Raw genomic sequence first — 72089 nt, forward strand, 5'->3', positions numbered from 1 at the left:
CTCAGTCAACTTTGTAATTGTTTGGCTTTATAAATATTTTGATATGAAAGTCACTGATGAGTCTTATGTAGACGAAACGCGCGTCTGGCGTACTAAATTATAATCCTGGTACCTTTGATAACTATTTAAAGATGTCAGAGGTCATAGCAGATGAATTTGATGAAAATATTCAAATGAAAAATCTGTGAAGGAGAGATTCCGCACTAGAATACCAATATGCTTCAAGAAGCACACCACTTTGATTTCAAGGCTGTGTCATTTGGTCTCTTTTAAAGAGTTGTCCCATTGGCAATTACACCACATCTTCTTTTTTGTATGTAGTCAAAATCACTGGAAAGAACTGATGAGAACTTGGACTTGTTACTTCAAGGAACTAGTACTTAAATCATGCAGATCAATACACATCAACACGTCATTATTGAGAAACAAATGAAAACCTTGCTGTTGTTTGGAAATCACCGTTCTCATTCATTTAAAAGAATGTTTTTTACTTTTTTTTTTTTTAAAGATTAAAGAAAACTGGGGAAAAAAATAGAGAATAATGCGTAAAAAATCACTTTTAAAGAATAGACTTATTTTTTGAAGATTAGAGAAAAAAGGGGTGAAAATTAAATGCTTACAGAATAACAGACCCCCCCCCATTCAGACCCTCATATAACAAATACTATGAGAAAAATATAAATATATTCATAACTGTCATACAAGCGCGGAATATAGTTTCAATTGGGAGATATATTCTCCGTAACACATGCGAATATCAACCAGAATACAGGTGCGCCTATACATGCGATTTCTTTATAATAAATAACTAGAGGCTCTAAAGTACGAAGCCCTGTTGGTCTCACACAGATTATAAAGTGTCTTTTAAAGTCCTGCGCTGATGATGTGTAAAGTCTAGCGCTGGAGATATAGAGTCTAGCGCTAGAGATGTAAAGTCTAGCGCTGGATATGTAAAGTTCAGCGCTGAAGATGTAATGTCTAGCGCTGGAGATGTAAAGTCCAGCGCTGGAGATCTAAAGTCTAGCGCTGAATATGTAAAGTCAAATGCTGAAGATGTAAAGTCTAGCGCTGGGGATGTAAAGTCTAGCACTGGAGATGTGTAAAATCTAGCGCTGGAGATATGCAAAGTCTAGCGCTGGAGATGTAAAGTCAAGCGCTGCAGATGTAAAACCAAGCGCTGGAGATGTAAAGTCTAGCGTTTAAGATGTACTATCAAGCGCTTGAGATGTAAAGTTAAGCGCTGGAGATCTTGATGTAAAGTCAAGCGCTGGAGATATAAAGTATAGCGCTGGAGATATAAAGTATAGCGCTGGAGATGTAAAGTCAAGCTCTGGAAATGTAGACTCCAGCGCTGGAGATGTAAAGTCCAGCGCTGGAGATCTAAAGTCTAGAGCTGGATATGTAAAGTCAAGCGCTGTAGATGTAAAGTCTAGCGTTGGGGATGTAAAGTCTAGCGCTGGAGATGTGTAATATCTAGCGCTAGAGATATGCAAAGTCTAGCGCTCAAGATGTAAAGTTAAGCGCTGGAGATGTAAAATCAAGCGCTGGAGATGTAAAGTCTGGCGCTGAAGATGTAAAATCAAGCGCTGGAGATGTAAAGTTAAGCGGTGGAGATCTAGATGTAAAGTCAAGCGCTGGAGATATAAAGTCTAGCGCTTGAGATGTAAAGTCAAGCGCTGGAAATGTAAAGTCCAGCGCTGAAAATGTAAAGTCTAGCGCTGAAGATATAATAAAATTAACGGTATCAATTTTCTTGCACCAGATGCGCATTTCGACAAGACATGTCTCTTCAGTGATGCTCGTGGCCAAAATATTTGAAATCCAAAGCTTATAAAAAAAAGATGAAGAGCTATAATACAAAAGGTCCAAAAAGTATAGCCAAATCCGTATAAAGTGTAGCACTGAAGATGTAAATTCAAGCGCTGTAGATGTAAAGTCTATCGCTAGAAATGTAAAATCGTGTTTTATAGTGTGTTGCAAATAAGGATGCACACAAGCCTCGGTCACATCTTACTGGATATCTCGAACGCACGCCTAACGGAAAACCTTTTTTCCATCCGTTCATGTCCGTTAGACGTCCGTTCTTATTCGTAAGACGTCCGTCCATATCCGTTGCATGTCCGTTAAGCGTACGTTTTATCCGTCGACGTCCGTTCTGTCCGGTCGAAAATTTTGAACATATTCAAAACGTTGAACGGACGTCCAACGGATAAAATGTCCGTTGAACGTCCGTTAGGCGTCCATTTTGTACGGTACTCGTCCGTTTCGTTTCCATTTTGTATACGTTACGTGTCCGTTATACATCTGTTGGTGGTCTGGATGATAAACTCACCAACGGACTTCTACCGGACGTATAACGGATAAAACGGACGTTGAACGAATGAGATCGGACTTCTACCGGACGTATAACGGATAAAACGGATGATCAACGGATCTGAAACGGATATATGCCAATTGAAATTTTCGTCAGAAATGCCAATTATTGGTATGTCAGATTTCTTAAGGTTCATGAATTCTTATTATTCATAATCAACCTTAAAGTAAGGGCGATTCTTCACAATCAAGCAGCTCTTATTTCAGACGCTGACCTTATGCGGTATTTTGAAGAATAAACCAAAAACAGTTACACCTAAACATTTTGAATATTTATGCGATGTACATGTATTATTATTGTTGCCTTTTATTTTTCCGTATATATTGTTCATCCGTTTTATCCGGTACGCTTCCGTTAGGTGTGCGTTTTATGCGGTACTCTTCCGTTGGATGTACGTTCGACATCCGTTCTGTCCGGTACGTTTCCGTTTCTCGTACTTTGCATATCCGGTATGTGTCCGTAAGGCATCTGTTACACGTCCGCTGTATTCGGTCAGTACATCAACGGACTCCCAACGGATAACAATTCTGTCAACGGACAACTTTTATTTTCATTCGTTAGACGTCCGTTCGTGCTTCGGTCACACCTTACCGGATAGCACGAACGGACGCCTAACGGATGAAAAAAAAGATGTCCGGACAGAACGGATGTCCAATGTATATACGGATGGTATGCTGCTTTCACGAAAAAATACTTTGGGTAGCACTTTACCAAAGAAAATAAGCCTTCTGCAAATCTCTTCGATCATAAGCTTAAGTTTTATAAAAATGTCCATGAACCAGAGTTTGAATGGTGTCGAAACTTTTATATTGACTGCTTTATTTGAATGAACGAATCAGTACATTGCTTTAAAATTAATGCACTTATATAATAGAATCGAAGAGTACATCGATAGAGTATGGTTATTAAATTGGGTATGTTGTAAAGGTTAGATGAAATTGTTTACGTTTTTTTATTCTTCTGTAATGTTTACTGTTTTCAGAGTGTTTTTTTGTTTTCTTTTTTAGCCATGGCTTAGTCAGTTTATTTTCGACTTGTGGGTTTTTATGTCCTCTGGGTATCCTTTCCCTGTTTTTTAGTTATGATTTTTTTAAAGTAAATGAAATAGCGGATAAATGGTTTATTTTTAAATAAATTGTTACCTATGTCAAATTCAAAACATTGCCAGTGTTTATCTTATGAAAGCTCCAAATGTTAGACATGTCTACCGAAACAAAAACATATTCCAATAAAATCGTTATCACGATATGATCGATTTTTTAATATCTTGATGCATTATAAGCATTTCCAAAATTATTTGATTTCATAATATTAATCCACACATTATGCTATCTTATAATATTATTGATTTTTATAATATATCTTAAATTATGGTGTACCATAATATTCGTTATGGTGTAATGTAACTAGCACTTTACCAAAGAAAATAAGCCTTCTTCAAAACTCTTCAATCATTAGCTTTAGTTTTTCAAAGATGACGAGAGTTTGAATGGTGTCGATAGAGTATGTTTATTAAATGTGGTATTTTGTAGATGATAAATGATAGTTATGGATTAACCGTTTTAAAGATGATATCGGATATGTTCCTTATTTCATAACTAAAATCCCCTTTCCTTTTCACGTATATGACATACCGAATTAAAGTATTTACCGGGTTTGTAATAACATGAGCAACACGACGGGTGCCACATGTGGATCAGGATCAGCATACCCTTCCGGAGCACCTGATATCATCCACAGTTTTCGTTGGGGTTCGTGTTGCTCAGTTTTTACCTTTCTGTGTTGTGTATTGGGTTCTATTATTTGAATGTTTGTCTTTTCTTTTTTAGCCATAGCCTTGTCAGTTTATTTTCGATCTATAAGTTTGACTGTCCCTCTGGAATCTGTCGCCCATCTTTCACAGCGAGTGGTTATATTGTTTTAGTATTTTGTAAGCGCGACATTTTTGTAAACTTAATAGGAAGTAACATTCATATATGTAATATATTATTGTATTAGTTTAAAGCAATTCAATGGGACGTCATCTATCTTATATGAATTTACTCGTCTAAACTTAAATTGGAGAAAAACAGCTTCCTTACGACAAATCACGATAATACCATATCAACCCGGCTTTTTACTAGTCTTAAATGTTGACCAGGATTCAAGTCTTGCTAGTTCACAAAGTGTCAGTCTGTTGTCTACTCTCTGGCTGGAGTGTTGTCTCTTTTACATATATTCCCTATTTCGATCTCAATTTTATGTAATTAGACATGACGTCCTACTCGGACATATTATTGTGAATCCGGAGCAATAAGTCATTACTCTCAATAAAAAAATACTACTTAATTCGGAAATTAAGGAATACAGGTGTTATAGTTTTAGAATATTAGCCGAGATAATAGAACAATTTTTAAACCTTTATACAACATTTCTCGTAGCTTTTATATTATATTTTATTGTTTGAATCAACTGATTTACCATTCAATGAATTGCGATTAACACGTAGTGATTGATATTTGTTTGGAGTGTTCAAATCTCTATATTATAGATATTTAATATATTTATTTATATTATTCTATATTATATTTTGACTAACAAACTTCGTGTTTTGACTAGTATGATGTGTAAAGAAGTCAACGAATAAATTTGGATAAATAGAAATAGAATTTTTTTTTTCGATTTTAATATTATATATTAACAAACAAAAATAAAAGTCTATTATAAATGTCGTCATGCATAAGTCATCATCCACATTTCATACAGTACTTATATATGTATTTCCAAAAGATTATTTTGACAGGTTGCACTCCCATTAGTATGTTGTGATATAATTTCAACTAGGCATTAATATTATGAGTTCATTCTGCAATGTGTATAAATTTTCATATCAAACGTAAATTATGTCATATGTTTCTTACCAATTAATCATACTGCTGAACTAAATAATATTGCATTACATGACCTTGCTTCGCTTTGAAATAGTTTAATATTTACAATTTATTTCTTCTGCTGTTTTTATACTTGTATATAGATTAATTTTGTGGTTCTCAAGAACCAATATGTTATCTTAATTTTTTAAGAATTTTTTTCTGCAGATATATAGAAGTCAAATGGACAATAACTGAATTTTGATATGCAACGTGTTATGTAGGAAAATAACAATCATACATGTCATAGTGCTGTTTTAAATACTCAGCTGTATCTATCATCAAATATTGACCGACGTCGAAATAAATATGTATTGGTAATACATCAAAATGAATATCTAATTTCTACCTTCCTATGTTTATAGATTATGATTTTTTTTTAAATTCTGTCTTGATGTCTCGATTTTTATTCTAAGATGTAATTTTTATTTACATGTAAGACAACACAAGAGGCTTTTCTTTTACAGACACAATTTAAATTTTAAAGGATTTGAAAAGAAACATTTCAAATTTGATGGTGACAGAAAAAATACGTTGTATGCATGTGTATTCGAATTAATGTACCCACCTTACCCAATATACACAAATACACATAAGCAACATTAAAACGGTCTGCAACATAAACTGAATTTGAAACAATAACAATTGCATGTAATGAGTTTTTGTGGATCTGACCATTAATTAAATTTCGTCAAATCAAGACATATAAACACGTGAAAGTAATGTGTTTCTATACCTATTGTGTACATAGTCATTTATAATTTATAAAGACGTCTGAAGGATGTGTACTATTTTTTTGTAACATTTCCCCTTGATAAAACTAATGTATTGAAAACGAGGTCAACTGACACACTTATTTTCTACATTTATTTTCTAAAACACGATTTATTCATTGTTTAAGGAACGATAATACATTTAAGAAAAATATGGCTTATAAGACGACACGATTTGTCTCCCTTGTACAAAATACTGTCCTAGATAAAAGACATTGAAGACGAAAGCATTTTAAATATGACGCGAGAAAGGCGACTATGGGCGGATGAATATAATCAATAGATGATCATAAAAATAGCATTTTAGGATTAATAAATGACGGAACTTGTTAGCAGTACACAAAACATTGTTTTTCGGACATATCAAATTTATTTTTTTCATGCATAATTATGAAATTCAATAATATTCAAAATTATGGATACGCATAATATAACTGGAAATATTATTTAATCTCATAATATTATGGATTTTCATAAAGCAGTCAAATTTAGCCAATTCCATAATATTATGGAGTTCGCTAAGTGCCCCGACTGATATTTTAATATGCCGCAACACCGAAGTGCCTAGTGTTGGGCGAAACAGGTTTATATAGTACTTTCGTTAGCAATAAACTGAGGCCCATTTAAGTTATTTGTTTAATACTTTTGCTAAAAGCTTATAATAATTTCTTAATAAATTTCCTTCTTTTCTCCTCACATTTTTGTTGTTGGAAACACCCAACTGACCGCTATTTAATATACATGGACATCACATATTTTGTATTATTTAATAATTCGTAACTGGATAAGGTTCAATCCATATATCAATTGATTTATCTGTGTATTCGATTTGACCGAAGAAAAGTTGCATAACAAACTTGTAAAGTGTTTGACTCAGCTTGAGGCTTCACATGTAATATTGACCTTTAACAACATTTATCTATAGTGACCGTTATAACGTAACCAACTTTATTAAGTATATTTGCCAAATGAATTTAATCAATTCTTTACAACTTTAATTTAAAGTCGCTTTAATGTAAAATATTCTCAAATTATGGATTGTCCATTTTACCAAAATTACAGTAAAATTTATTTCCTCACAAATACCCTCTTCTTAAAAATTTTCTTTGTCCTCAAAGCTCACAACAACACTTCTGTAATAAAATGCATGATATAAAAGAAGTATATATACATGAGATATTGTTCACTTTCGGTAAAATTATTGTCCAAGTTTCACTATATTTATTGTTCACATATTTAAATGTCCACACTGGTTCGAAGTCACGGCTGAAATGAATATTAAATGTCCGCACATAGGATTATCTGGAATCCGATAATGAAATATCGTAAAATTTTATGTAACATCCTTTTGGCAACGATAACGGTATTTAAACACAAGCTATCAAAATAAAACTAGTAGATATTAGACATATATAAACAAATTAATTAAACCGTTATAACGTAACAAACTTTATTAAGTATATTTGCCAAATGAATTTAATCAATTCTTTACAACTTTAATTTAAAGTCGCTTTAATGTAAAATATTCTCAAATTATGGATTGTCCGTTTTACCAAAATTACAGTAAAATTTATTTCCTCACAGTATACTAGGCCAAAAATAAAAGAAACGTTATATGTTTGTAAGATCATTTATATTTTTTAAAACGAAAATTGATAACAATACATTAATTGAATAGATAGCTAACATCATTTTGAAGAGAACAATAACAAGTTTTCTCTACTTGAAACACTGTTGCACATTTTTGGACAATTTTAACAGGACGAGTACAAAATTCAACTTAACAAGTCAGTACCGTGTAGGACCACCTCTTGCATTTATAACCGCATGATAATCAATTAGATGTCGAATAAAGCCTTGATGGATGTTGTTGCATTCCCTGAAAATACTGTTTGGAGCTGGGCGAGCGTTTCCGGTGGATTTTGGTTATTTCTTATAAGTCGTCCTAGTTGCTACCAAAGACGTTTGATTGGTGATAAATCTGGAGACATTGTTGGCCATGGCAACACGCAAGTAGGATTATTATCCGTATCCGAGTCAATTGAAGTCGCGTCATCTTATGACACTGCGTAAGGATATGTACCTTAAACAGACAACGATCTCGTCTAAGACCAACTTGACGCAATCGGTTACAAACTGTTGCACTAATTTGTAAACCTGTAGTTGAGGCATTTTTCCTGCCAACATCCCAATAGCTCGTTCTCTCTCATGTTGGGGTAGACGAGGCATTGACTTACGTGTAACATTTCCATTTTTTTAATGCGACCTTTTGTTATTAATAAGGTTCGACACAATTAATGACCAAAATGACAACTCGATTCCATCTCTATACAATTAAATTTGTGAAAAAGTGGTTTTTTGTTTGGAGTCAGAAAATGTTATTTCCGATTTATTTACAAATGAGTAAATTTGATAGATAAATCAATCAGGTCACTAGTTTTAATCTTGAAAATATTTGAAATTAATATATGTGAATTTTTTTTAAATTAAAATCAATATAACGTTTCTTTTTTTTTACCTAGTATATATTCGATGCATTCTTTAAGGACCTGACAGTTATACTGTGCGATCGTTTATCGCATCTGTCAGACGATAACTTCTTGTTAGCAAAACATTGTACTTTTCAATACGTTACGTTATTTCAGTTAATGAGTTAGCGCTTGTATGACTGTTGTACCTTTTTTGGTAAAATTTGTCTATTTAGTAACGCCTCATTTATTCACAGTATGTATACTGAATACCAATATTTTGTTTGCAGTATAATAATCACATGGAATTATATTTTCTTTAAAGTCATTATTCTTACTCATACAATAAAAGTCTTCTTCAAAATAATATGTCCTTGTTTTTTTAGTTTGAAGAGATTTAAGTCAGGAATATGACAGTTGTTGTCCATTCGTTTGATGTGTTTTGTCATTTGATTTTGCCATTTGATTAGGGACTTTCCGATTGAATTTTCCTCGGAGTTCAGCATTTTTGTGATTTTACTTTTTACCAATGAACAGGTATTGATCAAACAATTATACAATGTACTATCAAGTAATTGCACATTAAGCTAGACATGTTAAATGTGATATATTTCTTTCTATTATCTCTTGCTACAACAATCAAACAATAGTCAAGCTGTAGGTTCTTTTTGTCATGCTGTGACCTGTTATAGCTAATGTACTATATGATGTTGGTTTTTTCATTTTTGACGGACCGTGCATGACCTATATTTTGTCTGCATTCTCTTCGCCATGTCTCTGATAAAAGTATGTCACGTGAACAACCATAAAACATCTCTTTACTTATGTATTTAAATTTAGTTGTCGCCTTTTAAGATTTTTTTTTCAATGAACAAATCGAAAAGATTTGTAATGAAAAGACATATGTCATTGTTTTGTTTTAGATCCATAATTACGCCGTCATCATATACGTTTTATGACACAGGATGCTAGTCAATATAACGCATTTGTTGGGCAAAATCGCACTTTTAATTAATTTTACCTACCTTTTGAAGGCTTCATAATACATGGCTCGAAACACAAAAATGCGATGGTCGATTTGATTGCATAGATCTAAATTTTTATTCCTTAAATTTAAAAAAAAGATCAAATACAATTAATTTTAAAAACAATGTTTCCCAGAATCGAACATTGTATTTCAGAGTCAGAATCAATGATACTAAAATAATACTAATAAGTAGTCAATAAGATATTGGCATTAACATGATAAGGGGAAACAAGTATTTAATTGTTTTCTTTGATGAACTGACTGGATTTAAGAAAAGAACCAAATAATCATGAATTTAATTAGTGGAAAATATATTACTAGTATTCTGTAATGATCAATATTTAATATTAACAGGGCATACGAACAATGGAAAGATAGTGTTTGTTAAAACACTGTTTAAGACAATTAATTATATCATAATTAATTCTGCTTCAACCAGATGTTCTTTTATAAAACTGGTCCTTTTGGTACATATGTGATGTACATAACTGAATATATTGAAAAAAAGATGTCAGGCTAAGCACGCCCGGAAAGCAGGGTATCAGATTATGAAAACAAAAACTACGCAGTTTACATAGTTTGTAGAGATATTTGTATATGTTCCAGACCATATGAGTATTTGAACCGTACGCGTACGGTCCGGACCGTTTACGTATACTCGTACGGTCCGACCATACGCGTACGGTCGGACCGTATGAGTATACGCGTACTGTCCAATACGAGCTGACCATACATGTTATTTGATCATATGGGTTAAATTGAAACAAGCATTTATCACAACCTTTAATTTTAGTTTTACAAATTGTTATTGATAATTTATTACAATGATAGATAGAATGAACAAACGAACATTTGAAATTAAGTATTTGTTTAATTTTATATCTGAACCCTATTTTGGTACTCTCGCCCAAGTGGACACAAGTCAAGTAACGTAATATTTTTTACATTTTCATGTATGCAGTTCATGCATGTTCCTTTGCATTTGTATTTTTTGTAAAGTTGCTAAATATTCTAAAACAATTGACCTCCCACATTATGTTTACTTCCAATATCTTCAATTTCAGTGATCATAATTCAATTAATGTATTACCGATCGACATGCTTAATTCATGAGACTAACAGGTTTAATTAGTTTTTGTTTCAATTACAATTGAGCTTTTTTATATTAATTTAATAGTTAAGTTATGTTGATCTGCTATATGCATTTGTAACTAATAAATTTGACCAACTTTTTAATATTAGTCAGACCGTACGCGTACGGTCCGACCGTATGAGTATTTTGAAAAAGTACGCATACGGTCAAGACCGTACGCGTACGGTCCAAATACTCATACGGTCTGGAACATATATATTATAAACTGTGATCTTTAAGAACTGTGCAAAATTAGGTAACTAAAGAAGCACAAACACTAACATTTATATTATATAAATGCAAATCATATATGTCCATGTTTGTAAATAATTTTGACCTTGTGTACATGTACATAGCATCAGCGAACCAACATTAAGTTATTAGTGCAACAGAGATGAACCAAACAACTCAGAATAATCAAAACCATTAAGGTCATCCCTTGAACAATGATGCAGTTATTGCTATCATATATCCAAGCAAAAACGTGGGGTCACATATGATAACCATGTCCGTCTGTCTGTGGTTTATGCGTTCTAAAAAAGGAGATAGGAATTACAATGAAATATTTGGGTATAAATAGGAGTGTGTTACACCACAACTTTGTTTTTATTTTTAAATTCCGCAGTTATAACCCTTTATTATATGAATTTACTTTCTCATTCTGTTCACAAGTGATAAAACTACTTGCGCTTTGATTTGTTTGTTTATCCTAACATAAGGGTTCAGATCAACACCTGACTCATATTGCAATAAAAATCAGACAACATTCAGTTACGGTCTGATTCTTCAGTTATCATTGCATTACACTGTTGTCATGTATTTTACGTTGTATTAAATTGCACCAAACAATATTGAAGAGAAAACATCACAGTTCATACATATACATCGCATTTGAACTATGGCACACATGTAAAATCATCATTATCAATGCTTAAGAAACATCATCATGATCATACAGTTGCTGCATGATGTAGTATCTGTGATTTCAACATTACTATCTACTGTATTACATTTGACTCTAATACATTGCAATATTTTGACACATCATACTATTCATTTGTGTAGTATCATGGTAAATTAAATACACGCTTTAGAGTCTCTTATTTGTGTTGTAGACTTTCATGTCAAAGGAAGACCAAGAAGTGACCACAGGAGTCTTGAAAGAGAAAGGGACAACACCAGTAGTTGAAGGTTGTATTTTTTATATAGATAAATAAGGTTTTGGAAGTTTTTCAATTTAGCAACAAACTCCCAGCAAACCATAGCATTTTAGTTCAGCATATAACCTTGCCTTTAAAGTTTGTTATGCTCGTTGTAAAAGATGGAAATGGCTTTAGCAGACTTAAAGTATTTTCTATTAACGAAATATTCCTCGATGATAAAAACATTTAAATTTCAACAATTCTTTCATTTACATCTATTCTTTGTCTGGAGAAAAGTTTTCATTCGGTAATATAAAAGAGTAGGGGAATGAACATTCCTCAATGGTTTATAATCTCGTAAAGTAGAGGTATTAAAACTAAAGCAATCCACTACTGCTATGACACATATCTGTGCTTGAAGATGTTATATGTATATAAGACTGGTGTAAAATTATGTGTAGCCTCTAAATAAGTACATCTGGTCAGAAAATAGACATAATATGTAACTTAATCATGTTAATATACTCTGAAATTAATTGTTAACAGAATTTTGCTATGGAAATTCGGTCATTGATTTGAGACTATACAATGGATAAGCAGGCGGAAAGCTCCAATTATTTTCGTCAATTTTCTCTTTCAAGAATTGTATCGATGGAAAAATATGTTCATTTTTTGACATATTGACTCTAACAGCTCTATATGGAAGCCATTAGAAAAAAGATTGATCTGTGTTATGGTCTCAAAAATTATACAAGTATATTTACATTTTCACAAAAAGACACTTATTTTAGAGAAAATATTGTTAGTTGATATTTAAACACTTTTTACTCAAAGAGTAAGTCAAATCAGCGAAATTTTATATACAATATGAAAAAGAAATACTATAATGAAGATGTTTTTTTTAATCTAGTAAGATGTGAAAAAAACGAAAATTAAGAATATGCATTTTTTTATAAAGATTTCATCAAGAAAAAAGAACAATCTGTCATGTTAAACCGATTGCTAGGCCAGGGGACGTATGATTCGTTTGACATGCGCTGTATGGTAACAGGTCAGTTTGGAGTCGGAAAATCTACGCTTGTCAAGCTCCTAATTGGTGATGCTATCCCGGATGAAAGACTTGCTACAGATGGGATTTCCCTATTAGAAGGTCGATGTGGCCTTGATATAGACACCAGAGAGTGGATTCTTATTGATCCCGGTAAGAATGCATTCTAAAGCAATATAACAGTATAAAATCAACAAATATTTTTTCTATGTCTTCATTACACGGTTGATATTTTCCTTACTGAAGGTCGCGATGTAAATGACATAGACACCATGGATTGAATTCATATCGATACATTTAAGAATAAATTTAATAGCATTTTACAAATCTAAACTCAATTAAATGTTAGATTTCGTCAGTTCAGAACTTATATTTGGAAGTGGGCTGGGGGAAAAACGTCAGTTATCTTTGGAAACTTATAGTTTAGAAAAAACGATTTGAAAAATATTAGGATACTAGATTCTCAACTATATAGACAATAATTCAATTTTAAACTTTTTGTTTTCTTTTTCAATTTCACCTAAATAAACTCACCATAGACACCAGGATTTAAATTTTGTATTTACGCCGACGCGCGTACCGTCTACAAAAGTGACGCTCGAATCAAAAAAGTAATAAAGGCCAAATAAATTACGAAGTTGTAGAGCATTGAGGACCAAAATTCCTAAAAGTTTTGCCAAATACATCTAAGGTAATCTATTTTTGAGGTAGAAAAGCTTTAGTATTTCAAAAATTCAAAGTTTTGTAAACAGTTAATTTACAAATATGACCATATCAATTATAATTAATGTCAGCACCCACATGAATGTTTCGCTTTTGGTTAACTTTAATGACTAAATAGGCAATTACCAATCCTTTTCTGGCATTATTGCAAATTGAATCTTAGATTGTTCAATACTAGTCTAAGCATGTTTAACACCAGTCTAAGCATGTTTAACACCAGTCTAAGCTTGTTTAACACCAGTCTAAGCATGTTTAACACCAGTCTAAGCTTGTTTAACACCAGTCTAAGCATGTTTAACACCAGTCTAAGCATGTTTAACACCAGTCTAAGCATGTTTAACACCAGTCTAAGCATGTTAAACATGAGGATTAAAAATTGATAGATATTCTTATAGGTGTAAATTACAGTTTAGATCCCACGGTGATTATTTGACAAAAATGTGAGACCTGGTAGTTGTTTTGTTATCCTTCTTTGAACTCCTTCTATTTTATCAATATTGTTTTCTTGTATTGAGACCAAACTGAACTAGTATAGTCCAAATGAGTTATAATCATGGTTTTACACAATGGTATGAATGTCTCAGTACCCAAGTATTTACATGTTCTTCTGAGAACTGCAAATATGGAGTTGGCCTTATTCACTTTTTCGCTTATGTGATTTTCAAAAGTGAGTTCTGAATCGATAAGGACTCCTATTTCTTTTTCTTCTTTAACCTTTTCTATTGGATGATTTAGTAGACTATAATTTGGTGAGAGTTCAGTGCTGTTTGATTTCTATCATATTTTTATGTATTTACATTTTCAGGGTGAATTTTAAGTAGCTATGTGTCACTCCATGCTTCCATCTTGTGTAGATCATCTTGAAGAATTTCTCTGTCATTCTGGGTTTTTATTATTCTGAAGATCTCGGTGTCATCTGCAAATAGGTAGGCATCAGAATCCACTTGGTATGGAAGATCGTTTAAGTACGGTACAAATAGAAGTGGTCCTAATACTGATCCTTGGGGTATACTCGATGTAACATCCGCCCAATCTGATTCTTCACCATTCACTATGACTTTTTGTTGCCTGTTTTCTCAAAGGTTTGTGACCCAGCCTTATATATCTTCATCAATACCTAGATTTTTTTATTTTGGCTATTATTTTTTTATGAGGTACCTTATTAAAGGCTTTCATAAAGTCAGTATATATGCAGTCTATGTATAAACCTTGATCTAGTGCCGCTGTCCACTAATCAATAACTTCTAATAATTGAAGACCAGTCGACCTTCCTGCAATAAAGCCGTATTGTTTTTTTAGAGAAAAGGTTGTTTGTTTTCATTGTGCTCTATTATAAATTCCCGCAATAATTTCTCCATTATTTTACATACTACCGATGTCAAACTTACGGGCCTATAATTTTTGGCTAGTGATTTATTTCCCCTTTTAAATATTGCACTTATCATTGCATTCTTCAGTCATTAGGGACTGACTTACTCTGAAGTGACTGATTTAAGATAATTCAAAAAGGTTTTGCTATTGACTCAGCAATCTCTTTTAGTAATTTAGGGTGTCGTTTGTCCATACCTGGTGATTTATCTATTTTTAATGCAGATAAGTGTTTCAGCACTACTTCCTCCTTTATTTTCTGTTTTGACATTTCATTTATTACTGGTACCTGGTTTGGTGATGGCACTTCTCCATCTGGTTCTTTGGTGAATACGCTGGTAAAGTAGTCTACTAGTATCTTTGCCTTCGTGCTGTTGTCCTCAGTTTTATCTGATTTTGTATCTTCTGGATCTATGTGTAAATCCCCAATTCCTTCTTTGTTTTTTTTTTTAGTTTTGACTTTATATAGCTTCAGATAGATTTAGGGTTTTCTTTAGCTTTTTCAGACAGATTTTTTTCATATTCCCTCTTCAATTTGTTTACTCTGCTTTTCACTCAAATCCGTATCTTGTTGAATTCTTTCCTCACCTCTGGGTCGTTATTATGCGTTATCATTTTGAGAGGATATGTTTCCTTTTAACTTTATCTATGGTGTTTTTGTCCATTTGGAAGTTATTTTTCCCTCTACCGATTTGATTCCTTTCTTTCGTTGGTATACATTTTTTGTCCATATCTTGAATTGTACTTAAATGTGACCTCCATTTTTTGTCTATATCGTTTTCTTTTTGTAGTAGTTCTATCCAGTTTATTTTGTCTAATTCTTCTTTTATTTTTATGTAGTTAACTCTACTGATATATTTAATTAATTTTGGCTTACTTTTGATATTTGTATAGCAGTTAAAGTCAAATTTCATGATACATTGGTCGCTTTTTCCTAATGGACTTTTGTATTCTAAACTTGAGATCATTTGTTCTTCATTTGTCAAAATCAGGTCGAGGGTATGGGGTGTGTTGATACCTCTCCATCTAGTTGGTCTTGTAACATGTTGAAATAAGAAAATTTCTTGTAGATTCTCCAAAAAATTGTATTAGTTACTTTTCGTACTATCACCTGGGTAATTCCAACTGTCCCAATTTATATCTGGAAAATTGATGTCTCCCATTATTAGGATATGTGCGTAGCCTTTTCTACAAGCTTCAGTAGTAAGCGTATTTAGTTGTTTAATGTAATCATGTGTTCTGTTTGCTGGTGATCTATATATTAAGCCCAATAATAGCTGGTCTGACTGATTTAATTTAATCTTCATAAATAAGTTTTCTTGAAATCCTGAATTCATTTGGACCTGTGATACGTCCAATTGTTTGTCCATATACAATAAAAGACCTCTGCTTGTGTTATTGTCTAGATTTTTACCAAACATATTGTAATCGGATACATCGGCTTAAGAATATTCTGAAATTCCTGGTTGGTACCTATTATTTGTAGGTTTAACCTCTGTAATACCAATTATTTTTGGTTTGTCATCTCTTGTTCTTACTTTTAACTCAGACAGCTTGTTAAATAACTGATCTGCGTTCGTTTATATACAGCTTAAATCATGTTAATTTGGGTAAAACTGTAAAATTATCTACATTTTAACTTTTAAAAACCTTTTTACTATTAAGATTATTTACATTCTCATTTCCTCTTCTCTGTTTAAGGAGTCTAGCTTCCTTAGTTTGACAACCGTCTGTGCCCAGGGAGGGCCCTTACCATGTAGTGATAGTCCCCCGAGACCTCTTGTTCGGTTTGTCTTCTCGCTTGATCTCACAACTTTTTCTCCTGTTCTCTTTCTGCCTGAATTAGGTCGTTACTCACTCCAACTTTTGCATACTTCTGATAAGCTTTTATATATTGTATGTTTGTAAATAGGATAATCTTTGGTTCCGTACTTGGTAATTTAACTAAAATTGGTCTATTTAGTTTTTCTTTGTTAAATCTTCCTAGTCTTTTGACAGTTTTCAGATTTTCCTTATCTAGTTGGATCCTGTAGTCTTTAAACAACTCGTTTAGTTTTCGTTGGCAGCTATATCTCTTTCTTCCTTGCTCTCTTCATCCTTTTCAGGAATCCCAAAGACAATCAAATTGTTTTCTCGTGATTTTCTATCGTTGATTTCTTCTAGAACATTTGTTACTGTCTTCTTTCTACTTTTTTGGTTGGTTGTGTTATATGCCTCATCATTTGGGGAATCTCCATCGCCTGTATGGTCTGGCTTTTGTATCTTACTTATTTCCTCAGTTATTTTAGCTGACTTATAACTTTTTTCTGTGGTTATGTACATTACTCTGTTTTATTTTATCACAGAGACTTACAATGCCCTAGATGTTGTGTACAATAAGGTGTTGATGACCTCCGTAGCAGAAGATGAAAGTAAACAAGATGAAATACAAGAAGCTGGCCGCACAAGTGGTAAACATGCCGGTGATGTATCACAGCAGTCAGAAGCAAGCAAGTCAAAGACCTCGCCAGGACATATCACAGGGAATCTTTCTCAACAGTCTCAATATTTGTTACCTCATTCCTCTTCCAGTGTGCATCCTACAAAAGAGCAGTCAAAAAAGAAAATGAAAACCAAAATGACCAAGGATGAAATAAGAAAGAAAATGGAGGAAATCCTCAGGAGTGGAAATTATAAGATAAAAGTTGGAAGACTTATCTTCTGGGACTTTGGTGGACAGTACGTCTACTACACAACACATCAGACCTTTATGACATTCAGAGCTTTGTTTCTGCTGGTGTTTGATGGAAGCAAAGGATTGCATGATCAGGTCCTGGATGTGTTATGCTTTCCAGGACAACACATGATACCAACTCCTGCAGGTATTGTTCATTAAATGTGTTACAGACTGTATTGCATGTGTTTGAACATCAGATAGATATGAATTACAAATCAATTATATGCTCTATATTTTACAATATTTCATATTCTATTCAGCAATCTTATAAATTGTTTGTGTTTCTGTCAGTCTTTTTTAGTCATACTATGTGTTTTTTCTACAGGAATTTACAACCACATTTTCTCGATATTTGGTATTTGGCAGTGTGATGCTTTTAAACATCCATCACATATCAATAAGCATTTTGACTTAATACTTATATATTCTCCCAAAACATGTACAAGTGGTTAAAAGTATAAACAGCTACACGATTGTGAAACATTTATACATGTGTGGTTCTGGGACTTTGTTAGCTGTGATTATTGCTTGTCTGACAGGATGTTTACTATGACTAAATTGTCATTGTTCATTAATTGATATGAATTATCATAAGTTAAAAGTGAACTACTTTTACAGTGTCCCATTCTGAAACATAAAGTTAGTCGAATTCTCAAGTGTATATTGGACAAATCAATGTTTGCATGCTACGTGTCTGTTATTGGCAGATGGTTACTTTACCTCGATTAATGCATGTAATGGAAGATATACAAAATCAGCTTGAATTTATCAACACAGCCTCTGTTATTGGTTTTACTGTAACTTAATATATTTTCAGTATTTCTTCAACATTGGGTCAATTCCATTCTGACGTATTGTAAGCCAGTATATAAAAACATTCCGAAGATCTTGTTAGTTGCAACACATAAGGACCAAATTACCCAGGTAATAACTGAAGTAATTTAAACTCCTGTAAGTCACATAATGTTCAATTAGTGAGTTACCCATTGTTACATTTGTAACTGGTATAAAAAAAACCATGAACAAACAGTATCATGGGTTAATGACATAGTAAGTGGCATATTACATTCGATGACTGTACTGCGAGTAACTGGTATATTATGAGTGTTTATAAAAAGTAAAATCATAAAAATGCCGATCTCCGATGACAAATTCAAAACGGAAAGTCAAATGGCAAAATCAAAATCACAAACACATCAAACGATGGATAACAACTGTCATATATCTTATTTGGTACAGGCATTGTTTTGTATAGAACCATGTGACATATATGCATGGTAAAAGTACCGTAAACACGGTGTAAATTAGCGTGGACATTTTCTGGGTAGTTGTTATGTAGTCTTAAACGACCACCATAGTCTGAATAAGTGAAATCATGGTCTAAGTGAGTAAAAGCATGGTAAAAGAAAGTGTTTTAATGACCTTAGTACTGATTTCCTGGACTCAATATTGTAACCATGACCTTAGTACTGTAACCATATACAGAGTGTGTACCCCAATGACGAAGTATTGTAAATTTCGTCTTAGTATAGGAAACTATGGTTTAAGTATCGGAAAAGAAAATAGCTAATACCGAACTCAGAGAAACTCAGAGAAAAGTTCAAAACGGAAAGCCCTGAATCAAATCGAAACAGCTCAAACACATCGATTGACGGATAACAACGTGATATAAATCTTGCAGCCATGGGCTAATAATTTTTACCATTGACACTACTGTATTATATAAGTAAGTGTATCTTACTTTAAGTAAGTGCAGTTATGGTCTTAGTTATCGTTGACGTGATCTTAACATTATTTTCATTGTTAAACAATTGAAGTCATTGTATAAGCATATATATTACACTCCGTGTGGACTCATTGTTGACATGGTCTTAGTAAATATAACCATGGTCTAAGTATGATTTACATTAGCCTAAATTAGATCAAGCAACGAAACAGTGACACAATCATAACCATGATTAAATTGCATGGAGAACATTTTCGTATTACACCCAGCTCTTTATTTATATACGACAGTTTATGTGATTGACAGCAAATGTTCTTACTCCTAATTCTGCTGAATACAAATTCAAATTCAAATTCAAATTCAAATATATTTTATTGCTAATCAAAGCGCCCACAAGGAGCAGAACAATCAACATTAATTACATACAAATGATTACAAGTGATTCAATATGATTAACACACAATGTTATATAAAAAAAAAAACAATAATCAAACCAAAAAATATTTATTAAGACAAGTACAAGAATACAACAAGCACAGTGTTTAATAACATAAGGGGGTGACTGGGCATTTTTATATCTATATATCATTTAAGGAAACTTTCCTATATGAGGATAAATTTTCCAATAATTCTCCGAGTTTCTGGAGTATGAAAGTATCTTCAGAGGACATTAGCCAAATAAATTGTGATTTAATATCTAAACCACTAAAATTTTTAAACCGTTGTTTTATTTCATTTAAAAAGTTGAAACGAATATTGGAAAGTTTGTGGCACTGAAGAAGAAAATGAATTTCATCCTCAACCTCAGTACCGCACAATTTACAGATACGTTCTGACACTGTCAGATTTTTGTACCTTCCCCTCTCAATCTCTAAATCGTGAGCACTGATACGGAATTTTGTTAAATAATGTCTATATCTAAAATTTTCCTGCAAAAGGTAATTTTCTAAGCAAAATCTGCTTTTAAAAAGTCTATAAGTTCTGAGCTTGTTACCATATAGTTTATTGCCTCTGAAATCATTATTAAGCTCAGTTTGCCATATTAAATCATATTTTGATTGCATCTTTTTGCATAAATAGTTTTTTAACTTCGTCTTTAAATTAAGTGCATAATTTTCATTGATGCTAAAGTATTTAAATAAAGTTTGAATACTGGTATACCAGCTCTTTTTCTGCTCATCATGTAGAGATTTTGAGAGGTTGAAAGCCTCTTTTAATAATAAGTCATCAGATTTTTTTAAACGTATATAATATTTAAACATATTTAACAAAACCTCCAAAAATAGAGGATATCTGCCCAGTTCACCCATAACTGCAATATTTGTTGCTTTTTTACTTACTCCAAGTATAAATTTACAAAAGCTTAAATGAGCCTTCTGAATACATGTTTATAAAGTATCATTTGAATAAACTACAATTACTTTTTGGTGCCCTTAATTAGGTGTAATACCACCATTGATTTTCCCCTATTAGTCTTTGTTAAATTTGCACTTTTCCAAAAATTGTGCAGATTTTATCTTTGTTTCAAATAAAGAAATACTTGGCATGAGTGAAGTTTTATCCTGTCCAGTACTATAGAAAAAATTTCACATAATATGTCATTGCATATACGAAAATAACTATCACTGGAAGTTAACCAATCAAATTTCTCCCCTTATTTAACCTGTGTACAAAATTTAGTAACCATGTAACCTCAAGTTTACAAAATATTCTATAGAAACCCCAAATAAAAAAATAATGGTGCTATTAAATACCCAAGACATATGTTTTATGACACAGAAATTTTTTACTGCAATAAAATGTAGGATTAATTACCTACTACTGTCAAATTCAAGGGAATATTTTTTTGACCTATTTTCGTATACAACCGGGTGTGACTTTTCATGATTTGGTGGTATTACACCTTAAAGTCTTCTAGATTGACTTAAATCAGAAGTAATTGATAATAAATAAACAAATTTTGAAATTTAAAAAAACGACAACATACTTGGGCCTTTACATAGAACAAAAACCGTGAACCCTATAAGTAAATTAATTTTGCATTTAGTTCATTATTTTTTTTTATCATAAACTGATTAAGTGATGTACAAGAAGTTTTGTCAAATATCTATTTTCGTTTATACATATACAGTTGTTAAAACTGGCGTTTGTCTATCATTTTTTAAATCCATTTAATTTCGATAATTGTCTAATTGGGATTCATAACACATTTTTTCTTTTGATATAATTATAATTCCTGTTTTTTTTTCATAGGAGAATGTTGAAACACGACGAAAAGAGTTGTACCATGAAGTAGAAGAGTTGTTCAAAGATCACGAGGGAAAACAACATCTTGTCCTCAGCCCTATGATATTTGTCAATGCCAAAGACAAAGCTGACCCAGATATTCAAACTCTCAAGAATGTCATTACAGATCTCACTTTCGAACATCCATGTTGGGGAGAAAAAATGCCCAATGCATGTGTTCCCCTTGAGCTCGAGATCGCGGAATTGGTTGCCGAAGGACAGCAAATTTTGTCGTTGAAGGAAGTAGTAGAATTGAATGTCATCAGTCAGTTGTCTGTCTTGTCTTCTGAGCAGCTAACCGATTTTTTAATTTTCCAACATTCGCTCGGGAAATTCATCTACTTTAATACACCACAGCTGAAAGATTTTGTGATTATCAGCCCACTACTATTGGTAGAAGTCATGAGGTCTTTTGTAACAGGTATTTATACTTTGTCTTCTTTGATGCTCCACAATTGAGATGTCATGCTAATATCAGATTAGTACTTCTACCACTCGGTCATTGACACTGTTGGGGGACGTTTCGTCCCGAGGGTATCCCAGCCGAGTAGTCAGCACTTCGATGTTGGCATGCATATCTATTATATGGTCATTTTTATAAATTTCCTGTTTACAAAAGCATGACTTTTTCGAAATACTATGGATTTTATTATCCCCAGGCATAGATTACCTTGACCGTATTCGGCATTTTTTTTTTTGAATTTTGGGTCCTCAATGCTTTTTAACTTTGTACTTGTTTGGCTACATAGCTATTTCGATACGAGCGTCACTGATGAGTCTTGTGTAGACGAAACGCGCATCTGGCGTATTAAATTATATACCTGGTACCTTTGTTAACTATTCTATTGATGCGTAACAATATTTGTATATTATGTCTACTTTAAATACTCATCACCTGAGATTGTTTGTATGCAATAAAGATGTTTGCTTGTCATGTTTTGGGATTTTTTTCCGATTTTCGGAATCCTCTGGTTTTATCCATTAGGATACCTTAAAAAGAATGCCAATTGACCCCCACTATTTATTTTATTAATCTTTAACAGGTATAATTATAAGCCATCTGTAAAAGTCCTATAAACTCCTTGTTATTTTTTAATAGTTTATGAGAACTTAAACTTATCAATGTTAAAGCTACGGAAAATCAAGAGAGAACCATTTCTCGCCAAAATTTCAATGGCTATTATCTCGAAAACAAGCACATTGACCTATATATTTTTTTGCTTTTTTGTTCCTTTATTAATCCTCTATTAATATATACTAGTGTTATGAAAAGCTTGTTATTTTGAAACTGAGTAGCTAACTGCCTTAATGCTTTTTAAATTTCGATAATTATCAAATGAGAGCTTGTCATCAGTTCAATACTCGTCGTAGAAGTTCAGCAATTATTGCGAGTGGTTTTTTTTAAATGCAACACAAAACTTTATAAGGGAAGAAGCTTGATATAAATTACAAATAAACAGAAAAAAGGAAATGTGTATACAAAAAAGTATAGTTGATGCTTTTTACAAACAAACTGGTTAAAGAGTGTTAGGAGGAAGTTCCACTGAGTTTTCACTAGAAACTTTGATGGTGAAATTACAAAACGGTTGACCGACACAATAAAGCTGTATCGATATTACTTTTTGTTTACCGTCTTCAGTGTTTTAATATTTGCTAAAATTCTTATCATGTTAAGATGTTAATTTATTAATTGCAAGCACAAGTCTTTATGTCCTTTTTCTAGACAAGCAATTCTGGCCAAGCAAGGGTACAGTACAAGCCATTTTCAAAAAGATGTCAGAAAGTGGATCAATACAAAGAGGGGAACTGTATCAGATCTGGGAACAAGAAGCCTTCAGTAAAGTATTACCTTATAAAAAGTATATATTTGATATGCTTATTCACCTTGATATTGTGTCAGAGCAGCGACGATATAACACAAAAACTGGACGTCGCCAATCAGGGATTAACTTCTTTGTTCCTTGTATGGTTACAGCGAGAAATACTACCAAGTTCATGACCGAGGAATGCACACCAAAAAGATCTATAGGTTTGGCATTCACTTTTAAAGGAGCTATAATTCCTCCTGCTTTGCCAAACCGACTATTCAGCGCATGCCTTAATATGTGGAATGTGAAAACCTATAAAGAACAAAAAGGAAAAGGTACAACTGGAGAAAAGAAAGAGATCAAACTCCTGTTTTCTGGATTTCTTGGCCTATCGTATGACAAGGTACATGATGTTGTTGTATGTGTTCAAGCCAACAGAATTCACCTTTACATAGTCCACAAGACCTCAAATGACCTAATAGTATCCGATATCGCCACAAGTATTAAGGAAAGCTTCTATATTACATTGGAGAGAATTATAGAATTCTATCAGTCCACAGTCCATGCCAGAGCTAGTAGTTTAAACAAACCTTTCCAGATTGAATATTCTTGCTCCAAGTTAGAATGCTTTATCACTGAGGAGGAAGCCTTGCAAAGAGACGAATGGGTGTGTGAAAAACATAAGTTGGTGCATAAAAGACACCATTGGAACGTTTGGAATCAAGATCAGGTATATTTTAATGATAGTGTTATAGTAACAACAATGCTCGTAATTTTCAAATATGAGGTATCTGTTTCACAAACAAATTTACGCTGTTATTGATAGGTTACTAACACCAATTAACACGGTCTTTGCCTAATACCCTTGCTCGGTATTCTACATCTGCCTCAACGTTATTTTTGCTCGTTTTAACATGTACATGTACGGTATTTAAAAATATTCTTTACAGAAAGCCTTTGCTTTAAGAGTAGAACAGCATGAACATAATCTTGCTATTCAGAACGTTTAGTGTATCCAGTTATGACATAGGATTGCCGCATTCTTCTTTCACTGAATATTGCCTAGGCTTTCATAATAAAATAGCCATTGATATTTCTATCTTCTATGCACTTGATTTAGAAAATATCAACCGAATCTGTATGATGAACCAAAGTGTAAAACATACTCTGCATATCGAAATGTGAGGTACAAAAACTGGATACCACGTTACGTATTTAAGAATATCTGTGATATCATGCATTCTCCCATTACATCATGCTAGGCAATATACGTCATTCGATTATATAGAAATACCTTTCAATTTATAGTAAGGGGAATCAGCTCAATATCGGAAAAGTGTTGAACTACGCCATTTTTTCTTCATGGAAACAGGTGAACCATAAACTTAAATGTTTAACAAAGTAAACAATTAATATAGGTTTATGTTTAGACGTTTGTAAAACAACGAAATAGAATAGCTACGAACGTGCAATTTTTCCGAAATCCAGGAAAAATTGGTATCCATGAATAAATACATCCACAGTATGTTTGAAATAAATACAACTAATCATATAAAAGGTATAGGCATCATGTTGTTAATTTATGTTTGTGTTTTTGAGTTTGCACACTGAGGTTGTGAGTTTTAACCCCACTCATGTGGGTGCACTCGACTACAATCTTAATTGACTAGGCTTGTCAGTTTTCCTATCGAAGGTCGTTGTTTTTGTCTGGGTATACCGGCTTCTTCCACGAATAAAAACTGGCCGCCCGAAATTACCTTAAAGTTGTGCTTAAACGTGGCGTGAACCCACCAAACACAAAATCAATCCTGCATGTATATTGTTGGAGGAATATTTTAATAAAAGCGTAGCTTAGGAAGGTTGACGATAAAATGACGTGATTGGCAATAAATTAAGAGTCTTTCAATTCCAGTATTACATGGGGGTTTTTTTTGGCGATTTTTTCTTTGAAAAAAAATATCATTTTTTGTTGGTGTCTTTTTTTTTTAAAGTAGAAACAAATGATTTTAGTCTCTAACTAATTCATCATTCATCATTCTAAGACACATTATCACAATAATAAATATAAAGGTTACATACCCTTCTTAAATTCAAATAATTGTATTCCATTAAATATAAGTGCACTTGAGCAATCCAGTTTAAGCCAATAACGTTGTTGATATTTAGTTGGAGTAGCCAACAATTAATTATTGACAGAACTCTTTAAACGTGTTAAAGAAAATAAATGCTAAGCACCATGCAAGAATAAACGTTGCCATACAGCATCGTTATAAATGTATTTTCTTATTATTGCATTTTTTAGGATATCAAATCATACCTACATTTCGTATAAGATAATCAGGATAATTTCGTAGAGTAAATCATACAACATCATTAGAATTTATAGGATTTAAACAATATAAAATATGCTTGTGTTTGTGTTTTATCTCAAAACATAGAAAAGATAGAGGTTGATGCATAACACAAAATGTAGTCACACCATTATTATTTTGGTTTTTTTTAAATATATTCACGCTTTTAAGAAGATTGATTTCCAACAAGTAAATTTGGTCGACCTCCTAGAAATTGTGTATCGTTAAAATAACGAAATCCAGTGGCTCCAATATCTCACTTTTACATATAGCTCATATAACAGTGTTTAATTAATTTTTGTATATTTAATTTGCTGCATGGATTTTGTAGAGTTACGAATTACATATGTTTGTTTTCCTTATTCCTGTGAAGCTCTTTAAGCATCAGTTGTACACATAATCTGACAAAAGTATGTGAGATATCTCATGACGTACCTATAACCATATATCGCTACTGGCTATAATGCTTCTCAAATTATTACGCAGACTATGCAAACCTTCACAACATAATCTACACACACATACATTCTGAACCCTTTACCACACAACGGATTCTTATCATGTCAATCACACCCAGGAGATCCGATAGGTCGGTTGTACAGACTGGATACTTTTTATGTCGATACAGGTATTGACAATTCAGAAATTATAGCGATGTTTTTATTTATACGAATAGTATGACTGGGTTAGTACCGTATTAATTAAAATCGCATTCTGATATATAATATATGCATCTGATGCAATGATTAATCTCACGTTATTACAGCATTCAAAATATTATCTTGAAAGTTTAAATAGATTGGTAAAAAAAGTACACCGCAAGAATATGCTTTAACAAAAACTGAAGCAATTGGAGTAACCTCTTGAGATTTGTAACCCTTAAATAACATGACAAGAGTCATCGAAACCACTGAATACTTTCATGAGTAATTGTCTTTTCAACTATTTATTATAAACGATTTTTTAGAATAATTTTTGATGTTTGTGATATTAACTAGAAAGCTATAAAAACAAAAATCCTTCAAACTGCAAAAACTATTATCAACTTATATCATGTATTTAGTAATACATACAGTAATTTCGAATATTTGATTAATAGCCTACTGTTTAATCCGTATCGCTCAACTTTGATGCACTCTTTATCACATACCTTTACCACACCCCTTTATCACATCTTTACTTAAATTATTCATGTATAACAGTAGTGATTCTGACTAAATTATATGAAATCTATGTTTAATTTATGCAAGCTTCTTAAAAAATGTTTTATTGAATGACACCAGTGTTTGGCATGTTGCAATTATTAAAAAGAACTCAATGAAATACCATAGATTTTTACAAAACACACAAAAAAAAACAATAAACAAAACATTTCTATGAACAACAGGACGCAAATTGTAAGGTAACATAGGTGCTTCGGATAAATAATCAATTGTTCTTTTAATGCTTTTAAAACAGGAAAAAAGTAAATCTGAGGGTAACCAGGGGGAGGGATCAGAAAGAAGTTCATATTTACTTTTCTGTTTAAATTGATGATAAAGCCTATAAAACATGGCAGAATCCGTAACACAAGCCCTTGGGCTGATATTGGTATCTCGGGATGATACAGCATATGATACGGATTTTGTCATGTTTATTCTCTAACTAGAATGCATATTTTTGGCAGATGAGCGATGCAAACAATTTTGTAAATGTGTTGATATAACGTAATTATTTCAGTTTCTTTGCAATCTTTTTATATCCTACATAGACATAAGACAATAGTCAATTGCCAATTTTATCTTTGTTTAGACAAAAGAAGAATGTGAAGATAATTGTCAAGGTATGTATTTGTCGGAAATTTTAAAGAATATCTAACGAAACGCGGTATATGGACATGTACATCTGTATACACTCATCTTAGACAGAACGTTTTATGGTATGCTGTAATACGCCCCTCCATTCATCTGCTCATATGTACCTGTAGGTATGTCTGTCCGAATCACAATTCTCACAGACCGTTTGATAGAAAACGTGCATTCTTGGATTTTTTTCATCATAATCTCTGTACCATACTACAAAGTACATATGGCAAGTTTGATATAATAATGTTGTGGGAGCCTTGGAACGTAGGCCATCTTGTGTACAATAATAAGTAGGAAAATTTCGTTTAAATGAAAATTTCGTTGATCACATTATACCCTCATATTAATTGGATCATTTTACAGCACAAAGTTAAAGGACGTTTACCATTTTTGGACTAGCATACCGAAATGACTTTTATTTGCCACATTTGTTGTTAACCATATAGTACAAACAATTGCATGAGTGTTGGTACCAAACTGTATACATGCAGGAACAACACATTTATGTCTAAACGTCAAAATAAACAGCAACACAAATCCGTAGGAAAATGATCATTTTATAATGTAATCAAATGTCTTATTGTAAAACTCTATATAATACACATAACAGTAAACTCTATCAACACAGCGGCGTCTATGCGTCCGTTCATCCGTCCGTCTGTTTGTCCATCTGTTCGCCCGTTCGTCTGTCCGTTTGTCCCGCTACAGATTATAGTTTTTGGTAAAGGTAGTTTTTGATAAAGTTGAAGTACAATCAAATCAAATTGAATTGAAACTAAGTAGTACACATGTTTTTCTGTGATATGATTTTTCTAATTTAAATGGCAAATTAGATTTTTGAATCTTCTGAACATATATAGAAAATACTAGTGCGAGTTAAAGTTGTTGATAACATTTTTGGTCAATGTAGTTTTTGATGAAGTTGAAGACCAGTCAACATGAAACTTAGTACATACAAATGTATTTTCCCTATGTTATGATCTGTATAATTTAAATGCCAAATAAGATGTTTGACCCCAATTCACGGTCAGCTGAACATAGAAAATGATAGTGCGATTTGAGATCTATTTACTGTGGACCTATTCCTGTCGATTATGTTTTAGGTTTAAGTGTAGATGCATTGAATCAGATCCCAAGTGATACAGAGTTATTGCGATTTTCATCAAAATGTGAACCAGAAAAGATGCACGAATTGGCAACACATCTACGAATGCATTCTAAATGGGAAAAAATCGTGTATAATCATCCACATGATATAGAGATTGCAACATTTCTATTTTTGATTGAATGGAAAAGGAAAAATGCAAAAGGAAAGTTTAAGGTGCTGGCTGACGTTCTAGGAAAAATGAATTTAACAGTGCACACGCTATGTTATGTAAGTACAAATATACATTTAAAGCATGACAATATTCGTACATAATGTCAAAATGCAAGATATTATGAACAACGTGTATTTTGTACACAATCTAAAATAACCACACATTTAGTTATTTATAAAATAGGACAACGAGATGTTAAATTGAATTTAAAAAATAATGAAACTCATTTCAAATATGTGTGATTTACAAAACTAAATGCTTTGCAATAGTCAGGAGGTAGTATACTATCAAAATGAAATACCATTCAAAATGTTTCGATAATTCATGGATGATTGGTCAACTGCTAACTTCCAGGTAGCTTTGCATTGCATTTATCTGTATAAATATTTCTTACTTAAATCAACGGATTAAGGCATTTTAACTGGTAAACAGTTATCAAACATGAAATTATATTCAATATCAATTATAAATGTGTATTATGAATTTATCTGGAATTTGTGGTTCCAGATTGCTATGTACATGATGTATAGCTTTCAACAATTCTGCATACAAGTTATTAGGAAATAAGAGATCTTTAAAAAAAAAAGAGGCCTATATGTCCTTTATGACCCTTAACACAGAACTCTATCAATTATGATCCCAAAGATACATGTTATAATCAGTCCACATTGATAAACACAAAAAATAAATGTAATTCTTCTATGTACAAGTTATTGATTACATGGCGGAAAACACCAAAAAACAGAAGCTTATTTTTCGACTTTACACTTGAATTACATGTATACATAGAGATTGTTTTTCATTTTTTTTTCAAAAGGTATTTGCAAATAAACAGTATATACAATTAAGATGTGATACACGTATGATTGCTAATTAGACAACTATCCAATAAAAGCCAAATCAAAAGCAACCTTTGAACTTTTACATGTCATTCTACGACTTTCACCAATTAGTTAAACCCGCAAGCTGATATAGGAGAGAGACAACGTACTTTCAAAAGGGAAAACCACCAGTCTTGTGTTAACAAAAACAATAACGCGATGGTAACCTACCAGTGAGCGCTATGTTATGGTCTAAAATTTATTTTTACAGGTGAGAAGAGTCACAAAAGCAGAAACAGGTTAGGTGCAACACTTGTTTTTCGGCCTAAATGTTAAATAAAGTTTTGTATCCAATGCATACAATTGTAAAACTCAATTGTAGTGTTTACGCTTTAAACAATCTTCTTTAAAAACTAGTCAATGACATAAAATTTAAATGAAATCAGATCAACTCTAGCATTACAAATTTTCAATAAAAACACAGAAACGGATGAAAACACTAACTATAAATTAAATCACATATCAATCAAATTTGTTATTTTTGACCATATACCACGAAGCCCCATTACGTTCATCTCAAATGGCCTTCTCGCGAAAAATAATCTTTTTCATGATTGCTAATATAAAAGGGAAGGCCACCTTGAAACTTAAAAGAGACAAGATGCTTTTTTCTTAAGCAAGTACTCGTTTTACATAACAATAATAATAATAAAATAAAACAGAATGAGTATATTTAGTGTTTGACAAGGACAATGTTAATTTTGAAACCTAAAGCCTCGGCCACACCTTGCCGGATAGCACGAAACGGACGCCTAACGTGTGAAAATAAAAGTCCGTTGACATAATTGTTATCCGTTGGGAGTCCGTTGATGTACTGATCAAATAAAACAGACGCGTAACGAATGCATAACGGACACACACCGAATATGCAACTTACGAGAAACGGAGACGTACTGGACAGAACGGATGTCGAACGTAAATACAACGGACGAGTACCGCATAAACGGACACATAACGGAAGCGTTCCGGATAAAACGGATGAACAAGATTACGGCAAAATTAAAGGCGACCATTATAATACATGCAAATTGCATTAATATTCAAAATGTTTCTGTATAACTGGTTTTGGTTTGTTCTTCAAAATGCCAACCAAGGGCAGTGAATAAGAGCTTTTGTGAAGACGTGCCCTTACTCTAAGATCGATTATGATTAATAAGAATTCATAAACCTTTAGAAATCTCTTCAATTGGCATTTATACCTTTAAGATCCGGTCATCATCCGTTTTATCTGTTATACGTCCGGTAGAAGTCCGTTTCACGTTCATTCAACATCCATTCTATCCGTTAGACGTCCGTTAGAAGTCCGTTGGTAAATTTATCTGCCAACCTTCAACGGATTTATAATGGACACGTAACGGATACAAAACGGAAACGAAACGGACGAGTACCATACAAAACGAACGCCTACCGGACGTTCAACGGACCTTTCATTCGTTGGACGTCCGTTCAAAGTTTTGAACATGCTCCAAATGTTCCACCGGACAGAACAGACGTTGACGGATAAAAATTACGCTAAACAGACATGCAACGGATATGAAAGGACGTCTAACGGATAAGAACGGACGTCTAACGGACATGAACGGATTGAAAAAAGTTATTCGTTAGGCATCCGATCGAGTTATCCGTTAAGGTGTGAGCGAGGCTTTACACTATATAAGTATATCAAGTATATAAGACACGTTTCATCTTTTTTTATATCAGCCAAAGTTCAAATCGAAATCGAAAATACATGAAATAAAGCCTAAAACTTAAAGTGCAACATGTGTTAATTAAGAAATAATTCATGGGGGCTTGAATATATCGTGATTTTACCACGGGTTGGCCCTTTATGACAAATATTTTACTCCGAGCGAAAGCGATGGGTAAAATATCGGCATAAAGGGACAACCCGTGATAAAATCAAGATATATACAAGGCCCGATGAATTATTTCGATTCTAATAGGATAAATACGGCAATTGTATTTCGATCGAAGCGCTCTAGGTGGAGACAAATATTTGCCATTCCCATAAATAAACACACTATCAAATTGGCGTTAAGAACGGAGCAAACTGAATTAATGACATGCTTAAATTATTTACAATAACGTATTTAAATATGTTTAGATTAATTTAAGTAATAATTTACTTATATGGTTTATAACACATTTTATTAACGTTTGTTCATGTTTCCTTGTTGTGATGATTTTCGACGTCATCGTTCTATGACGTCGGGTAGCTCATTCATAAAAAAAGCATATGACGTGGAAGAACGTTGGAACAGCCCAAACAATATATTAATATTTTACCACGGGTGTGTACTCATAGCGTTTGAAGGACGTCATGTTAGAATTGCAGTTAGATCTTATATTGAATTGTACTGATAATTTTTTTCTTTAAGATATTCCTGATGAAATCCTAGATTGCATTCCAACAGATGAAGTTATAGATTCCTTAGCACCACAAATTGGCCAAAAGTTCTTTCAACTAGGAACAGAGCTAGGTTTATCGGTAGCAGAATTAGAAAATATAAAAAATAATCATTGCAGTGATTTGGCAGCTCAGAACAAGAAAGTATTACTGGGATGGAGGGAAGACAAAAAATTGAAACCTTCGATCGAAGTGCTTGCACAGGCTTTAGTCAACATTGACAGAGGAGTAGATTGCTTGGAAGATATTATAGAAGATATAGATATTAATACCTTCAGAGCAACAGAAGATATTACAGGTAAAGGTCAATAAAACAAATTGTAATGCCCGCTCATGATAGTCGGTAATTTGTAGTCACATACACTTTAAACTCAGTAAACCAGTTCATTATGATCCGAATGTTTTAAAATTATATGACCCTGTCCAGTTTTTAGCCTGATGTCATGTGTCACTCAACTTGATATTGTGATAGTATAAAATCAATATATTTCCAGGTAAAAATTGTCGGTTAAAGTAGTTAACCATAATTTTGAGTCGATTTAACTAGAAACTTTGTATATAAACATATAAATGCAGGACGAGGAAAGTGTTCTATAGATAATAAGTAGTGTACTGCTTACATTAATCTGTTTTAAGGTAGCTCAATCCAAAGATGTTTTCATCCCCAATCAGACAACTTCAAACTGATGTAATTCATTTCATTCTTCTTTAAATTTTATAAAGGAGGAACCAAAAGAAAGAAGAAAGATTAATCTTTAAAGTTGTGATAATTTTATTATGACGTAATTATTACAAAATTAATTGTTTTGTAATTAGTTGCTATATTGTGATGTCCACACTTGAATGAATTTAGCTTCTATGTTGTTCATAGCATTCTAAAGTATTTCATCGATTCTTGTACAACAAACTATGACTTCCAAAACCATGTCTCAGATTTTACCTATTGTTTTTCATTCTCTCAAAACCTCCAATGAAGTTTGCGACAGTTATTCGTAAGAAATCACTAAATTTAACTGGGTATAAAATTTGTTCGATCGATGTTTTTGGAAATCATCACAATTTTAAAGATTAATCCTGCGTCTTTCTTTTAGTATCTCATTCATAAAATTTAAAGAAGGATTAGATGATTTACATCCGTTTGAAGTTGTCTGATTGGGAGTGAAACACTCTTTGTAATGTGATACCTTAATTGAACTTGAAACAATAAATAACTATTTGGCAATGAATTGTATTATAGGTTCGTATAAGATACGACCATTGTACACTAATCAAACTACCTCTCTGTAACTAAGGGAATCCACCATTCTTCAAGTCGGAACATATTGCAATTTGAATAACCAAAAAGAAACAAATACTCACATTTTCTTCATACACATTGGGTTATTTTTGGTCAAAATGTGTTATATTCTGAAGCGTGCATGAAACCATCAAACAATATAGTATTTACGGTTGACGTCAAACGCATTTCTATGAAGACAACATCATGTTACAAAATTTCATTTTTATTAAGATTTTAAACCGTCATAATGACTAAAATTAACTGTTTTTCTTTATTTTGCATTAGTATTGAGAATATAGTCATTTATTTAAAGATTGTCCTACGTAAAACTTAGTTTTATTGTCACAAGTAACTGTTATCGATTTATAAATTTGTGGTAACGTGTGTACTATTGAATAATTGCCTCTTCACATCTCTTGGCAATATGCACAGACTTGTCTCCATCTACTAGCAATTTAAATACCAGTTGATAATTATTGCAGATAGAATTAGCGATCATCGTGATGAAATCGTACAGAATATAGTTATAAGCGATATCTTAGATGATATGATGACACACCTGGTGATTTCAGCAGATGATAGACGCCATATTGAACACTATCCACGACAGGATGATCAGAATAAAGCATTGCTTGAGATAGTGATTACAAAAAAGGAGCAGGCGTATTCATTGTTTGTCGATGCATTACAAAACAGTGGTTACACAGATCTAGCAAACAAACTGAGTTACGATTCACATGATGTGAGTTCAGGTTCCACACCAGAAATTTCTGAAAATAAAGGTATGGTTATATGTATGAAAAAGATATGGAATGATTGCCAATGAGATACCTCTCCACAAGAGACCAAATGACACAGCAGTTAACACATATATGTCACCGTACGTGTTTGTCCTATCATCAAATAAGAAACTTATATTGATTCTAATTTATAAATTATTAATCAAATATTTATATATAGTTACAGGTAATATATTTCTATTACACAAGATTCTGCAATTGAAATTCCCATGCTATATGGTGTGATCGAACGATTGACATCACTTGTCATCTGTTAAATTTGTATTAAGTTATTATCAATTTCATTAACTGCAAGCAGTTACTCCCTTCTGGACCATAGACACAAGGCAATTGTTTTGGATGTTTTTATATGATCTGTAAATGATTTATCTTGTAGTGTTAGATTTCTGTTTGATTGTTGATTAAGGTATTTCCTACACATGATCAGGTCGCCTGATCGTAAGGGCAAGTCAAGGTATTGCCATCACACTGAGTCCGAGGTGGTCGTAACTAGACCCTTTTAATACTGAGGCAATATATATTCGCCGAGCTTAGCGAGGCGAAAAGGTTTCGGCGAGGGGTCTGGGGGCCGCGTAAGGCCCCCATAAGCTCTGAGAAAATTAACGCAAAATCGTGCATTCTGAGCGTTTCTCGGACTCTTTCCTACATATAAACGCAAATCATTTTTAGCTATTTTTTCGACAATATTCTGGTGTCAAAGCAAAAACATAGATTCATTGTTATTTAAGACATTAAAGTTTTATGAAATTCAAAACATTTTAGGACCGATATGTAGGATAAAGCAAAAATCGTAATTCTCATAATTATTAATACCGGATCTGTCTGTCTGTTCTTGTCTTGTATTGTGCTGACTTGAGATTTTTTATGACTAGATTTAAATATAGTGACAGTCATTAGTGCAGTAATATACGTTAAATACTAGTATTGCTCAAGTCGACACTATAGGGACCATATTGACCTTGTTTACGGTATTTATGATTCTTTCATTATTGAAGACCCTCCAGCAGCTATCAAAATGAAGAACAGGAATAAAAACTTTGACCATTGATCATTTGTATTTTTTTCTATACATTGACATTGTGTGTGATTAGCTCCCGTGCACGTGTACTTCATATTCCTTTATTTCCTGTTCTAAAAGGGTCTGAACACGACTTAATGCAAATTTAACCCTTGAATATAAAAGGTCATATGGAAATACATTGATGTTTTTTTTTCAACAAATGATTTGATACCGGGAAATTGGTGGTCTTACTTTAATTTAAACCATGTCGGCTATCTAGTTTTATCCGCAGGCGCTTGGGTATATGATACAGTTATTTTTTTTTCTATTTTTTTTGTTGGTTAAGATATTCAATTTTCTATATTTATAATACATATCTATTACTTCTGTGCATATCTCACCTACAGAAAATACCTAATTTTACAATCCATACTAAGACAAATTGGGTATGGTTTTATATACAATAAAGGCAGTTTCGTATTCTTTGATATCAAGTTCAATTCCCCATGCAGAAACGACCACTTTTTTCTGTGTCCAGTAGCATCGTATATTCTTAAAATATATTCTCGCATAATGCCTGGACCATCGGTGGACATGTAACAGTACACAGTGTGACACGTTGACAAATGAAAATCAACACTCAGACTAATCATTAAGTAGGACAATAAATGAACAAAAGACAAACCCGGGACACAGAAAGTACAAACAATAGACCATCAACTCTGAAAACCAAAAGTAAAAACCTTTAGAAACATGGATTTCGAAAATATGCAGGGGCGACATCAGAGAGTGAAAACAATTTGATATGAAGACAATCATATGAAGACAATCTTTTGTTTTAGTTTTTTTTTTTTTTTTAATTTAAAACATGAGGCATTTGCCTCATTTGCCTCAATGTAGTTACGGCCCTGTCGGATTTTGTATCTTTGTTTACCCCGCCTACAATTGAAAGGGAACTTTGTCCTTTTTTGATTGTGCGTTTGTACTTTATTTCTTACATAGATGTATGTTTAACAGTTTACAATTTAGTCGTTGTCACATTTACTTAAATTTTAGTACATATATTCATCATGATATGAACGTTTTAAAATTATTGTTTTGACCCCGAGTTTACGGTTTAAAGTTCATAAACATGTGATAGTGTTAGCAAGGCATTGTGTATAACGGACAAATATTACTGTTTCACAAGGTCTTCGGAGGCCGAATTGTCTGAGTAGTTCATAGTAAAATACAAACATGCCAACACTGAGGTTGTACGTTCGAACCCGCTCATGTAGGTGCGTTCGTTTCCAATCGTAACTGACTAAGATTGCCAGTTTTCCTGCCAACGGTCGATTATTTTTAACGGTGTTTAGAAATACTGTGGTTTCCAACACCAATTGAAGCCTGGCCGCCACAATGAAAAATTAAACGTTCTAATGGGTACCAATATTCACCCTTGCTCGAAACAATAGGTATTGTTTAAATGCTTCACAGATAATCAGTTTATACTGTACATAAAACCATACTTTAAAGTTAACACAACATTTCTCGGATTTTCCACGTGAATTGTTTTTATATACAGTATAAAGGTGTTATACCACCAAATCATAGTACGTCACAATCCGGTTGCATACGAAAAAGGGTAAATGAAAATATTACCCTGAAATTGACAGTTGTAGGATTTAATCCAACATTTCATTGTAGCAAGAAATGTCTGAGTCATAAACATATACCTTAGATGTTTCTAAGCACTATTATTTTTAGCTTACCTGGCCCAAAGGGCCAAGTGAGCTTTTCTCATCACTTGGCGTCCGGCGTCCGTCTTCGTCTGCTGTCGTTAACTTTTACAAAAATCTACTCCTCTGAAACTACTGGGTCAAATTTAACCAGACTTGGCCATAATCATCATTTTGGGTATCTTGTTTAAAAAATGTGTCATGTGACCCTGCCAGCCAACCAAGATGGCCGCCATGGCTAAAAATAGAACATAGGGGTAAAATGTAGATTTTGGCTTAAAACTCTGAAACCAAAGCATTTAGAACAAATCTGACAGGGAGTTAAATTATTTATCAAGTTAAGATATATCTCCTCTGAATTTTCAGATGAATTTGACAACAGTTTGCTGGGTTGCTGCCTTCCAATTGGTAATTTTATAGATATTTTTCCGTTTTTGGTTATTATCTTGAATACTATTATAGATAGAGATAGACTGTAAACAGCAACAATGTTCAGCAAAGTAAGATCTACAAATAAGTCAACATGACCAAAATGGTCGGTCGACCCCTTAAGGAGTAATTGCCCTTTATAGTCAATTTTCATTAATTTGGTCAATTTTTGTAAATTTTTATAAAATAATTTTCTCTGTTACTAATACAAAGTTCATTACAGATAGAGATGATTGTAAGTAGCAAGAATGTTCAGTAAAGTAAGAACTTCAAACACATCACCATCACCAAAACACAATTTTGTCATGAATCCATCTGTGTCCTTTGTTTTATATGCACATAGACCAAAGGTAAGCGACACAGCTCTTAAGATCCTCTAGTTTTATTTAGTGTCTCTTTCGAATAGTTTAGTAACTTGAGGTTACATGGTTACTGCAGTTTGCATACGGGCTAAAAAGAAGTGAAAATTTATTGGGTTAACTTCCAGTGATGGTTATTTTTATATATACAATGAATTGTTAAGTGATTTTTTTTTTCTATAGTACTGGACAGGATAAAACTTTACTCATGCCATGCCAAGTTTTTCTATATCTATAACAAAGATAACTTCTGCATAATTTAACAATGACTAGTAGGGGGGAATCAATGGTGGTATTACACCTACAATGTAAACTTGAAACTATTTGTAGGATCATCGGAGTGGAGTGTCCCATTATATAGAGTTCGTCTTCAGAAGAATTATTGTAAGATCATACGAGACATACATCATCAAACCATAGTAGATTACCTTATATCAAAATCTGTTTTCTCTCTTGATGACAGCGAACAGATAGAATCTGGTAAAACTCAAATGGAAAAGAACAGATTATTGATGGATATTCTTTTACATGCACGTGAGGAAATTGGATATAATGAATTTCTCAAAGCTCTGCAAAAGGAACCTGTATATAAAGCCTTAGCAGATCAGATAGAAAAAACAGAAGTTACCGACAGAGATAGGTCAATACTACAGAGTTGTCAAAAGTTAAAATGAAAAGATTAGTTTAATATACGTATTGTGAACAGGCTATGCCCTAGGTACTACACTTAGTAGATACATGTATATCGTTTCATAGAACATGTGTCAGGTATTTGTTTCCAACGGAAACATTGGTTAATATGTTTCTGACATGCAAGCATTTATGAAGAATCAAATATAGTTTAATAGTTTTACCACGTACAATATACATAAGACTGTACAATTATAACTTTTAATTAAACAGTGAAGCAATATCAAAATTGTTGGGATTTTAGATGCCAACGTATGACGTATTTTTCAGAAATATATATTCAAAATCAGGTGTCAATTAGAAATTAGAAGTTATTGTTTGTTCTGTACATATTCATTTCATATAAACTAACTTTTACTACAAATTCATCAGTATATTACTTGCATATGGTCAGTAGTGAAAACATGGCATATATAACGCCCGATATTTAACATATTTATATTTCATTATTCTAATTATCATAATATGTAAATTCATTATTCTAAAGTTGCCTTACTGTTTATGACGTCTTTACACTAAATCCATTGGATGTTGGATGTGTACTGATTGATAATTAAGTCTTAGATGCATGATTTTTTTTAATTAGTTGTTATTGGCTTCAACTAGCTGTCAGTTACTGCAAGTACTCTCAGATCTGTACTAAGTGTCTTTTTGTTGTTAGGATGTACAAGTACCCGGCCATGACCACTCTGTGTTTTTGTTAGATGTATTTCTGTTTGAATCCATCTCGTGAGTTAAGCCTTTTTCAAATGACTTTTACAGTTCGTTCAATTCTTATCTGGTACTGTTACAGCACTGTCCCAGGTTAGGGGAGGGTTAGATCCCTTGACATGTTTCACCCCGCCACATTCTGTATGTATGTGCCTGTCCCAAGTCAGGAGCTTGTAATTCAGTTGTTGTCGTTTGTTGCTGTGTTACATATTTGTTTTTCGTTCATTTTTTTGTACATATTAATTAGGCCGTTAGTTTTCTCGTTTGAATTGTTTTACATTAATTTGTAATTTCGGGGCCTTTTATAGCTGACTATGCGGTATGGTCTTTGCTCATTGTTGAAGGCCTTACGGTGACCTATAGTTGTTATTTTCTGTGTCTCTTGTGAAGAGTTGTCTCATTGGCAATCATACCACATCTTCTTTTTTATAATTAGTCTTAGGGTGATCCGTAAAATATATTCATTACTCGTTAACCTTTTAGAAGCATTTTATGGTATACATTGTATTCTATAGAGTTGGGATTTAATTTGTTTATGCAATATAGTGACCGGGCTATTAACAGATAGGGATAAACGATATGCTGCCAATCCAATGAACGATTTTAAATGAAATGTATTGAAATGAGAAATCATTCGTATTGAAAGAAGCGTCGAATAATTTTACATTGAGCGCATTATCTTATAGAGTTGAAAATGAATATGTATACAATGAGTTATAGAGTGTACATAAACCATACAGCAAATCAGCAATTCGGAATCCTCACAAGAATATATATGAATCAATAAACAGTCTTTCACAATGATATTATAATCTAAATTAATGTTTAATAAATATTTGAACTCTGGTTAATGTGGGATTAAGTTATGAAATTGTGTACAGAAAAAAAAATCGCTAGGTTATTTGAAAAATGCCTTTTTTATTATCTGCAGTTATATTAGAACATATGTAATTAAAAAAAGTTATTGATGCCTTGGGTATACAATTATGAAGGTAATTGAACTTTTTGAGAAAGGTCAATTAGTCAAGATAAACTGACAGATTGTATGTCAGAGTGATACTGTAAAAATGTGGTTTTCCTTGTTTAAGTGTTGAATCGATAGAAATTTTTGGGAACTTGTATAAACAGTTTCTGTTTAAATTTTGTATAAGCTAGCTTTGTCAATAATTCTGAAGAAATGTACATTTGTGAATAAAATAAAAATATTATCCGTATTATTTGGTTAATTGACTTTACCACTGTGACAGAAAAGAAAGTCGTGCCATGGTGTCGTCGTCCTCATCCCCGTGTTACGTTTCGATTACCATGCACATGTTACTGTTTTATTAGTCGAGTTTAAAGATAAAATCTGAAGTATTATTCTAGAATACTTATTAGGACAAACCAATTTTCATATACCTGAAAGAAACTACTCACATAGTGTTGACTTAGGACATGCTTGGTAATTTAAACCATCAATTTGTCAATACCATATAAGATAAATTTATATTTGTATTTACAATACAATAGAAAAAAAACACATTACCATCTTACCCAAATTATACAATCGTTATATTCCTCTGCTTTTCACAATGGCATAATTAATGTCACAAGGGTCCGTGTAACACTTATCAATTCAAAGTTTTAAAAAGTTTTGAAATTTTGGATTTTTGGAATTTTGATCAAAGTTTTAAATATCAAAATTTCAAATTGTGTAAAAGTTTTGAAATTTTGAAATTTTAACCAAATTATTAAAATATTAAAATTCTAAATATCGTTTATAAATTTGATAGTTTAGGAATTTGATCAAACTTTTAAAATACTAAACATAACGTGCAATTTTGATTATTTCACTTTTTGAAAGTTTGATTGTTTAATTTTTTGATTAAAATATCAAAAATAGAAAAGGGGCGAAAAAGGGGGTACCTGTAAACACTGATGTAAACACGGCTCTGATAACAATCATTCTTAGTTATAAATAAATAGCACGAAATATTATCAAATCATGTTTAATTACAAGTTCCAAGAAATAACACGAATACTTAATGTATAGCGTCGCAATGAACGTTGTGCTAGGCGCGCTTCAGCTGGCCCCTAGACAAAAAAAGTGTACTGGTTCAGTGATTATAGACGTCATAATAAACTTCCGATAACAATGAACTAAAATCAAAATCAAACAAGACTTAAAAGTACAGAGGCTCGTGAATTGGGACAGGCGCACAAATGCGACTGGGTTAAACATGTTTCGTGAGATCACAATCCTCCTCTATACCTCTAGCCAATAAAGAATGAAAAACACACAGTAATACGAACAGTAAAACGCACTTGAAAAGAAAATACAAGTCCTATGTCAGGATAGGAAACAAACGAAACTAATCAAAATGACAATGATAATAAATCAACAAATGACTACTATATATAAAGCTAGCAGTTACTGCCATACGCCAGCTCCAGACCTCAATCAAACTGATTGAAAGGTTATGTCTTCATTATGCACACTCTCTCCCTGTGGAATTTATTGCTAATTTGTTCCGGAACATTCATGAAATATGCGTCACTGGCAACAAAAAATCGTTAATTTAAAATAGGTTGTTTACGTACAAATTACGAAGAAACTTAGGATTCAACTCCCTCGGACAAAGTAGCACTTATAGATGGATTTTGATATGTTTTAACTTCACTTTGGCCAAACATCTCTTCAGTTTTGTTCGGTTCTTATTTTTCTTGACTTTCAAATTTCATTTTCAGCGTTCCGTAGTTGAATTCTTTACTTAAAACTTAGCGTTGTACATTGTACTGGTTTTTCGAGAGCAACATTGGTGTAAGGCCAAAAATGGAAAAATCCATCATGCAGCTGACACTGTGGCTTCTCTTTACACGCCCCATTCTGACTGGATGTACCTGTGTTCTTTTAGTTTGCTAAAAGTCGATTGTCGTACGATAACTTAAAAATGTTCAAATAACAAAATGCAAATACGGAACAATAATATCCCTTAATACAAAAAAATCCCTTTCCTTTTATTTACTATTTAAAAACAGTGGTTGATCTAGGACCCATTATGGAGCTACACGTACGTATATGATAACCAGTCCAAACGTTGTCTATAAGGGAGCACCCATTTAATTTTAAAAGTGGGGTGTTTTTGTTTTGTCGAAGCGCTAACAATTTTATTAAGTATATCGCTGATATAAACTTTAATTTGAAAAGAATTTTCAATTTTCAAAATGCCGACATCTACAAATAGATAGATGGGCGCTTAATGTAGTACAGCGGCAACTATTACATACATATGAATGCTGATAATAATATTTATGATATACGTTTATATATGATATGAATGGTTTCAACTTTTACAAATCCAGAGCTATAAGTTTGATATAAACGTTTAATTTATTTGGCCTTTTTAATTTTATTTTTCTTTATTTGCCTTTTTAACTTGATTTTAATCGAGCGTCACTGATAAGTCTTTTGTAGACGAAACCTCCCACATTGTAGACTAGTACAACCTTAATTGGGACACCATGCATTCAGTATTCCTACCGTACCAAAAAAACTATTAACTAAAATCATTGATACAAGGCAATATATAATTATGATCGTCATACAACCGATAGAAATTACAACATAACGTTAAAAGTTACGACCGAAGCGCTTTTCTGGATCGACCTTCTTAGGGAACGCTCAAAGCTGAATATTAAGGGCCAACAACTTACAAAGAACAGATTAAATGATATCTGCTTTACCCAACATGATTGCAGAAAGTAAGAAGTCGTAGAGCAAAACAGAAAAATTTTATATCAAAAGAGATAATACACCGTGTATTGAGCCTTTCTATTGCTTAGAGTTCAGTAGAAAATATATATACATGCTCAACCTAAACATACTATTTGACCTACTGTGAGTTGTTCAGTTTTTACTGTTACTCCTGTTTCTTCAAAATATGAGTGCTAGAAAAACCAGCAAGTAAAATTGCGAATATCAGATCAGTACGTCTTTTTTTTAAATGAATTCTCTTCTTTTGAGAAATATTTATTTTGTCATCCAATTTTTCACCGCTAACAATTGTCTGTCTGTTGTTTTATTTCATACATTAACTTTTAAGTATCAGTATGTTTTCAATCGGTCCGTGTAACACTTATCAATTCAAAGTTTTAAAACGTTTTGAAATTTTAGATTTTTGGAATTTTGATCAAAGTTTTAAAATATCAAAATTTCAAATTGCGTAAAAGTTTTGAAATTTAGAAAGTTTAACCAAATAATTAAAATATCAAAATTTTAAATATCGTTTTTAAATTTGATAGTTTAAAAATTTGATCAAACTTTTAAAATACTAAACCTAACGTGCAATTTTGATTATTTCACTTTTTGAAAGTTTGATATTTTAAATTTTTGATTAAAATATCAAAAATAGAAAAGGGGCGAAAAGAGGGAAACATATACACACGGCACCTATTTAAACCGGCATCAAAAAGGCAAGGTTCCTGAATTGAGACAGATGCAGGCCCACAAATGCACATGTTTCGTGAGATCACAACCCCCCCCCCCCCCCCACACTACCTCTAGAAAATGTAGAATGAACTAACATTCACACAGTTAATTAAACACACTTTAAAAGAAATCCCAGTCCTATGTCAGAATAGGAAACATAAGAAAGTAATCAAAATGACAATGTTAATAAATTAACAAAGGACTGCCATATAAATATAAAGCCAGCTCCAGACCTCAATTAAACTAATTGAAAGATAATGTCTTCATCAAATGAATAACAAACACAAATCCTCCCTGGTGTATTTATTGCTATCATTCATGAAATATTTGTCACTGACAACCAAAAATCGATAATTCAAAATAGGTTCTTTACATACAAATTTCAAAGAAACTCAGGATTCAGCTGGCTCGGGCAAAGTAGCCCTTATAGATGTATTTTGGTATGTTTAATAGATAAAGGAAGATGTTGTATGCGTGCCAATGAGACACTCGACATCCAAATAACAATTTATATAAGTAAACCATTATAGGTTAAGGTAAGGCCTTCAACACGGAGCGTTGGCTCACACCGAACAGCAAGCTATAAAGTGCCCCAAAAATTACTAGTGTTAATCATTCAAACGGGAAAACCAACAGTCTTATCTATATCAAAACGAGAAACACGTATGAACTACATCAACAGACGACAACCATTGTACATCAGATTAACTTCATTTTGGCGAAACACCTCTTCAATTGATTCGGTTCTTATATATACTTCACTTTCAAATATTCAGTTTTCAGTGTTCTGTAGGTGAATGCTTTACTTGAAATTCAGCATTTTACAATGTACTGGTTTTTCGAGAGCAACATTGGTGTATGGCCAAAAATGGAAAAATCCATCATGCAGCTGACAGCGTGGCACTCTCTTTACACGTCCCATTCTGATTGGACGTACCTGTGTTCTTTTACTTTGATTCAAGTTGATTATCGTTCGATAACTTAAAAATGCATAAATAACAAATACGGAAAAATGATATCTCTTGATACCAAAAAAAAACCTTTTCCTTTTATGTGCCATTAAAAAAAAAAACAGAGGTTGATTTAGAACCCCCAATGGAGCTACGTATATGATAAATGCATATACTTTTTACAAGCATCAGTCCAAACGTTATCTAAGGGAGCTCCCATTTAACTCCAAAAGTTGTTTTATTGAAGTAAAAAAATCGCGCTAAGCTCTTAAAATTTCATTTATGAAGTTTTTTTTTTATCGCTATTGATCAAATTATTTGGTTCAAAATTTAACACTTTAAGGTATGGGGGGAATCTGGATTCAGATGATATTTGTTTTGTCCTCTGCTTGCACAGATTTTCCCCTTCAAACTGGGGTTCAAAATATTTTTATGTACCATTATTGAAGCCCCTCGGGAATGTATCCAAGTAAAATAAAATTTAAAAAAAAAGTGTCACCTTAGTGACAATATTTATATATCAGATTCCCAAATAAGATTACCATTTATCGCTAATATAAAATATTCAAAATATTTTTTTTTAATTTTCAAAATGCCGACGCCTACAAGTGGATAGATGGGGAAGCCTGGAAAAAATGTGTATGGTATACGTTTATGATAAATATGATGAATGTGTTCAGCTTTTACAAAACCAGAACGATAAGTTGTATGTTAACGTTTCTTTTTTTTTTTTAATTTTTACCTTTTTAATTTAATTTGGTTTTATTGGCTTTTTTAAACTTAATTTGATTCGAGTGTCTTTGATTAGTCTTTTGTAGACGAAATGCGCGTCAGGCGCAAATAAAAAATTTACACCCGGGTAACTATCTATGAAGAGTTTATGTAGAAACCTTATAAAAATTTCCTGACTCCAGGCTACCGATAATTGATTTTACTCTTAATTTCGGCGTAATAAGATATCGAAAACCTCCCACATTCCAGATACCAGAACGTTCATTGGGACACCATGAATTCAGATTTCCTACCGTACAAATACTTAGAACTGAAATTATTTATACAAGGCAATATACGATCGTCATGCAAACGATTAAAAATTGAAAACAAAACGTTCAAAGTTACGACCGAAGCGCTTTTCTGGATCAGGAACGCTCAAAGCTGAATATCTAAGGCCAACAATTTATAGCTGACTATGCGGTATGGGCTTTGCTCATTGTTGAAGGCCGTACGGTGACCTATAGTTGTTAATGTCTGTGTCATGTTGGCCTTTTGTGGATAGTTGTCTCATTGGTAATCATACCACGTCTTCTTTTTTATAATTAATAAAGGAAGGAAATTGTTGCTGATTAAAACGTTAAAGATGATCATTAAAGATTTATTCATCTACCGACATGATTTCAGAAAGTAAGAAATAGTAGAGAAAAAAAGAAAAAGTTGAAATCAAATGAGATAATACAACGTGTATTGAACCATTTTATTGCTTAAAGTCCAGCAGAAAACACATATATACTCAGCCTAACCATACTATTTGACCTACTGCGAGTTAATCAGTTTACTGTTACTCCTAAAATATGGGTGCTGGGTAAATCATCATGTAAAATGGTCATTATCAGAGCCGTGTGTCTTGGTTCAAAATGAATTATCTTCTTTTGAGAAATATTTATTTTGTCATCCTATTTTTCACCTCATAGAACTGTCCGTACCTGTGGTTTTATTCTATACATTAACTTTTATGTATCAGCATGTTTTCATTTCATTCTGTTTTGTTTCGTTTCACTTTTATTTCGTTTCCCAGTTTACAGGTACCCCTCTTTTTGCCCCTTTTCTATTTTTGATATTTTAATCAAAAGATTAAAAAACCAAACATTCAAAAAATGAAATAATCAAAATTGCACGTTAGGTTTAGTATTTTAAAAGTTTGATCAAATTTCTAAACTATCAAATTTAAAAACAATATTTAGAATTTTAATATTTTAATAATTTGGTTAAAATTTCAAAATTTCAAAACTTTTAAAACAATTTGAAATTTTGATATTTTAAAACTTTGATCAAAATTCCAAAAATCCAAAATTTCAAAACTTTTTAAAACTTTGAATTGATAAGTGTTACACGGACCCACAAGGCCTAGTCAAAGGATAGTCTTCAATTAGCTTTGAATTTACCTATCTCGATAAGATTCAGTTTTCAGCTAACTGGTTCCCTCACTCAGAGAGTATCAATTACAATCATAGATTCACAACGCCTTCTTATCGAATAGATTCAGGCCATAGCGAGTTGTAGAGTCGATCACGGGGAGGGACTGAATTATTCTGGTTTAATAATTCCATAATAAAATCATCCCTTCGTAAGTTTTGTTGGTTGACCGTTATGGATTGTTCGTTTCACAGATGATTACGAATCTTCCAAATTTGTGTGAAACATGTATCTTTTTTTGTCAAATTCGTTTGAACAAAATTTAGTAATCATGAATTCTGAAATGCTTTATTTCGAAGTTTAATCCGGGATAACATATTAATTAGAATAGTGAAAAAAAATCTTTAGTTATTCTGATTTAAAATTAAAAAATAAATCCAAGAAAATCGAACAGTGATTTTTGTGAAAGTTGACATTTTCGACATTTGGGCTGGTGGACAAATATGACTCAATCGATCAGGTGAATTAACTGTAAATTTTTCACCGGTAAAATATCTAAAGTTTCGCTCACACCTTACCGGATAGCTCGAACGGACGCCAAACGGATAACTTTTTCCTAACCGTTCATGTCCGTTAAACGTCCGTTCTTATCCGTTAGATGTATGTCCATATCCGTTGCATGTCCGTTAAGCGTACGTTTTATCCGTCGACGTCCGTTCTGTCCGGTGGACAATTTTAAGCATGTTAAAAACTTTGAACGGACGTCCAACGGATGAAATGTCCGTTGAACGTCCGTTAGGCGTCCGTTTTGTACGGTACTCGTCCGTTTGGTGTCCGTTCTGTATCCGTTACCTTGTCCGTTATACATCCGTTGGAGGTTTGAAAGATAATTTCACCAATGGACTTCTACCGGAACTTTAAACGGATAAAACGGATGTTGAACGAATGAAAACGGACTTCTTTCGGACGTATAACGGATAAAACGGATGATGAACGGATCTGAAACGGATAAATGCCAACTGAAAATTTCGCGTCAGAAATGACAATTATTGGTATGTAAGATTTCTTAAGGTTCATGAATTCCTATGATTCATAATTGGTCTTAGAGTAAGAGCACGTCTTCACAATCAATCAGCTCTTATTCAGGCCAGACACTGTCCTTTGGCGGCATTTTGAAGAACAAACCAAAACCATTTACACAAAAACATTTTGAATATTAATGCGATTTACATGTATTATTATTGTCGCCTTTAATTTTCCGTAATCTTGTTCATCAGTTTTATCCGGTACGCTTCCGTTAGATGTCCGTTTTATGCGGTACTCGTCCGTTGGATGTACGTTCTACATCCGTTCTGTCCGATACGTTTCCGTTTCTCGTACGTTGCATATCGTAGGGATTCGTTAGGCATTCGTTACACGTCTGTTTTTTTCGGTCAGTACATCAACGGACTCCCAACGGGTAACTATTTTGACGACGGACAACATTTATTTTCATCCGTTAGTCGTCAGTTCGTGCTATCCGGTAAGGTGTGACCGAGGCTTTAAAAGATAGACATCTAATGCTGCTTTTGGTGATGACGTTTCTCTTCGCAATAGGTTTGTAAGTATGTATGTGTGGAGGGAGGGAAGGAAGGAAGGAAGAAAGGTGACAATAAAAAATTATGCAAAGTATTTTCAAATTTGAAATTAAAGTCAAGTCAAGTCATTTTAGAGATGTGTCCTCTCGACCTCGGACCAGACTGACATATGACAGTATCACTTTTCTCATGAACGAAATACAGAATCAATATAAGAAAAGAAAATTAAGAAAATTGACATTTTTACTAATTTTCAGAAAAACATTAAAAGCTATCGGGGGAAAAAGGGGAAGGGATATTTACTTAATATATGTTACGTCTTCCAATAAAGACGATCTAATTTGAAAAACAGTTAAAAGAGATAATTCAAAAGGCATCTTCGTTTGTGCTGTTTGATCTCTAGTGTTTCCATTTGTACAATTTAAGGTAGCACAATACAAAGATTTGTCATCCCCAATCAGACATCTTTAAACTGATGTAAATCTTTCTTTAAATTTTATAAATGAGGTACAAAAAGAAAGAAGAAGGATTAATTTGTCAAATTGTGACAATATCATTATAACATAATTATTACATAATTGATTGTTATGTAATTAGTTGACATATTGTCATGTCCATACTTGAATGAATTTAACTTCTTTGTTATGAACTTCAAAACTGTGATTTTTCCTATTGTATTTCATTCTCTCATAAATCTTCAATGAAGTTTGCAACATCAATTCATAAGAGACCACTAAATTCAATTGGGTATAAAATTTGTTTTATTGATGTTTTTGGAAATCTGGAGGTCAAGCTGTGTTGTACAAGAATCTATAAAATATTTTGGGATGCTATGAAGAACAAAGACGCTAAATTCATTCAAGTGTGGACATCACAATATAGCAACTAATTACATAATAATTAATTATGTAATAATCATGTCATTATGAAATTATCACAATTTGAAATATTAAATTAATCTTTCTCCTTTCTTTTGATACCTTATTTATAAAATATAAAGAAGGATAAAATGAATTACATCAGTTTAAAATTGTCTGATTGGGAGTGAAAAAATCTTTGTATTGTGCTACCTTAAGCAAGTAACATGACTTTGCTTACATTTTGTCTTCTTTTTTAAAAGCTCGGATGCGAAAATTAAAACAGATAATATTAATTTAAGAAGCAAAACACACAACTGGTGAATAAATCAAATATTAAGGAACGGTTAGGCTTTTTCTTTTTTTTTGCTTAACAATTCATTTTCTCCTTTTTTCGACATTTTCACTTTTATCCCTTAAAACATAAAGTCGTATATATGAAATTATTTGTATGAGGTCCAATTTCCTAAAAGGGACAATTCAAAAATTTTCATTGCTTTTTTCTTCTTAATTATGAATGTAAAAAATAATCCGTGGTCTTTCTTATTTAAAGCCTACCAGACATCTCCAGTTCGCTATTCTCTTCTTTGTCATACACATAGGCAGAAAACCAGTAACAACATACTAAAATTACAATGTTATAGTTACTTCAATATATGAATCACAGTAAAGTTTATTTATTCAGAAACTTGTATTTACCTTACTTTTATTTCTCTAAATAAAAGAAGGATTGTTTCGTGTACTTATTATACATCACAAAAGTTTGTCATCATTTCTCTTCAACTTCTTCCTTTATCTTATTGTTTTAAAATATTCGAGCGCCACTGGTGATCACATTTTGATCCTGTTACCTTTAATGAGTTTTATTACTACTCATATTTAGCGTTTAGAGTCTCGTCATCATACATCGGCACCTGTCGATTTTCAACAGTCACATCGTCCCTAATTCCATGGCAAAATCAAATGATAAAACACATCAAACGAATGGACAACAACTGTCATATTCCTGACTTGGTACAGGCATTCTCAAATGTAGAAAATGGTGGATTGAACCTGGTTTAATAGCGCTAAACCTCTCATGGTATGACAGTCGCGTCGAATCCCGTTATATCTATAACGATTCATGAACAAAACAGACACAATGGGCAAAATTGTCAAAATAGGGACATAGCCATCATCATCATGTTACAATCTCAGAACAAAAACAAACAAAGATATAACAAAGATGCACAAAACATGAAATATAAAATTTAACTAACACATGCATTGATACTTATATATGCTTTTAAATCAACCAAAATGACTACTATCGAGGTTTACATCAACTCGAAAAGGTTTATGTTTATTCTATAATAGATATGTGTTTCCTCTCTTTGGTTATTGGTGGGATGTACAATATGAATATAGTAAAGTTAGGTGTGGACAAAAAAATAATTACAAAAAAGGCCAGTCAGATCATACTAAATAAAATATATTATACACCATCAAGAACTTTATTGAAACAATTAGAATTGTCAAACAGAATCATGAATCACATATTATATAAGTGTGTAAATAGTATTGCACCTGATTATCTCTGTCAATTATTAAAGAATGAGCAACATTTTAATGCAAGAAGATATATTTGCGTGTATCTATAGCTGTCTTTTGAATACCACATCCACGAACAAAGTTTATGAAAAAGACATTTAAAAAACCCGGTTATGTTCTATGGAACAGTGTTCCTGTAGAATAAAAACAAATATACGGGAAACAATTCAAACAAAATTTTTAAGGACAAATATGTTAATAAAATGTAACACTTAATTTTCATGTTTTTTACCATCATTTAGAAGACTTGAGATGAAATTCATATTGTATTATCTAAATTTACACTTTTTAATTCAAACAAATTTTTATACTTATCACAGTGTTAAGATATATAATTGTACACGTATGAAAACAGTCAAGAGGCTCACCATAATACAAAAGTCCTCTGTAAAAAGTCTCACCAAAGAATACATGTCAAGACGAGAGCATCATATATTGTCCTCCTTCAAGAGCTTGATCAAAATGCCCCTAACATCCGTAAAAAGATTGATTATTATACACGTGCCCTCTGTCTGTCCTGTCAAATCTTATCATATCACACCTGCCCAGAGCCTAATCATAATTTACATATTCTCTCTCTCACACTCACACACACACATACACACACACACCAACACTCACACACATGTATCCATAATATAGTTAAATGCTAGTGTCTTAATTCAAAAGTATAGTTTCAAAACAGCTTTTCTTTACTAAACTTAAAAATATTCACTTACCTAACCAGAGCATATTAGACAAATTGTGTCAAATGCAAAAAGTTCATGGACATCAATATATTGAACACACATAGAAACATGATCATAAAAGTAGTTATAATCCATGGTACATAAGTCGTATTTGCTCCATGCAATTATATCTAAAATTATTCCTATTACACTGAGAATTCCAAGTATGCCACCAAGACATATCTGTATACCACCGAACACCTTAAATGTCTTCACTGGAAACTCTGGTTGCTGTTGTCCTACTTGTAGAACCTGGTGGACTCCAAATCCTTGGGGTATGAATTGGGATGACATCGGGATATTTGAAGCCGTAGTTGACATTCTGAAATTTAAAAACAAATCAACCAATTTGATTCAAAAACAGTGTTCGGGTAGATAACTTCTACAAAGAAAAGTATTCGGTCAATTTCAAAGGCGCGTAAACTGTTCAATATCATATACAAAACATATGATCTCCTTAAGAGAATTCACTCGCTTATATAACAGCCCATTGTTTCAATAAATGATACATATTTGTGTGGCAAGTGCTATACAAATTTAGAAGATTTATTGAAGTTTTTTTTAGTGTAACAAATGTTAACAAATATAACCAAAAATGTTTTTGAAATAATGTCGGAAAAAATCAATGAAAAAGGACAAGCAGTATAATGTGTTTTATCTCCCTTTGTTTACTATTTCATGATTTGTAAACAATTTTATTATATTCACATGTCCTTTTTTTAAGCAATTCAACGAAAAATATTTACCAACCTTTTCTTTCTGTGTCCAGCGGTTTATCTTATTTAATGAAAACATGTTTGTCAATAATAACAACGATATAACTGAATCTACCTTGACTTTATTTTTCTCTACGTATTTATATTTCAATACAGTTTAAAAGCTCACATTTCGTTAACAATCTACTGTCAGCCATATCGGAGGAAATCCCCATATAGAGCTCTGGTTAATTTACCCTGAATTTGTTTTACTCATGCAGTAATCCCAAGGATTTGTTAAAATATACTGATATTGAAATATCCTCGTGTTTATTTATGAATCACTTGACAAACAAAATATTATCTAGACTGAATTTTGTTGCTGTAATTTCTAACGGCATCTTTTACTGAAATGAATTAATTTGATTTAAATAATAATAATAATAATAATAATAATAATAATAATAATAATTAAAAACCAATTGTTCAGAGAACAATTGAAGGTCTTTCCATCAAAACAATGTATTTTGATATGAAAAGTTGTGAAACTTAGTTTAAAATGTCATTTCAATCGTCAAATGATAGCTCCTAGTAAGCTGATTCCAAAAATATATTGTTTCCATACATTTTTTTTAAATAAGGGAGATAATTTGTTACTTCCGGTTTGAAAAATGTTACTTCCGATTATATTTGAATATTTACTTGACACTGATTCCAAAAATATCTGGTTCTATATACTTTTATATTAATAAAGTACAAAAAAATAGCTACTTCCGGTTTACAAAAAGTCACTTCCGGTTGGTTTTTTTCAAGGTTAAATGGTTTGATACCTTTTTCTAAAAGTTGTATATCTTTATCATGTATACATATAGAATAAAAGCAAAGGTCAAAATCTAGAACGTCAAATTAAGCTATGACCTTGAGATCAATTTCAAGGTTATAAACCAAGGACCTCAAATCAAAAGACCATAGGTCTTAATTATATTTAGTTAATGAGTTATATCACCAAACGCGGATTTTTAAATACAAGAGGGGAGAAAACTCCCTTTTACATTCAACGTACGCTTCCAATCAAAATTTACATCTTACGACATGTCGCAACTAACAATTTAGTAAAAATAATTTGTTGATATCTTATACAGTCTTTGGATATAAGTGAAAATAAGCCAAATTCAAATAATAGAATATGACCTTGACCTTTGACCTTGACCTAATTTTTAATTTTTTGGGACCAAGGACCTCAAATCAAAAGATCCTAGGTCTCTATCACTTATGATTTATAAGATAGAAATTCATATCACTTATATCAGATGCATAAGGGGAAATAACTCTCATATGGAGCGGTCATATCGCTTCGGTCAAAATAGGACAAATCATGCGAAGGATATAACGAGCAATTTTGTAAAATAAATTTGTCATAATCTTTTACGGTTGCGAAGGAGATGCGATAACAAGGAAAACAGTGTTTGGGGAGATAACTCCTACAAAGAAAAGTATTCGTTTACGCAGGGTAAATTTCAAAAGCGCATAAACTGTTCCATATCATATACAAAATATCTAAGCGACATATTGCGAAACAAATGTTTATCGCAAGAACAAAATTAGGCGGAAGAAAAAAAAAAATAATCAGAAGAAAAACAATAGGTCTTTCCACAGAAAAGTGGAAAGACCTAATAATAATAATAAATACAATATTTATAGAGCGAATTATATAATAATAAAAATTACTCTAAGCGCTTCACATTTAAAAATATATAAAATACAAAAAAATACATAAAACATAGATAACAAAGCACTATCTTAAAAGAAGCAAACAAGCATATAAAAAATTTATAATTTTTTTTTAAAAGAAACGAAAAATGCATGTACCCTTAAATATATACAAAACTGTCTAAAACTAATGCAGTCAATTAAAAGTATATATAAAATCTACAGGAAATCCTTAAAAGCAGTCCGAAATAAATGAGTCTTGAGTTGCTTTTTAAAAACATCTAAAGAATTTACACTCCATAAAAACGACGGCAAATTGTTCCAGAGTGTAGGCGCAGCCTTGTCAAAACGCCTCTCACCGTAGCTTTTCGTTCGAACGTCATTTGGAGGATGTAGGAGCATACTATGTTCCGACCTGAGGGTTCTACTTGGCTTGTATGGCGTAATTAAATTTTGAAGGTAACTAGGAGCTTTGCCATGCTGTGCTTTGTACACATATAAAAGAAGTTTATATTGGCAACGGTAATGTATGGGTAGCCAGTGTAACGATATTAAAACAGGCCTAATTGAGTCAGATTTCCTTTTTCGTGTTATCAAACGTGCTGCTGTGTTTTGGACCCGCTGCAATTTACTGATAATTTTGGTGTAGTACCGTACAACAATGCATTGCCATTGTCCAGCCTTGATGTAACTAGGGAGCACACTAGTGTTTTACAGGCTTCAACTGAAATTAAAGATCGAATTCGACCAATATTCCGAATTTGGTAAAAACAAGCCTTGGTGATCGCACTGGCTTGATGTTCCATACTGATGGTTTTTTCAAAGTACATTCCCAGATTTTTCACATAAGAAACGTCGCTTAACACTGTTCCATCAAATGTCAGACGAAAATCTGAAAGATGCTTCAATTTATGTTTTGGTGCAAAGATTATTAATTCTGTCTTGTCTTCATTAAGTTTCAGCATGTTGACACTCATCCAATCTCCAATATCAGATCAACATTTTTAAGGCGTTTCGCCAGATCGCACCAGCCTCCTTTCGGTCTTATGATTTGATAAACCTGAGTATCGTCTGCGTACGAATGGTATGACATTCCGTGGCGCCTACAAATTTCGCCTACCGGTTTTGCAAAAATACAATATAGTTTCGGCCCTAAGATCGAGCCCTGCGGTACACCAAAATCGAGTTTGATATCGTCAGAGTGTACTGATCCTATAGCAACACGTTGAGTCCTGTTCATAATATACGATTGCAACCATAGCAAAGCATCTCCGGTAACGCCAAAAGAATATTCCAAACGATCAAAAAGAATCTGATGGTCGATGGTATCAAAAGCGGCCGATAGATCGAGCATGAGCAAAACGGCACAACAGTTATTATCTAATGCATAGGCAATATCGTGATGAACACGTAAGAGAGCGGTTTCCGTGGAATGGCATGTACGGTAGGCTGACTGAACACTATCATGTAGAGAATGTGAACTCATGTGATTTTCCAGTCGAATGTCGACAACCTTTTCCAGTGTCTTTGAAATGAAAGGTAAATTGGAGACTGGTCGGCAGTTTTTGAGCACCTCTTTATCTAGACTTGGTTTCTTTAGTAAAATAATAAAGAATGACTTTCCTAACGAAAACAACCCTATTCTATTAAAACTGGTGCATTTATTCGAAAAAACAAGTCAGTTGTCAATATATTGGGGACAATATGATAAAATTATTTAACGTTGCGATAGTTTGGTAACTGTTACAATCTTCAAGTGCAATATTTCGTCCTTCTATCAGATGTAAAACCTACTAAAATATAAATCTGATTGGATTGGATTGAATGCTTATTTATTTTTGAAGGAGTTATAAGGACTATCTTATCATTTTTTTCATATATTTGAATGCCTTTTAGTTATCTTTTTTTTGGGATATTTTTTTTCATTCAATTTCTCAGACCGTATTTATATTAGTCTTTAATAATATCGGAGGATATCATTCAATACTCTGTAATGTAATGTCACTGCCTTCTTCTTATAAACCCTACAAACCTTTGGTTTCCTTTATTGTAGTACATGTAGATGACATTGTTTTTAGACATCATCAAGTCGTTACTTTTCTACTCGAATGTTGCACATTTTGTTATCCAGTATATAGCTGTTTTACAATTAGATTTCTCACTTTTTAACATCCGTTATTTGATCTTTGTGTGCAAGTTGCATCATTTGCTATTATTCCATACATCTTTATAATTTGTTTTCATAGTGTTGGGTTTTATTTATGTATTTGCTCAGCATACTATCAAACTTGTTTCTTAAAAAATATATATAAAATCTGTATGTTTAAATCTACTCCAACTTCTGGATGTAAAGAAAACAAGACCATACATACAACGGCAAGACTGTTCTGTAATCGGCTTAATTTTATCTTCAATTTGCAAATAAAATGCCTTTTTGTCAACTTTAACAAACTGTTATTGAAAAGTAAAATTAAAAGAGTTTATCCCATTGTTCCAAAAATTTCAATCTTTTAATTATATATGTTTCTTGGCTTTATACAACACATTAAAGACGCTTACTTTTCTTTAACATATTTATAATTATAACAATATATTTGTTTTGAAATATATTTATTAAACTATGTAACATATACAATGAAATTTCATTAAAAAGAACAGTATACATTTATCATCAATCATGAATCCACATTTTAGGCAAGCTATTTGCAAGAAAAAAAAATAATAAGTACCAAAACAAATATCAAAGGAATAAAAGGAACTAAAAAACAATAAGCAAACTCAACATTAATGCAGTTCAAAAATATTACTATATACATACATAATATTATGAAATCTTTCATTACACAAAATGTTATTTTATATCATTTTGATACAATAATCAGTAATCAATTCAACTACTTAGAAATATTTAGGGGTTTGATTCTGTATTGCTATCACCATTGAAGCATTTAATTTTTTTCATGAATCTTTAAGCTGTAAAACGTAGTATTATTTCATATTCTTATCAATTTATACAGCAATTTTAATCAGCAAAACTGTCAATTTTGGTGTCAAAATATGCTAGAAGAGAGGGACGAAAGATACCAGAGGGACAGTCAAACTCATAAATCAAAAATAAACTAACAACGCCTGGCTAAAAATGAAAGAGGACAAACAGACAAACAATAGAACACATGACACAAATTGCAAACTAAAAAATAACCAACAAAAGCCCCATTAAATACTAGGTGTGACCTCTGGTGCCCCGGAAGGGTAAGCAGATCCTGCTCCAAATGTTACAGATGCTATATTGATTATTATTCTTTTGATTCTTAAAATATGTGTTACTAGGACCTATTACATTGCTTGTTGATGTATTCATCAAATAAAGGCAATATTAGTATACCACTGTTAGAAAGTCATTAATCGATCGAGACAAAAACAAATCCGGGTTACAGACATATCATTTTCAAATCAAAACGGGTTTCAGTTGTTGTATCTCTTCATATTAGGTATGTAGACAGTGGGAGGTGATTAATATAGACCTGTTTGTATTTTGACAATCATATACAAGTATAATTAAGTTGAAAGAGATTAAACATTATTAATTCTGATCATGTTTTCAGTGAAATATGACAGAAATATGAAAAGAGAAATTGTATAATATGATATTCATTTTTTTTTTCAGAGATTCATTTCCAAACTGGAAGGCAATTATTTTCTTCCATATTTTAACATTTTTATCGAAAAATGAACACTTTTTATCAGTTTCTAATCGTCTTTAAAAGTAAAACCTTATCTTTTCATATTAGAAAAAAATTATTAGGGTAAAAAACAATTGTATTTCTAAGCACGTATTCTTATATAATTATGTTCTGTTATATCACAAGTGTTAGTAATTTATAAATTAAGATTAATAGTCTTTTGATTTTTACAACAAACACAATCGCATGTAAGAGATTGTTATTCCTTGTAAGCAGGTGGATTAGTATCAAAAACTTGTCCATGGTTCGCTTCTAGTTGTGTACCACCAACTGCCGGACTCTGTTGAGCTGACAGTTGATTAGTAGGCATAACATGATAGTGTTGCGCTGCAGGATATTGAACTATTGCGTTAGCTTGTTGTCCAGTAGCTATCATGACCTGGTGGCTGTTTGCAATAGGAATCTGAGTCTGTGGTGGGTTAAGAAACATTCTAGGTTGTGTACTTTGCATTATAACAACTTCCTATAGAGAAAAGAAATAATAATAATTAAGGCACTGTTCAACATGTTTTATCTGAAGACTCAGTGTGATACATTTTTCAAAATTACTAAAAAGAAATGTTCATACAAGTTATTTCAATAAACAAGAAAAGAAGAGGAGTTCTCATTGAATTGTAGTAAAGAGTAGGAATTACATAGTTTTACAAACATATGTTTCAGTGTAAAATGGCCATATATGGTGTTAATATGTCTGTTATAGTACAGGCATGCAAGACTTTCTATTTTTTTCATTTCGGAGAAAGTTTTTTCGAGTTCAGATATTTATATATATTAAGAGTTAACGTCCTGAGACAAACTGCAACACTACAACAATGGCCTTGTGGAAATTACAACTAACGTATGCATGTGGTGTTATATACTTGCATATTGTGTATCATAGAATCAATAAAACCCTACTGTTTTTTAATCAATCGTCCTGTATAATAGTACCAAATGGTAGTCAATAAACCTTTGGTTATTATCCAGTAAATGCATTGATACTTTTGGAAGACGATTCACACTTATGCATTGTTATTATAACTAAAATAAAATACAATTGAGCATGGGAAATGAGTATGTGTCAAAGAGACAACAACTCGACCATAGAGCGGAAAACAGCTGAAATCCACCAATGTTTACCTTTTTTTAAGTCTTCAACGTGAGCATCAAATCTTCTGACCCTCCTTGTTTGACAAAGTTGTGTTCAGTGGGGGAGGGAGTCGCATCATGGTCGTGTGCAACATTTGCTTACCTGGTGGTTTGAAGTCCTCAATGCGGAGCAGCAACAACAGAATGAAGCTGCAATGATTGCCACTACTACTTCTGCAAAGGTCAACACAGCCATGAAAGCTGACAGAACCACAGCTTTTGAATTGTTATTTCCTCTCTAAAATAAACAGTGTAAGTTGCCAACATCAAACAAACTAACAAACTAGAGAATGACAAAATAGTAGTTTTAAGTACTATATTTTTCTATGGAATTATAACATTATTCGCTTAAATTCAACCTAAATCTAGATCTGCAATGTTTTTTACATCTCTCAGTGTTCTTTGATTGATTATCAAAGGTACCAGGATTATAATTTCGTACGCCAGACGCGCGTTTCGACTACATAGGACTCATCAATGACGCTCATATCAAAATATTTATAAAGCCAAGCAATTACAAAGTTGAAGAGCATTGACGATCCAAAATTCCAAACAGTTGTGCCAAATACGGCTAAGGTAATCTATACATGGGGTAATAAAATCCTTAGTTTTTCGAAAAATTCAAAGTTTTGTAAACAGGAAATTCATAAAAATGACCACATTATTGATATTCATGTCAACACCGTATTTAAACAAATCATCACTGCATGGAATGTCTCGAGCGAACAAGACCATTCTACAAACACGACTATATACAGCATAGCTTTCGTTTGTCGAGTAAGTATCATTATTACTTTAATACTAATTAAATCTAGTTTAATCTCTTCAGATAAATACAGTTTTTAAATATTTTTGACATACATTGTTAACTATTCTCTGATATTGTTCAATTTATTTCTCTTTTTATTTCTTGTCCAAAACTAGTTTTCAAAATACATTTTAGAAATACTACCTTAAAATCTTTGGCATGTACCACAAAGATTTGTCATAAACATAAAATTGATAAGGAAATGGAAAATAGGGAAAGTGTCAAAGACAAAACAACCCGACCATAGAGCAGACATGGATTGGATTAGTGCTATTTTGTGAATTCTTTAGTACCCATCATTTTTCAAGATCGAATTAAAAATAGAGAGCTGTCATTTTTATAAAATGATAATTTTAAAAATGTAAATGAACTCCCAAATATATCTAGATTAAAATGGTATACGTCAGACAAATGTTTTGTCTACAAAAGATACATTGGTGACACTCGAATGAAAAATAGTGAAAAGCCTGAATAAAGTACGAAAGTTTAAGAGCATTGAGGACACAAAATTCCGAAATATTTTGCCAAATGCATCAATTTTCCTTGGTATGAGATCTTTTGTATTTCGTCTTAACACTTAATTTATTATTATGAACAGTTTAATGATAGCATAGATCACCCATTTCAACATAGAAATGATGACTTATGTGCTTGTGTTAATAAACTCCTTGTAGATGTTAGGATTGAAATGTTGTGCGCTAGACGCGACTTTCGTGAACGAAACCTTTGTACAATACATATATCTGGAACAATATCTGACAATCATACACAACTACTAATTACAAATTTTATTGTGACTGTGTCTGCGCATGCTGCGAGTGCATGACTATTCAGTGACCAAATATACAGAACGTTTGAAAGCGAGACTAAAGCAAAACCCGTATAAAGAAAACTTTGCCCGACAGTGCAGCAAAGTATTACGTATAGATAGTGGGCAATCTGTTTATCTATTTAACTTGTTTAGTTGATATGCAACAACATTACTTACTATAACTGATCCGACTACACCAAGACTGAACATTGTAGGAACAAAAACTGACGCTCCAACTATGCTACACACCATAAATCCAGTTTTCTAAAAAAATAAAACATTGAAAGAATAAAGCTATACTTTAAACAAAGTACATACAATTGAATGTTTAATATCTCAGTACAATTGATGTAAGTGTTAGTTTCCCTCTTTTTTTTAAATTTTCTCTATACTGAAAAGATATAAAACAAAATAACAATATCAGAAGTTTCATGGGCATTCTCTTTAATTATAATTGAATTGCTGATTTTGATTCCTTGTTTTACTTGTCATCTGTAAATATAAATTACTTGTTAAGTTAATGAATCGTTGGTCCTTACTTAAAACCTACCAGACATTGCCAGCTCGCCTCCCTCTTCTTTGACATACACATGGGCAAAAAACCAGTTACAATATACTGCAATTACAAAAACTAACATTAGTATTAGTTAATATAAATTTAGCATTTGCTTTCCGCCATTACGTAACTACATATACGCTATAACGACATTTGCATTTTTATTGTAAACCTTAAATCCTTATACCTTCACTTTGCACTACCTATTTAATTGTTAATGTGCTCTCTTAAGGAAGAGATTCGTGTAATGAATTTGTTCTTTCCTTTCTGTGACTATAATAGATTTATTAACAGTTCAAAAATACACCAGTCTCTATCATTTCTGCATAATTTCTGTTTGTAAATGTATTTATTCGCAGTTTCCTACAAGTGAAATTCCGAAACAATTTTCTTTAGTTTTACAAGTTTATAAGACAACTGAAAATACACACTTACCCATCCAGAGCATATTAGACAAGTTATGTCAAATGCAAAAAGTACGTGATCATCATCATAATATCGTCTGCACATCAAATAATGATCATTATAGCCATCGTAATAGTTATATTTGTTGCGACAGTCGTCGTATTTGTTCCATGCAATTATATCCAGAATCACTCCAATTAAACTGAGAATTCCCAGAAGAACTCCAAGACCTATCTGTACACCACCAAACACCTTAAAAGTCCTCACTGGAAATGCTTGTTGTTGTCGTCCGACAGGTGGAGCTTGTTGAAATCCAACTACTTGTGGTATAAATGGGGTTGACATTTGAATATTTGCAGTCGTTGTTGACATTCTGAAATATAGAAACATCTCAGAAAATATGATTGGAACCTTGGGTATACAGAGAATAACAAAGAAGTATCTTTAATAACATTATTTAGTTAGTGTATTGGCATGAATGTTCTCCATATTAATATATCTTGTTTGCGCAGACTTATACCCATTCCACGCAACAAGCTCATTACAGAAGACAGGTAAACAAATAAACATTGTGACACTTAGTGCTTAATTTGAAGCGGGCTAAATGTGGATATATCTTCAATGTGGGGCATTGGTGTTTTGTACTTTTTGTATTTCTTTTTTTTGTATTTAAATACCTCAATAGGGTTCCAGAGCCCTATCATTCGTTGTTGTTTAATATTTTGGTAAACAAAATGGTTCATTTTATTTTCGATAACGTGTGTTGTTGTGAAGTCTTGTTAATGATCGTTAATTACTTTTATCATATATTTAGTACAAAATACAGCTATTTTGTATATCTAATAAAGGTTCGTTTTTCCAGTCTACCCTGTATCGCATACCCCGTATCGCATAGCTAAACCCGTATCGCATACCCCGTATCGCATGGAAAAATCCGTATCGCATACCTTTTTTTTTTTTTTACAGTCAGTTTTTTGGGTTTTTTTTGCTTAAAATTTTTTTTCTCAAAATAGGTCATTTTTTGAATGACGTCATTGTTAGTTATGTTACGTCACGAACGTCATGTTTTCATAATGTATGTGACGTCACGAACATCAAGTTTTTACAACACATTTTTTGCACACTAAATGCAACTATAAAAAATACAAAACACTCAAATAAATACAGTAATAAACAAAATATTTTTAAAACAACAGATTGTAAGGTAACCAGGTGCTTTGTATAAATAATTGAACAGTTATTTTAAGGCTTTGAAACAAGACAAAAGTAGAACTGAAGGTAACCCAGTGCTATGGATCAGAAAACAGTTCATATATTATAATACTCTTCTGTTGAAATATATGATAAAGCGTATAATACATGGCAAAAACCGTATCACATGCCGTATCAATCTCGACCAATATCATCCCTCGGGCCTGAAGGCCCTTTGGCTGATATTGATGTCTCGGGATGATACGACATATGATACGGATTTTGCCATGTATTATTCTCTATATACTAGGTGCTATCTTACATAATTATTGAAATACTTTTTTTTATTTTCAGAATATTTGCAAACTAAAATACATTCTTGAACTACGGTTGTTGTGTTTTGAACATCTCAATGTTTTTTTTCTTATCAAATTTGATAATGAGATGACATTCTTGTAAGTTCTGAAAGCAATCACGAAATAGTTATAAGGAAACATTAGAAACAAAAAAAAAGATATAGATACGGGGCAAATGGCATGTAAAAGTTTACAGTAAAGAGGGGGAAAATAAACCAAATAAAAAACTGATAAGGTGGAAATACCAAACCAAAATGAATAAAAATAAGAGGGAAATTGAAACATAAAGTTACCAGAAGTTCGGGGGAAATAAAATAAAAAATATGTACAAATTAGTGGCAAATAACAAACAAATATGCAACTTAATGAGAATCAAAATAACAAACTGAATGTACTTAGAAAAAATTAACAAAGTAAGTGCTAAGCGTGAAATAACAAACACAACGGGAAAAAGGGGGAAAGCAAATTTGATTACAACAAATTCAAAATGTCTTACATGAAGATCTACAGAAAAAAATAATAGATTGCGAGCTAACATTATTTATTCAAAACCTATGAGAGAAACAAATTAATTTTAAGATAAAGTGTAAACGTTGTTATCAACCATCCTGACATATCATTTATAAGAATGCGTCAAAAATCAATGAACATGAAAATGAAGTATAAGGTGTTCTTATCTCCCTTTGTTGACAATTTCACAATTCGTGAGCAATTAGATTATATGTATTTGTTATTCCTTTTAAACAATGAAATGATTATATTTTACCAACCTTTTCTTTCTGTGATGAACGGTGTATCTTATTCAATGATCAAATATCTGTTAATAACACAATAATATTTTTTGTCCGATAATGTACTTCCTCAATCGATCGATGATGTAGATCAACCTTGACCTGATTTTATATGAATATTTATAGTTCATTATTATTTTTTTTTAAACTCACATTTCGTAAACAATTTAGTGTATGCCAAGATGCTTAAACGTCAATAAACCCTTCTTTTTTGTTTTACACACCGGGTTATACACATAATTTGTTAAAATCTATTTATTTGTCACAAACTTATTGTTCAGAGTTTTTATGACAATGAATATTTGAATTTGAAGATTATACAATTACTTTCTTTTGATGAGGTAGATATGTAGTTTTATTGACTTTTGAATATCAATTTTTCAAAAGTCAATTAAGCCACATATTTACCGAAATAAAAGACAGTAATTGTTTTATTCCGAGAGGGCAATTATTTACCAAAACCAATTGTACATCAAACTTTTTTACCAAAATAAGCACGTAAAAGCACGTGACGTTTTGCGCGGCGAATATACCTTTTCCACAGGGGAATATGATTATTTATTCAAAATCCCATTCATATAGAAAACCTACTAAAATTTTATCAATATAGAATAAATGTGAATATCAAAGAGTCTTTATTATTTACACGAAAAACAAAGTGATATTTAGGAGTTTACAGTTGAAGTTTTTTAGTCTATTTGAATAAGAATTGCAGACGGCATGTTTCACTGAAATAGATTAATTTTAATTTCGAAGGCATAATTTTAATAGAATGTCATAGAATACTAGTATACTTTTTTCGTCCTTCTCAATCATTTTTAGTTGGTCTTCAGAACTTAAAATAAACATCCTAAAGATAAATGAATAAGTGCTGGTCTCATTCCTATTTATGTTTATTTCAATCGAAAAAGAAATCGAGAACACCCTCTACCACCCATCATAAACTATCTGTAGTACCGTCATCATAGTAATGAACGCTTAAGGATGTTTGCTTGTCATGCTTTGGGGAACTTTTGTCAGATTTTCGGAATCCTCGGGTTTTATCCATTTGAATGCCTTTAAAAAAATTTGCCCATGGACCCCCATTTTTCTTTTTATAAATCTTTTACATGTATAATTATAAGCCATTTTCAAAAGTCTTATAAAATCTTATTTATATTTTAATAGAATTTGAGAGCTTTAACTGGTCAATGATAAAGCTATGAAAAGTCAAGAGAGAACATTTTCCCGCCAAAATTCCAATGGCTAATATCTCGAAAACAAGCACATTGACCCCTATATTTTTTTTAATTTTTTGATTCCTCAATAAATCCCCTATCAATATATTCAAGAATAAATGCAATCTGGTTAGTATCTTAATTTATTGCATATGTGTGCGCACCATGGTATGATTTCATATACGATTCAAAATTAATATTCACTGAAACTATGAATATGCATTACATTGTATTTCAAAATTTCTAAACAGACAGCATTAGGGTTAGGGTTACAGACATCATTAGGGTAAGGGTTAAAGACATCGTTACGGTTAGGGTTACAGACAACATCAGGATTAGGATTACAGACAGCATTAGGGTTAGGGTTAAAAGACATTGTCAGGGTTAGGGTTACAGACATCATTAGGGTTAGGGTTTGAGACATCATTAGGGTTAGGGTTAGAGACATCATTAGGGTTAAGGTTACAGACAGCATCAGAGTTAGGATTACAGACAGCATTAAGGTTAGGGTTAAAGACATTATTACGGTTACGGTTACAGACATCATTAGGGTTCGGGTTACAGACATCATAAGGGTTAGGGTTACAGACATCATTAGAGTTAAGGTTACAGACAACATTATGGTTAGGGTAACAGTCAGTATTAGGGTTAGGGTTACACAAATCATTAGGGTTAGGGTTACAGACATAGTTAGGGTTAAATACAGCATTAGGGTTAGGATAACAGTCAGCATTAGGGTTAGGGTAACAGTCAGCATTAGGGTTAGGGTTACACACATCATTAGGGTTAGGGTTACATACATCATTAGGGTTAGGGTTACAGACATCATTAGGGTTAGGATTAGAGACATCATTTGGGTTAGAGTTACAGACAGCATCAGGGTTAGGATTACAGACAGCATTAAGGTTAGGGTTAAATACATTATTAGGGTTAGGGTTACAGACATAATTAAGGTTGGGGTTACAGACTTCATTAGGGTTAAGGTTACAGACAGCATTAAGGTAAGGGTTACAGACATCATTATAATTAGGGTTACAGACATCATTAGGTTTAAGGTTACAGACAGCATTAAGGTAAGGGTTACAGACATCATTAGGATTAGTGTTACGGAAATCATTAGGGTAAGGGTTACAGACAGCATTAGGATTAGGGTTACAGACACCATTAGGGTAAGGGTTACATTCAGCATTAGGATTAGGGTTACAGACAGCATTAGGGTTATGGTTACAGTCAGCATTATGGTAAAGGTTAGAGACAGCATAAGGGTTAGGGTTACAAACATCATTACGGTTAGGGTTGCGGACATAATTAGGGGGAGGGTTACAGACATCATTAGGGTTAGGATTTCAGACATCATTAGGGTTAGGGTTACAGTCAGCATTAGGGTTAGGGTAACAGTCAGCATTAGTGTTAGGGTTACAGTCAGTATTAGGGTGAGGGTAACAGTCAGCATTAGAGTTAAGGTTACAGACAGCATTAGGGTTAGGTTTACAAACAACATTAGGGTTAGAGTTACGGACATCATTGAGGTTTCAGCTACAGAAATCAGTAGGCTTAGGGTTACAGACATTATTAGGATTAAGGTTTAACATAGCATTAGGGTAAGGATTACAGACGTCATTAGGGTGAGGGTTACAGACATCATTAGGGTTAGGGTTACAGACATCCTTAGGGTTAGGGTTAGACATAGCATTAGGGTGAGGGTTACAGGCATAATTAGGGTTAGGGTTAGGGTTAGATATAGCATTAGGGTTAGGGTTATAGACATCATTAGGGTTAGGGTTACAGACATCCCTAGGGTAAGGGTTAGACATAGCACTACCTTTAGGGTTACAGACATCATTAGGGTTAGGGTTAGACATAGCATTAGGGTCAGGGTTACAGACATCATTAAGGTTAGGGTTAGACATAGCATTAGGGTCAGGGTTACAGACATCATTAGGGTTAGGGTTACAGACATCCTTAAGGTTAGGGTTAGACATAGCATTAGAGTGAGGGTTACAGACATCATTAGGGTTAGGGTTAGACATAGTATTAGGGTGAGTGGTACAGACATCATTAGGGTTAGGGTTACAGACATCCTTAAGGTTAGGGTTACAGACATCCTTAGGGTAAGGGTTACAGACATCCTTAGGGTTAGGGTTAGACATAGCATTAGGTTAGGGTTACAGACATCATTACGGTTAGGGTTACAGACATCCTTAGGGTTAGGGTTAGACATAGCATTAGGACGAGGGTTACAGACATCATTAGGGTAAGGGTTAGACATAGTATTAGGATGAGTGGTACAGACATCATTATGGTTAGGGTTACAGACATCATTATGGTTAGGGTTACAGACATACTTAGGGTTAGGGTCAGACATAGCATTAGGATTATGGTTACAGGCAGCAATAGCTTAATGATTACAGACAGCATTAGGGTTCAGACACCATAAGGGTAAGTGTTACAAAAAACATAAGGATTAGAATTACAGACACCATTAGAGTTTGGATTATAGCCCCTTTAAGGGTTAAGGGTACAGACACCATTTGGGTTAGAGATACTGTCAGCATTAGGGTAAGGGTTACAGTCAGCATTAGGGTTAGGCTTACAGACAGCATTAGGGTTAGGGTTACAGACAGCATTAGGATTAGAATTACAGACACCATTAGAGTTTGGATTATAGCCACTTTCAGGGTTAAGGGTACACACACCATTAGGGTCAGGGTTACTGTCAGAATTAGGGTTAGGGCTATAGTTAGCATTAGGGTTAGGCTTACAGACACCATAAGGGTTAGAATTACATACATTATTAGGGTTAAAGTTACAGACACCATTAGGGTAAGGGTTACAGTCAGCATTAGGGTTAGGGTTACAGACAGCATTAGGGTTAGGGTTACAGACAGCATTAGGGTAAGGGTTACAGTCAGCATTAGGGTTAGGGTTACAGACAGCATTAGGGTTAGGGTTACAGACACCATTAGGGTAAGGGTTACATTCAGCATTAGGGTTAGGGTTACAGACAGCATTAGGGTTATGGTTACAGTCAGCATTATGGTAAAGGTTAGAGACAGCATAAGGGTTAGGGTTACAAACATCATTACGGTTAGGGTTGCGGACATAATTAGGGGGAGGGTTACAAACATCATTAGGGTAAGGGTTACAGTCAGCATCAGGGTTAGGGTTACAGACAGCATTACGGTTAGGGTTACAGACAGCATTAGGGTAAGGGTTACAGTCACCATTAGGGTTAGGGTTACAGACAGCATTAGGGTTAGGGTTGCAGACACCATTAGGGTAAGGGTTACATTCAGCATTAGGGTTAGGGTTACAGACAGCATTAGGGTTATGGTTACAGTCAGCATTATGGTAAAGGTTGGAGACAGCATAAGGGTTAGGGTTACAAACATCATTACGGTTAGGGTTACGGACATAATTAGGGGGAGGGTTACAGACATCATTAGGGTTAGGATTTCAGACATCATTAGGGTTAGGGTTACAGTCAGCATTAGGGTTAGGGTAACAGTCAGCATTAGTGTTAGGGTTACAGTCAGTATTAGGGTGAGGGTAACAGTCAGCATTAGAGTTAAGGTTACAGACAGCATTAGGGTTAGGGTTACAAACATCATTAGGGTTAGAGTTACGGACATCATTGAGGTTTGAGCTACAGAAATCAGTAGGGTTAGGGTTACAGACATTATAAGGATTAAGGTTTAACATAGCATTAGGGTGAGGATTACAGACGTCATTAGGGTGAGGGTTACAGACATCATTAGAGTTAGGGTTACAGACATCCTTAGGGTTAGGGTTAGACATAGCATTAGGGTGAGGGTTATAGGCATAATTAGGGTTAGGGTTAGGGTTAGACATAGTATTAGGGTTAGGGTTATAGACATCATTAGGGTTAGGGTTACAGACATCCCTAGGGTAAGGGTTAGACATAGCACTAGCTTTAGGGTTCCAGACATCATTAGGGTTAGGGTTAGACATAGCATTAGGGTTAGGGTTACAGACATCATTAGGGTTAGGGTTACAGACACGGTTAGGGTTAGGGTTAGATATAGCATTAGGGTGAGGGTTACAGACGTCACTAGGGTAAGGGTTAGACATAGCATTAGGACGAGGGTTACAGACATCATTAGGGTTAGGGTTAGACATAGTATTAGGGTGAGTGGTACAGACATCATTAGGGTTAGGGTTACAGACATCCTTAGGGTTAGGGTTACAGACATCCTTAGGGTAAGGGTTACAGACATCCTTAGGGTTAGGGTTACAGACATCCTTAGGGTAAGGGTTACAGACATCATTACGGTTAGGGTTACAGACATCCTTAGGGTTAGGGTTAGACATAGCACTAGGTTTAGGGTTACAGACTTCATTTGGGTTAGGGTTAGACATAGCATTAGGGTCAGGGTTACAGACATCATTAGGGTTAGGGTTACAGACATCGTTAGGGTTAGGGTTAAACATAGCATTAGAGTGAGGGTTACAGACGTCACTAGGGTAAGGGTAAGACATAGCATTAGGGCTAGGGTTACAGACATCATTAGGGTTAGGGTTAGACATAGTATTAGGGTGAATGGTACAGACATCATTGGGGTCAGGGTTACAGACATCATTATGGTTAGGGTTACAGACATACTTAGGGTTAGGGTCAGACATAGCATTAGGATTATGGTTACAGGCAGCAATAGCTTAATGATTACAGACAGCATTAGGGTTAGGGTAACAGACACCATAAGGGTAAGTGTTACAAAAAACATTAGGATTATAATTACAGACACCATTAGAGTTTGGATTATAGCCCCTTTCAGGGTTAAGGGTACAAACACCATTTGGGTTAGAGATACTGTCAGCATTAGGGTAAGGGTTACAGTCAGCATTAGGGTTAAGGTTACAGACAGCATTAGGGTTAGGGTTACAGACGGCATTAGGATTAGAATTACAGACACCATTAGAGTTTGGATTATAGCCACTTTCAGGGTTAAGGGTACAGACACCATTAGGGTTAGGGTTACTGTCAGCATTAGGGTTAGGGCTATAGTCAGCATTAGGGTTAGGCTTACAGACACCATAAGGGTTAGAATTACAGACAGCATTAGGGTTAGGGTTACAGTCAGCATTAGGATTAGAGTTACAGACAGCATTAGGGTTAGGGTTACAGACATCATTAGGGTTAAGGTTACAGACAGCATTAGGTCCGAGAACACAATTAATTCGTAGTGCATTTCTTTTAGAACATAAATGAAAATAAAAAAAATCCCACCTGCGCTTTCTCAAAGAAACTTTTACAGTGTGTTGTACTACTTTTGGGACAAATTATATCAAATTTATAGAAAACTTCATCGCCTCTAACTCAAAATATGGCCAATTTTATGTTTAGGGCGTCTTGAAATCTTTTGACAGCTTCCGAAGTGCTCATTTTCAACCTTTTTCAGCTGGACCAAATCACTACTTTCCTTTAAAATTCTGGACCCAAATTCTTTTACAGTGTAATTTCAACCCCCTTCTTGCAATTTGAGGCAGTGAACATGGAGAAATAAATTTGGAAGGGGTATAAAAATTAATGGCAAGTAACCCACTGTCAACACTAGGGACTATATTTGTGAACAACGAAAATCAAGGGACGACAATGGTGGTCTCGGACCATTAGGGTAAAGCTTACAAACATCAGTAGGATTAGGGTTACAGTCAGCATTAGGGCTAGTGTTACAGTCAGAATTAAGGTGAGGGTTACAGACAGCATTAGGGTTAAAGTTACAGACATCATTAGGGTTAGGGTTACAGACATCATTAGGGTAAGGGTTACAGATATCATGAGGGTTAGGGTAACAGTCAGCATAAGGGTAAGGTTTTACAAGACTTTGAATTTTTCAAAAAAGTAAGGATTTTCTTGTCACAGGCATAGATTACCTTAGCCTTATTTGGAACAACTTTTTGGAATTTAAGATCCTCAATGCTCTTCAACTTTGTACTTGTTTTGCTTTATAAATATTTTGATATGAGCGTCACTGATGAGTCTTATGTAGACAAAACGCGCGTTTGGCGTACTAAAATATAATCCTGGTACCTTTGATAACTATTTACAGTCAGCATTAGGGTTAGGGTTACAGACATCAGTAGGGTTAGGGTAACATACATCATTAGGGTTAGGGTTACAGACAGCATTAGGGTTATGGTTACAAACATCAATAGGGTTAGGGTTACGGACATCATTAAGGTTAGGGTTAGACAAAGTATTAGGGTTAGGGTTACTGACATCATTAGGGTTAGGGTTACAGACATCATTAAAGTTAGGATTACAGACATCATTAGGGTTAGGGTAACAGACATCATTAGGGTTAGCATTAGGATTATGGTTACAGACACCGATAGATTTTGGATTACAGACACCATTAGGGTTAGAGTTACAGACACCATTAGAGTTTTGATTATAGCCACTTTTCGGGTTAAGGGTACAGACACCATTTAGGTCAGGGTTAAAGACAAAATTAGGATAGGATTACAGATACCATTAGGGTTATGATAACAGACACTATTAAAGTAAGATTTAAAGACACTATTAAAGTAAGGGTTACAAACAGCATTAGGGTTAGAGTTACAGTTAAGCATGTATCATAATTAAGCTATATGTTCAAAACTTAACACATTCATTGAGATATTATAGACATATATAGTTAAATTAACAAAACAAATTAACGCATTTATGTTATGCACATTATTCGATACAATTTGTGTAGTTTTACTATTATTTTGAAGGAAAAAATGGAACATTTTAAATGTGTAAAACATATACATATACTCTGAAAAAAACATTTGATAATTGTGTTCAAATTTAGTCCAGTCAATCGAGCATAAATTTGACCCTAACCTGAAAGTAATTGCAGCAGAATATTTTTAAGTTATAATCTTTAGCATTATACCCCAAATATACACAGAAAAAAGTCCCATTAAATCTAACTTGAGGAAGACTAAAAAAAATCACCATTTTAAATTCATATGGAGATTTGCATTGAAAAGGGAGATAACTCTTTCAAAAAAGGCAGAAATATCAATAAAAATTGATACAAAATTATAACTTTACCGCTTCTATTCATCAGAATGTATT

The 72089-nt window shown here is 33.0% G+C and overlaps 4 protein-coding genes across 4 annotated transcripts; 1 reads left to right on the forward strand and 3 right to left on the reverse strand.

Moving 5' to 3' along the window:
• Positions 1-11798: 11798 nt before the first annotated feature.
• LOC139524112 (uncharacterized) lies at positions 11799-40496 on the forward strand. The gene is made up of 12 exons (XM_071318685.1): positions 11799-11874; positions 12784-13026; positions 17310-17825; positions 18498-18604; positions 21660-22113; positions 23416-24230; positions 27643-27673; positions 28799-29070; positions 30107-30134; positions 32274-32600; positions 34064-34363; positions 38218-40496. Exons 1-12 carry the CDS (start codon positions 11805-11807, stop codon positions 38559-38561), a joined length of 3507 nt encoding a protein of 1168 aa, XP_071174786.1. The 5' UTR covers positions 11799-11804; the 3' UTR covers positions 38562-40496.
• Positions 40497-56586: 16090 nt separating this feature from the next.
• Positions 56587-63898, reverse strand: LOC139524115 (uncharacterized). Its single transcript, XM_071318688.1, has 6 exons — positions 63762-63898; positions 61475-61817; positions 61034-61099; positions 60661-60747; positions 58968-59102; positions 56587-58199 (listed from the first exon to the last, which is right to left on the reverse strand). Exons 2-6 carry the CDS (start codon positions 61814-61816, stop codon positions 57936-57938), a joined length of 894 nt encoding a protein of 297 aa, XP_071174789.1. The 5' UTR covers position 61817; positions 63762-63898; the 3' UTR covers positions 56587-57935.
• A 2633-nt stretch (positions 63899-66531) lies between these two features.
• On the reverse strand, positions 66532-67149 carry LOC139525168 (circumsporozoite protein-like). Its single transcript, XM_071320355.1, has one exon. The coding sequence runs from the start codon at positions 67147-67149 to the stop codon at positions 66532-66534; it is 618 nt and encodes a 205-aa protein (XP_071176456.1).
• Positions 67150-67504: 355 nt separating this feature from the next.
• On the reverse strand, positions 67505-69139 carry LOC139525169 (circumsporozoite protein-like). Its single transcript, XM_071320356.1, has 2 exons — positions 68462-69139; positions 67505-67756 (listed from the first exon to the last, which is right to left on the reverse strand). Exons 1-2 carry the CDS (start codon positions 69137-69139, stop codon positions 67505-67507), a joined length of 930 nt encoding a protein of 309 aa, XP_071176457.1.
• Between the last annotated feature and the right edge of the window lie 2950 nt (positions 69140-72089).

The sequence above is a fragment of the Mytilus edulis genome, chromosome 5, assembly GCF_963676685.1.
Source record: "Mytilus edulis chromosome 5, xbMytEdul2.2, whole genome shotgun sequence".
NCBI lineage: Eukaryota > Metazoa > Mollusca > Bivalvia > Mytilida > Mytilidae > Mytilus > Mytilus edulis.

Coding starts and splice junctions, on each gene's coding strand:
- LOC139525168 (XM_071320355.1), bottom strand. CDS start 67,149: ATGTCTAACCCTAACCCTAAGGATGTCTGTAACCCTTACCCTAAGGAT.
- LOC139525169 (XM_071320356.1), bottom strand. CDS start 69,139: ATGTCTAACCCTAACCCTAATGATGTCTGTAACCCTCGTCCTAATGCT. Junction 67,757..68,461: donor GTAACCCTAACCCTAATGAT/GTCTGAAATCCT, acceptor GGTGTCTGTAAG/CCTAACCCTAATGCTAACTA.
- LOC139524112 (XM_071318685.1), top strand. CDS start 11,805: ATGTCAAAGGAAGACCAAGAAGTGACCACAGGAGTCTTGAAAGAGAAA. Junction 17,826..18,497: donor CATGATACCAACTCCTGCAG/GTATTGTTCATT, acceptor ATATATTTTCAG/TATTTCTTCAACATTGGGTC. Junction 18,605..21,659: donor ATAAGGACCAAATTACCCAG/GTAATAACTGAA, acceptor TTTTTTTCATAG/GAGAATGTTGAAACACGACG.
- LOC139524115 (XM_071318688.1), bottom strand. CDS start 61,816: ATGTCAACAACGACTGCAAATATTCAAATGTCAACCCCATTTATACCA. Junction 59,103..60,660: donor GTGTAGTCGGATCAGTTATA/GTAAGTAATGTT, acceptor TGTTTATTTTAG/AGAGGAAATAACAATTCAAA. Junction 58,200..58,967: donor TGAGGACTTCAAACCACCAG/GTAAGCAAATGT, acceptor TTTTCTCTATAG/GAAGTTGTTATAATGCAAAG.